This window comes from Dromaius novaehollandiae, chromosome W (assembly GCF_036370855.1).
Source record: "Dromaius novaehollandiae isolate bDroNov1 chromosome W, bDroNov1.hap1, whole genome shotgun sequence".
Taxonomy (NCBI): domain Eukaryota; kingdom Metazoa; phylum Chordata; class Aves; order Casuariiformes; family Dromaiidae; genus Dromaius; species Dromaius novaehollandiae.
The window spans coordinates 24,578,819-24,650,907 of NC_088130.1; the positions used below are offsets into that span (position 1 = coordinate 24,578,819).

General features: G+C 37.9%; 1 protein-coding gene across 2 annotated transcripts; it reads left to right on the forward strand.

The window, feature by feature from the left end:
* Positions 1–2,634: 2,634 nt before the first annotated feature.
* Positions 2,635–41,852, forward strand: LOC112992384 (centrosomal protein of 120 kDa). 2 transcript variants are annotated; one of them, XM_026115396.2, is made up of 21 exons: positions 2,635–2,859; positions 4,271–4,427; positions 5,445–5,559; positions 6,611–6,752; positions 8,078–8,226; positions 9,912–10,109; positions 11,678–11,905; positions 12,166–12,373; positions 13,540–13,650; positions 14,932–15,109; positions 17,122–17,271; positions 18,164–18,346; positions 20,741–20,837; positions 20,937–21,080; positions 21,565–21,654; positions 22,285–22,377; positions 23,827–23,988; positions 27,631–27,753; positions 29,276–29,374; positions 38,990–39,135; positions 39,677–41,852. In XM_026115396.2, the coding sequence occupies exons 1-21, from the start codon at positions 2,808–2,810 to the stop codon at positions 39,915–39,917; spliced, it is 3,066 nt and encodes a 1,021-aa protein (XP_025971181.2). In that variant the 5' UTR covers positions 2,635–2,807; the 3' UTR covers positions 39,918–41,852. The 2 variants fall into 2 exon arrangements, with proteins under 2 accessions (XP_025971181.2, XP_025971182.2); XM_026115397.2 differs by lacking the exon at positions 13,540–13,650.
* The last annotated feature ends 30,237 nt before the right edge of the window (positions 41,853–72,089 follow it).

Genomic DNA, 72,089 nt, shown 5'->3' on the forward strand with positions numbered 1-72,089 from the left:
TGTAACCTAAAGATAAGAAGTCAGGCTAGAACAGGGAGAGAACATCTGAGGATAAAGTTTCACAAGGTAGCTGACCTGATTTAAGGGCTTGCTGCTGCCAAAGGGGGAGGTCCCACATGCTTTGACATGTGCGCACACAAACACCCACACACCACTGCTGCAAGACACACGCTCTCATTTGTTCCTTGCGCCTGCTCTGGCATTTGCCTGACCCTTTCTTAAACCAGTCCAGCTTGCTTAAATGGACAGAAAACTAATCCAAGAACAGTAACAGCAAGTAGTGATTGTTTTTCCATTAGGTAGTTTAGAAGAGAAAGTAGAGACTATGCAGGAAAATGCATGCAGTAATTCTGTTCTACAAAATAGTGATAAGGCCTCATCTGATATAGTCTATCCAGATAGAGATACTAGAGATACTAGATAACTAGAGATCCTGATACTGAAAACGTGACCAACAGACAAGACTTGGAGACCTGAGATCTTTTTGTCCAAAAAAGACTGGGCAGAGAAATGACAGCAGTCTGTATTCAGGTAAACAGCATATTAAAGGAAAAGGAATGATAAAGGGATAAAACTGATTATAGAGATTATCCATAGAGGGTTATCAAAAGATATCAATTTGGGGCATTGGGTTGAACAGAATGTAAAAAAGATTAATTGCAAGAATGAAAGAGGAAAAATCTATCATAGGATTATGCAGGTTAGAAAGAGAAAATATGGGAAAATACGAATTGACTGAAGAAGGCCAAAAATAGAAGGGAACAAAAAGCGATGAACGTTGATAGCTCAAAGTTAATGAGGAAAAAGGAGAGGCCACTTGAGGGATAAATTTTAATTAGCTTTCTCAGCCAGAAAAAAAAAAAAATCTGACTCTAGTTTCTAGAATAAACATCATTTAAAAACTTTTGAAAAATCGTTATTTACTGATATCATATCTATTGTGGCTACACATTGTAGCACTTCAATATGGAATAAAGTCCAATACACCACTCATAAAAAGAAGTTACTTCCAGGAATTACACCAAGAGAAATCAGATTTCAAATATAACTAGAGTAAGAAAGAAGCTGCCAGGTAAATTGTACATTTTTGTCAGCATCTGTGGGCATGTTCCCTCCCTAGCCAAAACTACTCAAGCCTCCAGGCCTTCTTAAAAACCTGCAATATAACTACCTACAACCTGTTTTTTTACAATGATAGAAATTCAAGAACCCGGAGTGTAGCAGTAAGGGTGAGTGCTGTAGTGTCAAATGTTGTACTGTTGTACAAGAGAAGAAGTCACATCAAAAAGCAACAACCAGAACTGAACTCGGACAAATTCAACTCTGAAACAAGAAAATGCATTGAGCAGTGTTTCAGAACCAGAATAAGTTACCGCACAAAGAAAGAGGCTCTCCATCTCTTGACGTTTGCATATGGCAACTCGCTATTTCTCCAGAAAATTTATGTTACTAAAACACCAGGTTTTTGTTTCAGCACAAGATTTTCGTTTTCTGTTTTTAAGGTCTCTAATATACACAAAATTATAAACACATGATCAAATGGTCTCTCATGCCTTACAGTCAAGACAATACACATAATTTGGGATGCCGGGGGACACTCATTCCCAGTATTATTGGTTAACTTCACATTATTACTTCGTATTAAAGATATACTGTTTTAAAAAATGATCAAAGCAAGACCATGCTGCATTTTGCTAGAATTAGACTCAGATTGCGCTTGTCCTTTCACCGATCACAGAGAAAAAAAACACGAAACTCTATCAGTCCTTACCTATAGTATGTAGGTTGTCTATTAAATACCCAGTATTGGTCCACGCCTAATGCAAACCCTTGTGAAAACCACGATAACACATTTAAATTTACTACTTTGCTTTGAGGTTTTCAAATATTTTTTCTTGAGCTGATAAAATTTACATGTTACCGTGCTGCAGATGCCAAATTCGTGGACGCTACGGGTAAGCTACTTGTTAAGTCAAAGCGATGAAAAAATAACAGAACCGCCTGATAATATCTCAAGCCTTTCCTGACCGTCAAACTTCCAAAGAACAAGAAATACGGATGATAAACGCTTAAATAACCTCACTGCTGACCAAACGAAGCTAGGACTAGCCTTTGGGATAGCTGCTGAATTAGTTGTATCTGTACTAAGTGCCGGCAAGACGCCGGCCGCAGAGCTGCAGGGGCATTCGGGAATGCAGGGGGATAAGGTGGCACACCATCTCCTCCGAGCTACGGGCACGCTGGAAGAAACGAACACGGCGGTGGTGTTATTTGAGAGAGAAAAATCTGTTATTGTTAAATGTGTTATTTTCAGCACCATATGGCGGGGCCCTCAGCGGCGCGCACCCGCTGGGCACCTCATTCTGGATTAATTCGCCGTCACGGGAGGGTGAAAGTCGCGACCGGCAGTTGAGGGCTGACCTGCCCGCGGGCACAGCAGCCGTTACGGCCACCCCCCAGCGGCGGCCCGCGCGCCACCGACGCCCCTGGAGCCGTTAGTCCCTGCGCGCGCGCGCGCGCTCCCGCCCGCCCAGGCAAATGGCGGCGCCCCCCGCGCCGCGCGCTCCCCGCCGCCAGGGGCGCTACCAGCGCTCCCGCCGGCGGCCTCCGCAGCGGCGGCTCCTCCGCCCCGGCCGGAAGCGACGCGCGGGGCGGTCGCCGCTGTTGCTAGGCGGAAGCGCGGCGGGAGGCGGCGGTTGGCGTTTAAAGGCTCCGCGGCGGCAAAGGGCCGCGAGTGGCGCCGCTGCGAGTCGCGCTGACGGCGCCGCCTCCCCGCGACCCGGAGCAGCGCCGGGCGGAGCGGGGACATGGTGTCCAGAGCCGCCGACCGGCTGCTCATCGTGGTCTCCATCCTGGAAGGTAGATTGGGGTGGGGGGGCGCCGCCCGCGGCCGAGGGAGGGGGCGGCCTGCGGCGCCCTTCGCCTCGACGGGCAGGGCGAAGCCCGGTTTCAGCACTGCGGAAGGAGCCGGGGGTGCTGAAGCGCCGGGGCCGAGCCGGAGGAGCGGGCGTTTCGCGGCGCCTGCGGCTCTTCCCAGCTTGTTTCTGGGAGCTGTTTGCCCCCAATATTATTTAAAAGAATGGTGAAAACATCCTTGCTTTACCTGGAAAAACTCTAACTGCTCTTACCTTACACTTGGCTAATATCCAAGCTTCCTTTGTTGTTATTTGAATCCCTTACTGCTGTCTTTCCCAGAGGATATAGATAATAGCTTGTCGCCATTCCCTCTGAGTGGAACCTTTACTCAGGCAGAGGTCGTGCGTCCCATTAGTTGTCTTTTCTCTAGGCCAAAGAAAGCAACTTCATAGCTCTTCCCTATGCGGTAGGTTCTTGCTGCCTCCCCAGGGTCTTCAGCTATTTACGACTTTCTTGAAGTGCTGCCTCAGACTGGATGATGGACTCTGGCTGATGCCTTACAACACTGAGTAGAGCATCACCTGTCTGTCCCCAGTATTTTTTGTAGTATTCTGATGTTCTTTATTAGCAATCCACCACAACCCTTTTTAGTATTGACTTGATTATCAAGCTAATCATTTCTCATCTTGTAGGTGTGCAGATTATACTTGCTGAGGTGTAGCGAGTGCGTGCACGTGTATTTTTGCTGAATCCTTTCTCTTTGTGAAGTGCATCCTATTATTTTTCCGACCCATTCTTTTGTTAAGATTAATATAAAGTCAGATCCTGTCCTCTAAAGTGCACATAGCTCCTTCCACTGTTATCATGTATGTAGATTTTAAAAGCTTTCTCTTTGTTTTGTCATTTAAATTATTGATAAAAATACAGAATCATATTGTATCCAGGACACATGCTTCTGGTCTAGTAGGAAATCATTGCTAATAACAAGTAGTAGTTGAAAAAACACATATCAGTATTTTTATTAGATGTGGAACTGTGGTAAAATCTCCAGTAAAGCCAAGATATTTCATGTTTGCTCTTTGTCTTCAGTTTACTTGATCTAGTGCCCAACTATAGAAAGAAAGAAACCAGGCAACTGATGAGATTTAATCTTGAGAAATCCACGTTAGGTGTTACTTAATGTCTTGTTATATCTGAATGCTTCTCAACTGGTTTGTTTCGTGTTATGTTCTCCTCTCTCACTTCTGCATAGTGGGAACATTTAAAAAATATGAAGAACATAATTTTAAGTAAGTTCAGAAAAGATGATATGGAAAACATTTTACGTGATTGGTTTTTATATGACATAATGCTGCCTTTTTTTTTTCTTCTTCCAGTGAGGGTGCCTGGTAATTATACTGTGTATTTTTTGCAGGGCGCTATTTTCCAAAACGACCAAAGTGTATGCTTATAGTTGAAGCGAAGTTTGATGGTGAACAGCTGGCTACTGATCCTGTAGAGCATACTGACCAGCCTGAATTTGCCACTGAATTGGCTTGGGAACTTGATAGGAAAGCACTTCATCAGCACAGGTAACACTAAAGTTACGTGTGAAATAAAGTTAATTTGGTTTGGAAATAAGTTTTCTCATCTCTGTAGCTAGTGAAATATGATTTTTGTGTTACTGTCATCTAAATTTTTTTAGAAACTGTCTTTTTAACTATACACTGACATACCATATTGTCGCCACAACAAACAAAAGCGGTATGTGGCAAGATTAGTGATGTTTAAACAATCTGAAGATTATATTTGCCCAATTAAAAAAAAAATCTTAAAGCAGATTAGTTACACTAAAAGTCAAACACTGAAATCGGGCTTTCTTATGTATACTGTGTCATGAAGCAGAATAGATTTAGGTTAACTTCAAACCTGAAAAGCCTACTTAAAATATTTTTGAGAACATCATATAGGTGAGCTGAGAAACTGAGTTTCGTTTTCATAACTGTCATTTGGTCTTCACCAGAAATACAGATGTGATATTATGGTTCTGTCCTGTGTAGGCTCAGTATGGCAAAAATTACAAAACTGGGAAGCTACATTCTCAGCAATGACAAGTGTATGGATAATCCTGCAGAACTGCTATTGCTCAAACCACTGGGAAACATCTTCATCAAAAAGTCAAAAAGGCCGTATTAAGCTTCTGAGGAAAGAAAAATTTCAAAGTATACCTTATGCTAAGGACCTTGTCTTTGTTTCTAGATATTTTTACAGAAGTCTTTCCCATATGTCATACTTTTAAAATGCCCTCACAGGTGAAATTCCGATTTTATGTGAGTGGCTCTACCTATTTCATATCAATTAGAATGGGTTTATTTGTCACTACCTCTTTTTTTTTTTTTAACAAAACTTATTGATTTGTTAATTCTGTCTCAATACTAAATTTTTAGGAGTTTGATGTAAACTTAGTTGCAGACTTATTAGAGCTAGTTATGTAACGAATTTCAATAAATTTTATATTGTCAATATGCTTGAAACTTGTGAATTACTTTTGTGAGCTAAATGCAGTTGCAGAGATTATGTTTTTGATTTCAACTGAGTTATTCTTACAGGCTGCAGCGTACACCTATCAAACTCCAGTGTTTTGCATTGGATCCTCTAACTTCAACTAAAGAGAACATAGGCTATATTGTACTTGATTTAAGACCTGTCCAGGAAAAGAAACAGGTATGCTATTGGCTCTAAAAATATTAGTGATTGATGTTTTGACAACAGTACTGTTACAGGTATAAGAGAACTTGGTATAAGGAATGGACATAACTTTGGGGCTTTGTTTTGAAGAAATCTGACTTTTATTTGATCACCTATTTCAAACTCTTCTTTTTTTTAAACAGAAAGATGTTAACTCTCTATGTAAAAATATGGACAAAAAGAATACTTTTGTATTCATCTTATTTAAATGATGAAATATTTTAAGCTGCTTGCTACAGAATGAAGAAACTAAGTATGGAGATTTTCTTAAAATGTTACACTTTTGAATTTGAGAAATGAAACGTTTGTGAGGAACACTTTTAATTGCCACGATTTAACCACCTGGAAAATTTATCCAAGTAACTGATGAGTGTTCATTGTCAAATCAAGGCTCTAGACTTTTTTAAAAAAAGTCTTAATGATGGTCCTCTTTGGAAGATTTCTTAAGTAATCATAAATTATACTTTAGGCAAATACAATTTTGAAATACAAACTAGATGACTGACTGTGACCACGTGTTCTAGCCTCTTAACACAGTGTGGCATCAACATACAACATAATATAATTGTTTACATAAGTCTAATTCATCAAAAGTCTACGTTGCACTTGGTCAAAACATAACTGGATTTTCTAGGACCCTGGTTTCTTATTTTGGCATCATAAGCCTTAAGGATTCACAAACCATGTAGTTTCCTATGCAGTCTTTCAGCTGAGAACTTAAAGATTCTCCCTTTTAATTAAGGATTTATAGAATGTTTCACTTGCTGACTTGTTTAATGTGCCAGTCAGTGGAAAAGATTATGTTCAGCTCTTCTGGGAATCATTCTATAGAATCTTTGTTAGTATATTAATAGCTTAGTCAAAACAGACCATATTTTGAAATATCTATTGAGGTACTTTCCTGTAAATGATACGGTGGAAAGGCAAGAGCAGATTTATTTATTCTGTAACTGTATTATATTATGACTTTTCCTGTTTTTTTTAATGTATTTGGTTTTTATTTCTGTTTTTGTTTTTAATTATGTAGACACCAAAATGGTATCCTTTACTTAGTAACAAGTACACTAAGTTTAAATCTGAGATACAAGTAGGTGTTGTGTTGGAAACTGATACAAAAGCAGTGGTGGATGGTTTTAAAGCAAAGGAGGCGCCTCCTAGAGAAGGGAAAGGTAAGTAGCAGAATAAAAATATCACTGACTTTTAATTCAAAAAGGTGTTTCTTATGCAGGAGGAATATCGCACTTTTTGCAAATGTTGTATTGTTTTGAGCCTGAAGAGCATTTTATTGTTATAGCACTTCCTATACAAATAACTTACAGCCAATTAATGTACCATGTCATGACGAGTGTAAACTCTGCTATAAGGATGCTTCACTTTAGCAATTGCCCGACTTTCAGGTGGTGAGAGATGCAGGCTAGCAGATCATTAAGACTGAGGGAACTGGAGATGCATAGTGACTTCTAGCAGCATTTTAGTCACATTTCACAGCTCTGGAAAGTTCTGTAACTAAAGAAGTAAGAAAGGAACTTCATAGGATGTAGTTCTAGTAGCGTGATTATAAAGTAGTGCAGTTGGAATATTATAAAGTATTGGAATAGTATAAAGTAGTGCAATAATTCAGAAAAGAGAAGCAGGCCAACCAGTAAATGGTTTGGTGGCGTGGTTTGTTTGTTTGTTTTTTCCCTCCTCTAAACTAAACCATTCAATAATTAAATCATGTTACTCTGATAATTTTTTGAGGTTAGGTCCCCTTTAGATTAACTGCTAGGATTCATTCCACTTCTGAATTCCATTCTACACTTCTCTCAAAAGTAATTAGTGAAACGTATCAAACGGTAAGTGTTGAGTGCTAGGCAGTGGAAACTGGTTTGCATATTGCAAATTCCCTGGAGAGTATTCATCCTCTGATACAGAAACATAGATAAGCAAATGTAAACTCTTTGATACCATGAACTCACCGTGAGTCAGTTGGTCTACAGGATCTATCCAGTGACATATTTTTAGCTCATGCTAGAGCTGGATCCATTAGAGGGATGTAGGCACTTGAAATACCTTGGGTTTTTGCAGGCTAACTTCTTTGAAACAGACAGTGACCATGGAGCAGCTGACATCATGCTCACTCATATTTAACTAGTCAGAGAGAAAGCAGCATACTGGAATCCAGCCTAATGAAATTAAGTTCCAGGTTTTAATAATCACTGTCATACTAAATTAAAATACACCCTAACGTTCTGTCCAGCATTGTCTTCAAAACAAAACACATCTGTTCTCATTGAATTGAAATTAATTTAAGAATTTTTTTTGTAGTTATAATTAGGGGCTTAGGTTTATGTGCTGAAATGCTACAGAACCAAACATCCAACTTTGTATTGTACTTGTAGAAAGAAGATTAAAGGTAATTTTTTTTTATATATTATTACAAAGAAGCAGCAACTGAGTATATCATGCTAAGTTACTGTCTTTATTTCCCCCCTCCCCCCTTCTCCTTTCTTAGTATCCACCCTCCTTTCTGGACTGGACCCTAAAAGTATTGTAGCAATCCTGAATGAAGAAGAGGGCTATCATCAAATTGGACCAGCAGAGTATTGTAGAGACAACTTTGTTTTGTCTGTAACTATTGCATTTGCCACACAACTAGAACAGGTTTGTGTCATTGCTACATTTAGGTTTTTAAGAAGTACTATGCTATGTTTGTAATCTGACATATTTCTACTTTACGATTTTTGTTGTCTTGTAAGTCTTCTGCAATAAATAGTCTTATCTGCTTATTGAATTATTATAGGTGAATTTGAATTTTAAGTAGTGCTTACATTTCAAATTACAAGTGAAAAATTATTATTCTTTTGGGACATTAATTTTATATTGTCTATACAGACACCTTTTTACAGTAATGCATAATTTATAAAAACACTATAATTTAATGTTATGAACTATTCTTCAAAAATCTGAAAATAATGACAGTATAATAAGTATGCTGGAGGACTGAACTTCACCACCTCAGCTGTTTTACAGGGAGAAAGGGGAGGACTTCAAAGTGTCAGATTTTGCTAACTCTAATTTTAGGCAAACTTCTCCAGAGTCAAAGCTGGTCTTGAAATTAAGATTTGACTCCACTTTTCTGTATATGACATGCTAGTACAACCATATGCACTTGACGACCAAAGGCCTGAATGAAATCGGTTTACCCAATACAGACACCTGGTGCTTGATCTACAAGAAATTCTCCAGTAGAAATAGTTATTTCCTAGAAGTGCACTATCTCAGGCATATTGTAAGCTTAGCCATTTTTCAGATGAAAGTCAGAATATAGCAACTAAATGTAATTACTCTGTTTTTTGAAGTATAGTTACAGGTACATTAAGCTTAAGTCCTACAGTTGTCCAGCTCTTAAAGCTTGAATTGGAAGTTCACAGTTGATAAAACTTAGTATTCAACAGAATGTGGTGCACATATGCCAAACTTTGCATAAAATTAAATACCTTTCAGAGCCGTAAGCTGTATGAAATGGTAGATTTCATATCCTACCTCAGGGAAAGACTTATCAGCTGGGATGAAGTGCGGTGCTAATGTGACTATTTCAGCTTTGAGACCTTAGCTACTGTGTCTCTGTTGTGCTGCACTGATACAGTTTGGGGGTTCTTTGCGCTAGCTGATTTCAAAGTATGGGCAGGCCCAAGTTACTATGAAAATCATGATGTCAAGTCAAGTTTTATGTGGTCTGAAACTCATAGCATAATGATGAACTCTCTTCAGAGAAAGTGCTTGCATTTTCCATGTTAGAATTACAGTACTATATGAAATAAACTTAACTGTGATTACTCTGGGGCAGCTTGTGCCTTTTTTAGCATTGAACTTACTGTTGCAATAGCTAAGGGGTGGAATAGTTCTGTTTCTGTCCTAATAACTTAGGTGAGCGAATAAAAGATTATATAACTTGATGTCTAAGCTGTATTGTTTATTTAAATTATAAATGTTTTGTAAAGGCACTGTTTATTTCTGAGTATTTGTACAGTGCCTGGCTTCACTGAATATTTGATATTGTTACAGCCCTTGGTGCTGATACATTATTACTCAAGCTGAATAAAAATCTTACTTCACAAGCAAACCACTAACTTTCACAAAGGGTCATTTTCAATTAGCTGTAAGATGTAAGTGTTTCCATTAATTTCTTATTAATGTACTGCAAGCTGGGATTGAGATCAGCTGCCCTGAAGCTTGACATCATTTTAAGCTCTTTAATTTCCAAGCTAATGCTTAAGGACTACATGTTAATGAAAAAGTGACATTCTTTTGCACTTCTTTTTTTTTTTTTTTTTTTTTTTTTTTAGTTAGTTCCTAGTACTATGAAGCTTCCTGAACGACAGCCTGAGTTTTTCTTCTACTACTCACTATTGGGAAATGATGTCACAAATGAACCTTTCACTGATTTAATTAATCCAAACTTTGAGCCAGAAAGAGCTTCAGTTCGAATACGTAGCACAACTGATGTCCTCCAAGTTTATCTTTGTGCACAGTTAAAACTGCAGGTAAGCTCTTTCTTTTCAAACATGATTATGTAAGTGAAAAAAACTTCCCCCCCTCACACTGAAACTGGAAAGAATTTCCATTTACAAAGCTAGACTGTATGACAGTATTTTTGGCTCAAATATAAAGTGATTCTTCCTCTGTAAACCAAAATTGATATGAGGGGAAACCCTATTAGCAAGTTTCTCAGCTCAGAGAGAGTACAGTCTCTTTAATATGGCAGCTACAGCAAGCTGATGCAGTTGCATGTCATGACAAAGGTATTGCTGAAACATGGTACCCCCAATGGGCTAATTTAGCATCTTCAACAGCTCTGAGTGCCGGGACCTCCTCTGGACTCGGACCATCTGCAAGCTGCAGACCTGCTTTGGGCTGCCTGTGATAACTTTACACCAGCTGCTCAGGTCACTGGAGTCTCTTGCTGAGATTCTAAATTCACTGCCATCAGCACTGTTTGTGAATAACGGGAGAGTTCTGGATTTTTTTTTTTTTTTTTTTTAATTTCTCAGCTGCCAAACATTAATATTAAAATTAAACTCTAGCCATATATTTGGTATGGGTTATTGCTTATCTTCAGCCTTGTCTTTAAACATTGGGTAGTATTTAAAGCCTCTGTGGTGATCTGCTTCTGGCTCACATTTAACTCGTTAGAAAAAGAGACAATTTTACTGAGAACAGTATAGGGTTTTTAATAAGACAGCTGATAAATACGGCAAGTGTTAGTTACAGAATGTAAGTCTTGGATCAGGACTCTTTTAAAAGTTGTTCTTTTGTGCCTTCTCTGTACCAGATTATAGGGTGTAAACAAAACCTTTTTCTAAACTAATAGACAATAACAAAGCTAAAATGGCCTATATAAGTTTAACTTTGTTTCAGAATTTTATGTCACAATGTTAAATATTTTTCTAATGACAGTTCTTTAAAAAAACATAGGCACTGATGTGTTAGCAATTTAATCTGATTTACATTTGTTGCCTTGATACAAAATATTCTGTAGTTATATATTTCAGCTGTGTTATTCTTCATCATTTTGAAGAATTCAGAACAGTATTTGTCATGAGGTCAGATCCATATGTTGGTTTACAGTTTTGCTTCTCTGACCTCCGACTAAGCTTCTTGAAGTTAAGGAGATAGATACAGATATATGTATAACATATTAAAGTGGAGTTTAAATATATGCTCACAGGCTGAACTTTCAAATAACTTGGGGTTTTTTTTTCCTTCTTCTGTATCTTGCCATGGTGTATTTTATATGCTTACCCATATACAATCCATACTGTCCTTCAAAGGCATTTTAAAATTTGAATTCCTCATCCAGAGGAAAATTTGACAGGTAGCCTGCAGTGATCTGCTACTATGCTAGCACTGGAGAAATCCCCACCTGCTCAATACTGAAATTTCATAGCTCCCTCTTACTACTCCAACCCTTGTACTTGGCATACAAGGATTAGAGTAAGGATGCAGGTTTTAATTATTATTTTTATGCTACCTCTAGCAGAGGTCCAACTTCAGACATTTCAAGTGGAAATACACACACCAGTTACTTTCTAGCACTTTTGTATATATACAGATCCATCTTTGCTGTGGGGACCAATCTCTTGGAAGCACTGAAATACCACTGTCTGGACTGCTGAAGAAAGGAAATGCAGAGATTGATCAGCACCCTGTGGCAATAGAAGGAGCATTCATCCTTGTTCCGCCAAACAGAGCTAAACAAAAACTGCCACAGTTGCCTTTGGACATGGCTCCTACTGTTGGAGTATCTGTAGTTCTGCAAAAGGAAAGCTTTTGTGCCCAGGTAGAGCTCACTAATTTGGGGGGTTTGGGAAACATTTTTTGCAACATTTTCTTTTCTTTCTTTAAGATATTTCCAAATTGTGATTGACACTTAAGTATGTAAAGAAAACCCTGAGGGAATATGTTGCATTATATGAATCATCCTTTCATTGTTTCATTTTTACTTGTGCCACAAAAATAATCTCAAACCATAAAATTGTTGTAGACAAAACTTTTCAGTGCAAGCAATGATCAATAAGAAAACTGTATCATTTCATTCAGCCTTTCATCACCTTAAATGCTCCAACTGAATCTGAACACCCACAGAAGAAAGTTCTTTCACCTACTAGGAGAAAAGCAGAGGGCTTGGAGCAGAGATACCAGAATGTCCCATCTCATACTGACCAGTCTTCTCCCACAGAAGATGAAGCAACAGAAAGTGAAATGGAAAGTCTTAAGTCTGATAAAGGCACAAAGCTAAATAAAAATGGTATGTGGGTTTTTTTTTTTTAATATATATATATACACACACACATACTATATATATATACATATTTACACACACACACACACACACACACACACACACACACACACACACACACACACACACACACACACTTCCCCCTAGTCTGTAAAGTTCAATCTCGAATCACATACTATTTACTTGTGGTCATGTGTTTCAAGCAAGTAAGAACTATTTACATGGAAGAATTAACAGTAGGAGAGCAAGTGATGTAATTTGAACATGGTAGTTGTTGAAAACAATTGGAAGAGCCAGACTGAGGATTTGGTCGCATAGATAACAAGGGATGTGGATGGTCAGCAGCTTGAAATATAATACCAGAAATGTTTGGAATTTTCCGAATTTGAGAATGGGGAGGTTCAGTACAAAGCAATGAAGAAACTGATTTGTCCAAAGAAGAGATGAAATGATCCAACATTAAGATTTATAAAATAGGAAGGTAGAGGAAATGCAGGATTTTTAAGTGTGAGGCTTTCTCTACTATGTGGCATAATCAATTGTGAATACAAACACATTTGTACTATACAAATTCCTGGACAAAGACAAGCAGGTGGGTTTTTAATGTTAAAACAAACAACAAATCCCATGTTAGGGCATAGGGAGTTGATAACCCACAGAGCTATTCTAAGGCTTTTGCTTGTTTGACTCTAACTTAAGGGCCAGGTTAGGGGAGAAGATGAGGAGCAACAAAGATGAGAGGGAAGAAATACTGTCTTCAAAGAGTAAAGTGCAGAAGAGAGAATGTATTTGTTAGCTTTATCTTCAGTAATATTTAGCAAAGAAAGCTGAATGATTATTTTCTAATTATATTACCAGTCTTTTGAGATTGGTCCTATAGAGGCACAGTTCTGTAGAGGAAAATCTGTATCTTAGGACTTGCTCCCACAATTTGTCTGCTACTTCAGACAAATTTATTTTAATCGTAACAGACTTTATCTAAGCAAGGATTAAGCCCTTTATATGAAACATATCAAAAACATATAAAGAAAAAATGTTATGATCACAGCAATAAATTTGAATCTGTGGTTAATAGAAGTCCAGGGTTGCTTTTTTGTTTTTGTTGTTTTGTTTGATAGCTCTCTATGCCTTAGCAAGATGAAAAACATTGTCATTTCACAATTATCTTCCAGGGTTGGTGTCTGAGTCTTGCAAAGAAGTTAACAAACAGTACACTGAAGAGCTACCAGTTTGCAAATCCCAAAGCAGAGCAAAGTCACCTTTGTCAGAGCTGCAATTTTCCAGTAATGCAAAATAATTTTTTTCAAAATTAGTACATTGAATGGAGTTTGAATATAGTAGCTTAGGTCCATTTTTTAACTGTAGACTATTTGCAGTTTTATATTCCTCTGTCTTAAATTTCTATCCAGCCATTGAATTACACAAAGCAATTCAGTGACATTGATTTTACCTGAAATGGCTGAAAATTATTTAAATTCATTCCTATGTTATGCTGAATAGCTGACACTGAAGTATTACTGCATTTTTCTTTTTTCTATTTTTACTGTTAGTTTATGGAGCGTTTTAGTTTCATCAGCAGAAAAACTGAAGTGCCAATATGAGAACCATGTATTTTTTTTTAAATGAAAAAAACTGAAACACTTAAGATGATTATGAAGAAAGACCATTAGAACAGCCAGCAGTTACAGAAGACAACTGAGCGTTTCCCTGACTTTCTTCGCCTCTTTCTCTGCTTTACAGTCTTAAATGTTTTGGGAGGCTGCCTTTCAGAGACCTTGTCTGTAAAACTTAGTTTGACTTGTTGCTCTTCGAAGGCACAATTGGAGGTTGAGGCACCAGCGTAAGGGCTGGAGAAGGCTGGATGACTTCCCCGACTAACTTGATGCAGTTGGACAGGCCATTTACTCTCGCTGTAGCTTCTGTTTCCTGCTTATAAAAAGGCTATAGCAATAAGTGTTTTTTGATGAGCAAATGTACTATTTACAGACCGAGCTATAGCATTTTAGTTTTTCTTTCGATAGCTAACCTTCAGCTTTGGAACAGAAATTGCAGCTTCTTCACATGAGGCAATGTAATTGACTTGGTGCTCTGTCTTTTTTCAGTCTCAAGTAAAAAGAGGTTAATTCCAAGCAAACTAAGTCAGTACAAATTATCTTCTGTAAGCCAGCTTCTTCCGTGTGCACTCAACTGGTCTAGGAACAGTTACACAAACTGTTGAAACAGAAGACTAAAATCCTGCAGCACTCCTTTGCAGAACTGAATATTTCAGATGTCTATGTACATTTTTTACAGCAATATATATTTATATAGCTTTAAAAATATAATGAGAAAAACATTGTCTTCTGTAAAGTGTGTGTATGTGTGTATATATATATTTTTTTTAAGCAGCAATTTACAAGTGGAATGACTATTTTTCGTAGTTAGTATTAACCTATATTAGAAGGAATAGAAGTCTTTTGGGAAACATCCTATATTTACTTGCATTTAAAATGTGAGGCACATCTGTAATGTATGTTAAAAAGATTATAAAAACATGTGCACAAATCCCTTTATTGTATTTTCAGCTGAGAATGCTCCAGAAGCTGTATCTCAGTCCAACCCTGTGGGTGCATCAAGTTCTTCTGAGCCTGCTTCAGCACAGAAAATTGTCATTCCAGCAGCCTCTCACCATTTTTGCTTTTCAATAGATTTACGAAGTATACGTGGTCTGGAAGTTGGGTTTCCAATAAATTGCATTTTAAGGTATGATTTATTTTGAATGATCTTATTCTTGGCAGTAATAGCATTTTTCAATACAAAAAACACCTAACTTGAACTATTAGTGGCAACATGATGCCTGATGCTTCTTATCTTCACGTAGCCGCTTTTCAGTAGCCAGACATTTTGAAGTGTTCAGCTGGTTCATCACTCTGCTTCTGAGAGTTGTAGCATTAAAGGTAATATATAACACTTTGCCTGCATTGGAATTTTTATTACATCTCACTTGAGTATCAGAGCTCAGGGAATACAGATCACTATTCAGCCATTAGAGGAAAAGGAATATTGCTCTTTACCTTGCTTTCTGGCTACCTTTCCAGCTTATTGAAGGAGTGATTTTTTGCAGCTTTTGTGTCTCCACAGAGCTACTTGTGTTTTAGTAAGCTACAGATAAACCTGTGGTTTGTGTGAGACACTGAATCTAAAGGAAGCACACTTAAGTCTTAAAGGGAAAAAACAGTGTAGTATCATTTTGAGAGGTAGTATCAGGGATTTTTTGATGGTATCTGCATACCAGAGGCAAAGCTTATTATTAGGAAGAGGTAACATCTGTTATTAGATGGACTTAGGAGGTTACAAGAAAGAAGAAGAGCTTTTGGATACATGAGCTTTGCGTCTGAAGTAAAAGCCGCAAGCTTCACCTGCTAGCTTGGAACAACTGCTTAGAGATTAGTTTAATTACATTACTTCCCATTAACATGAAAGAAATGTATGGGAGCATTTCTGAAGTATAAGCAGGCGTTAGCAGGGAGGAGGGTGAGGCGTTAGTCCCTGAAGGTCAGAGACAGATGGAGGAATAAGGACTAAAAGGAAATGTCAATAAAAATAAGAGCATTAAAATCAGCATCTCTGTATTCAGTTAATAATTTTTTTTATATTTATAGTAAAAATAAATTTTATTTTATTGTTTTGTTTTAGGTCTTCCTTAGAGTTTAGGACCAAGAGTTCACTGATGCAGGGACAGTCTTGTTTGTTTCTTTGGCGGGGGGGGGGGGGGGGGGGGGGAACAAAAAAACTACCGATAGAGAGTATCAGGTATCGATGGTATGTGTGAATTCAGTGGTTCGTAGCAGTCGTTACTGCTATGTTAGTTGCTATTTCACACACTACACTTTCTTTTTCAATCAATGATGAATATGGCAAGAAGCTGAAGAGAGAAACAGCGAAACACTTCAAAGCTAAGATTTTGGATCAGTTACATTTTTCACTGCATATCTGGAGCATTATTTCATTCAGGTCTAAACCAGCTCTTTAAGTGATATCTACAGAAGCAGTTGAAGTATAGAATTTTATAAGTGGCAGCAATTGATGCAGCACTATTTATTTTATTAGTAACTTAGTTGACAGCATCGATTTGAGAATATAGTTCTATTTTTTGTTGTTGCTGTTCTGATAGCAAGGCCAGTTCAAGAAGTTCTTGGCTTCCCCTTTGTAATTTTATCATTCACTGAGTTGTGCCAATAGAGTTGTTTATCAGGCCACATTGTAAATCGTATCAGAAAAGCTACCTGACTTCTGATAACCAAGTTTCAGTTCTTACACTGGGTAAAAGTATACTTGGTTATCAGTTATTTCTTGTTAAACCATGCAGATAGTGTTAGTTGTAAGTATACTTATATTTACTTTTAATTAAATGCTTTTATATAGTTATCTACATCTGAGCATAATATTCCTTTTCTCCACAATTTTTATTTAGCGTGAGAAACAGAACTTTAATTAAACAAAAATTAACTCCTATGGTCCTGAATGTCAGCATAGATTGTTAAAACTTTTTCATCAAGGTAACAACAAATGTAAGTGATGCTGGATCAGTGCCAAAGTAAATAAACACATTTGAACATTTGAGAGCAAAATACCACTGTTGGATATATTTATGCAACTTCCACTGACTTTAATACAAGTTGTGCCCCAGTAAGACTTCTAAATTGGTTTTCCTGTTGTAGAAGTATAAGAAAAAAGTATATATTTGTCTGATTATTTTTTGTTATTTTCATTAGGTACTCATATCCCTTTTTTGGCAGTGCAGCACCTATTATGACAAACCCACCTGTAGAAATCAGAAAGAATATGGAGGTTTTTCTTCCCCAATCCTACTGTGCATTTGATTTTGCCACAACACCTCATCAGCTTCAAGACACATTCTTCAGGTGACAACTTACTACTGTCAATCTTAATTACACTGAAGGTCTTTTTATCTCAGGTTTTATCACAGGTCCAAATCTTTTAGTTAAGATCTTCAGTTCAGTTTGAGAATTTAGTTTAAAAAAAAAAATCTAACCATTAATGACAAAATTTAAAACACTGCTCTTCCAGTTCATATGATACTGAATTTAAAAACAAGGATTCTAGAATTCTTGCTCCTGTCTGTAAGTATTGATTCATGTAGGGATTACTGCTTACCAAAACAGGTGATGCTATTGCTTTATGTTCTTAAATTAAAAGTTGATAAATTACTTTAACAAAGCACTCATTTCTATTGAAATAGATAGTTTTGTTTATTTTTCTTTTTTTTAATATCTGACTGCCCAGTATCCTTGAAATACAGCAAGTGCTAAGAAAATTAAGTACACTGAAGGTTGTGGCACAATTTTCCTAGAAATAATTCCACCAGCTGTTGATAGGTGATTAAGATGTGGAGTAAAGCAATCATCAGAATAGTGGTATTTTGAAAGAAAAGGCAAAGGAGAGAAATTCTGTGATTGGCAGTGACTAGACCATATTTATATGTATTTATAAATGGAGAAGATCTATAGGTATAAAGAATATTCAGTCAATCATTTTCACTGCAATACTGTTTCCTCTAATAACTGGAAGAAGGAATGCTGACCTGACCAAAGTAGGTGATGGAGAAGGTACAAGACTGAGAGTCAGTCTCATTCCCCTCTGAATGAGAAGGAGTAAGCCCATGTTATTGTTTGACAGTTGTGACCAGCATGGATTTGGGAAGAGACGTTTGGAAGGAGAGGCTCTTGTCCCAGAGGAAAAGGAATGGGTCCTCTTTTGTATGGATGGCTGCCACTAATCATTCCTTTGTTTCAGGTTACCCCTGCTTGTTGAATTGTGGCACAAGGATAAAATAGCCAAAGACTTGCTTCTAGGGGTTTCAAGACTTCAACTTTCAAATGTTTTGGCTTCGGAAAAAACCCGGTTCTTGGGTGCTAACGGTGAACAGTGCTGGCGCCAGATCTATAATGAAACAATCAGTGTCACAGCAGCACAAGGGTAAAACTCTCTTTCAAAAATTACCTACTTTGTAGCTAGTTTTGAAGAGTTGTTTGTTTAGTATCTCCCTAAAAATGGGGGCAAGCTCTTCCTGTTTATTTTCTTTCTTTTTTTTTCTGATTTGAAAAATGTTTTTAACTTGAAAAATTGAGGCATTCTTGAAAGGTCTGTGTTCCATTCACACAGATGCACTCATAGCCTGATAGCCCTATTGCAGACAAAATGAGGAGGGCATTTGTCATATAGATTTTTTTCATGTTTTAGCAGTTATTTGCAACACTCCTAACTTGCTTGATAAAATCTGCAAATAAGTAAGAAATGTTGACTAATTGAATGTCAGCAAAATTGCAGCTAGGATTCCTGTTGGTCTTTTTGTGTAAAAAAAGTTGTTTTGCAAAACCCTTGAAAGTTGCAACATAGATATTTCTGTCAGTACGTAAATACTTATTTCAAATGTTTATGTATAACCTTACTGTCATGCTAGAAGTTTTAGAGAATGAGAAACCAAAAATGAATAGTAAAAGTAAAACGGAATAGTGGTTGTGCATTTCTACTGTCCTCTCAAATTAACAAAAATTTACAATCTCATGAAGTAGGTTGCTTTCATTTGAAGGAAGTCCTGTTTATTTTTCAGTTTAGATTTGTTTTTTTTTTTTCCTAGTAGTTTGTAAGTATTTTGAAAATCATCTTTAAACTCACAAGCTTTTAAATGAAATCAAACTTACATTTTTGTCAGGGGTGGGGGATTGTAAAAATTCAGGGATCGACACAAACTGATATCTTCCCTCCGCCCGAAGCTGATAGAAGATTGACTTTGCTAGAATTTTTATTATGTGAAAGATGACTCTTCACAGGATCAGGCCATGTTATGTTTTATGATTTCACTATATGTTAAACTTCGATGCTTCTCTCAAGAGAAAGAGTTGCTGTTAAAATGAGACCTGTTTTTGCACAAAATTTAATAACCACTAGATGGCATTCTCAAAAATATAATTAGCCTTATGCATTTTGCTGTGCTGATGCATTTTTAACTTTGCTCTTTTGGGGCTAACATTTTTTATACGCTGCTATGGTAAACTGACTTTCAGTTTCAATTTTCTTAATTCTCTTACCTTGAATTTTATTTCTATCAGTGCATAATAGAAAGTATTAGAAATTAATGCAGTAATTTATGTTAATTTATGTATGGTACAAATTCAGTCATTTTTATCTCTGAAATAACAGTGTAGAAGATTGCAGCCCTCTAAAAATATTTTAGTGTCATCTTTTAGTTGATATAATAAAAAATGGTCATGGTCCAAATCCTTTTATATTTGCTGGAACAGAAAAATTATGTGGAAATAAGAGCCAGGGTAATTTCTGCAGCCTTTTGTTGCAAATTACTCGATATCTAATACTATAGCTTCCAGGCTTTAAATGATTGAGTAGTTGTCTTTACATCAGTGTGTCTTTATAGCTGAAACAATAGTGTTTCTTCTGACCTACTGCAAATATATACTACAGTGCACTTTCACATTAGAGTAGTGGTAATCCTCAGCTGCATGATTTTTGTGTGTATTCTTTCTCTAACATCTTTCTAAGCCAAAAATTACCTTTGTTCTACTGCATTTTGTCCATATTTGCAGAGATAGGACATGTGGGGTCAAACTGTTCTACTGAAATAGTGCAACTGTTCCTAGAACACAGATTTTAAAAATACTTCACTCTTATCTAGACTCTTTACTGCTGTACTAAAACAGATATTTACCATAAGACTCTAAGCCATTTACAGTTGTCAGTTCTCTGTTCTGAAGCTTCCAGAAATGTGTTTTTAGGAATCCATGGATGGCTTAGCACAAATGATATGTGAAGTGATTTATTGTAATATGGATAACTAATCTGGATAAATAATCCATAATAAAATTTGTGGATACCTTTTAAAGATGTTTAACAATCTTTAAAAAAAGTAGGACTAATGAATTTCATTGAATATCTCAGAATGAATTCAGCAGCAAAATGCGATCAGCAGGTATAATTGTTAGATATAAGACTAGATATAACTTCTGAAACATTCTCCTGTTACAGGGATGTGTTTACTATTGTAAGCTATTAGTTAAATAGGTTCCCAATTACAAGCTTATCTTTTAGGATCAGAAAACTTTATGATCAGAAAACTACTACTGAAACTGTCATGGACCAGAAACTTACTGTAGATATGTAAATTCATCCTTAAATTAAAGGAATATATATGGGAGAATATGCTTATGCTCTCGGGCAACTGTTTTGAAAGTGTCTCTGAGATTACATGAAAACCTGTCAATATTTCAACTTTGCTGTTTTACATGTCATCTTATAATTAACCTTATGTATTTTTAAGACAGCCTTCATTAAACAATGTTCTGACACAATTTACAGGTCAAGTAACAGAATAGCAGAGCTTTCTTATGCCATCACTTTGGAAGACTATGGGCTTGTGAAAATACATGAAGTTCTGGTGTCGGATTCTTCTCAAGTAAACTTTCCCTTAATTTTATACTTTCCCTTTAACTTTTAATTGAAAAGTTCATTGAAAAGTTTTCTAATTAAAAAAATCCACTGTTATTATGATCAGTGTGTAGGTGCTGGTCAGCAGCAGCATGTCCCTCAGCCTCATGCTCCAGAAATCCAGCCAGAGCCTCGAGAAACTCTTGAATACAAAGCAGCACTGGAGTTAGAAATGTGGAAGGAAATGCAAGAAGACATTTTTGAAAATCAGGTTTTTAGTCTTTTTTTTTTTTTTTTTTTTTCCCTGTTTCCTACATTGCAGAACTTCTTGGAGAATCTTTAGCAAAGTTGGTGGGAGGAATATTAACTGCAGATTATTTTTTCTTGAACTATGTCACTCTTTCAAAAAAAAATATATTTGGCTTGTACAGAATGTATCAACTTGAGATGTGCACAAATGTCTTCTATAGTCTTAAGGAAGAATGCCAACTCTTTACTGTTTAGTAAGTGACTGAAACAGGTGCTAGGAATTAAAATACAGAATATCCCCTTCAGAATTTCCCCTCATAACTTATGAATGCAATAGGAGCTCTTTGTAAGGTCTGCATGTGCTAAAACATACTATACAGATATAGGAAAATGTGGGTTCTGGTAGCTTCTTGTATTTCTGAGAGTTTCTAACTTCTTGATAACTAGCTTTGCACTTTCAACAATTTGCGGGGGGGGTCTTTTTTTTTTTTTTTTTTTTTTTTTAGCTTAAAAAGAAGGAAATGGCCCATATGCAAGCACTTGCAGAAGAATGGAAGAAAAGAGATAAAGAGAGAGAAGCACTAGTGAAGAAAAAGGTAAGAAACTAATTCTCATACTCTCTAAAAGTCTCATCCTAAATCCCAGACTACTGTGAAATCAGACAAGATATTTAGTGACTAAAACATGAAACGAAGTGTTTGCCATAACAGTCTTCACAGCAACGTGTATCAGTATGTATATTCCTAGCCACCAAGAGTGCAAAAAACTCAAGGTTGCCCTTAATGATAGAAACCATTTGATTTACATCATTTCAAAACAAAGACTGGTGATACATGCTGTTTAATGTTCAGTTAGAAACTTGTACATCATCTATCTTTTGTAATAATATCTAGACAGAACGCTTGTTATAAATCCTTTAGTTTAGCTTGCTTTCTTTGGGGGGCTCTTTAATTGCTTTTCACTTGCATGGTCAAAAACATTTTCTCTGCAGATCAACTAGTGCATGATAACCGGTTGATATATCTGAGCCTGTACTGTATTAGAAGCAAAGGATCTCTATCGCAACTTCATCATTGAGGCTTGGAGACTTGTTTTATATATTTCTGAATGTAATATTGCCCATATTTTGTATCACAGTATATCACCAGTTTTAAAATTTAGATTCTTGACTTCCCTAAAAGATTATTTTTATTGCCAGAAAAGACTAAAACTTTTTTTTTTTTAAGGTAGCAGAATATACTGTTTTGGAAGAACAACTTCAGAAAACCCTGAGAGATCTAGATAAACGAGAGCGACAGCTTTTTAGTGCAGAATCAGAGGTAAAAAAAAAAAAAAAAAAAAAAAAAAAAAGTTTGGTCTTTTAAACACTGCAATTGCATGAGGTATTTCTATGAAATTTTTTTGAGTTTTCACTTGGAGACAGCACACAAACATTACTAGTGACCTGTGCATAAAAGCTGAAAGAGCTGCATTCACATTGATAGAAAAATGAATACTATTTTAGAGCCAAGTATTTGTTAGAGCTGTGCATAGTTACTAAAATAACAACTCAACAAACTCTTATATTCTTCAGTAGTGACAGGACCAAAGAGGATGAGGGAGAAAGCGGTGGCCACCCCATTACTGGATTCCAGTGCACACCCCACATGTAGAGAGCAAGACAAGGAAACAGGATGAGAGTCCTGGGGAAAGCTAGTCCTATGAAAAGGGAATAGAAGAAAAGAAACTTCACATTTTCCTACTCCAGAACACTCTCAATTTTATAGGTGGGCTGCTGAGGTGATTTGTCATTCCAGTATACTATCTTTTTCCTCTTGCAGCTCAGATAATAGTCTTTTTTTATCATATTAATCTCTTCTGAGCTCGTAAATTAAGCTAAGAATGCTCCTAACACAGGATTGGCTTGTCCTGCCTGTGTTCTGTTCTGCATGCAGGCTCTGCTTCTACCCTTGAAGATACAGTTTGCACTGTAAATCACGTCTGACTTTACCTTTAGCTTCTACACAAAAAATCTGGTGATTACATTTGGCTGAATGCATTTCTGGCTGGGTAAAAATATTTATTTTGAATCTCATACATGTTTGTCTCAAAACTTTCTCTAGATTTAGTCAGATTGTCTTGAAGGTTTAGAAATAATGAGTATCTGTGGATTCCAAAAGTGTCTAAACAAAATGATTTAGAGTTCATTTAGCAATTACACAGTTTGAGAAATGGGCAGTTTGAGGAGGTTTTTTTTTTTTTTTTTTTTTTTTTTCCCAACCAGCAGTTGAAACATCTTTCTAGAGAGCTCAGATATGTCAAGGACTGTTTTCTTGTTTAGCTCAATGAAATTTTCTCAATGCACTCATTTTCAAGAGTGGTATCTTACTGAACTAAAAATATTGTCTTGGCCGTAGCTGTGACTTCACTGTTGCTTCTGCACTGAAGAGGAAGATGTAGCTTTTTAATCACATAACTATATAATTTTATATCTATAGATATAAAATTCTCTCAGTTAGAAATACCATTTGGAAAGTTAAGTGAGAGATACAGGTGGCTTCATTTTTATAATAGTTAAACAAGTATATTTGTGGCCCAAATATAGTAATTGGCAGGTTATTAGTTAAACTGGAAGGCAACATAACAGGATATAAAAGATGTATAGGTATCACATGGAATTTCTACCATTTAATTTCTAATATAGATAACAAGCTTGTCTATCATAAATACATAAAAGAAAGATCTTTTACCTATGTATTAATATAACCTAATTATGTCTCATTTTTAAGCTTCAAAGAGTAAAGAAGGAGTTACAAGCAGAGTATGAGCGAAATATGCAAGAGTTACAGGATTCTGTACGGCGAGCCAAAGAAGAATGTGCGCATCAGGTTGAGCTGGAAAGGTCAAAAATCAAACAGCTGGAAGAAGACAAGCTTCGCCTACAGCAGCAGGTAAGTGCATTTAAATCTTTTTTTCTCTTGTGTTCTCTCTCTCTTCCTAAATAATCATTTATTTATTTTTTAAATAAGCATGTTAAACTGAGCAATGATTTGAGGCAAGCGCATTCTGGCAATGTTGTAGTGAACATCTGATCTCCAGTCATTTAGAGAGTCTCATGCGGGGATCCATCTCTGTCAGTGTTGCTAAGTAGTAGGGCCATTTTCAATTCCATGGCTGGTTGTGTTGTTTTATTTTTAACACTAAAAATTAAACTGCAACTACAAGTATATATTGCATGTAGAAACTGTGCTTTGAACTGCAGTATACATTTTAGTAACTTAATAAATTTAACAATTAACATTTATTAGCAAAATGTCTAGGTAGCTTGACTGTGCAGTTCATTCTGTAATTCCATTGTAAAAAAAAAAAAAAATAAAAAATCTATCATCTTTCATTTTACTGGGGAAAAAATTACCTTGGTATTATGATCTTCTGTTCTTAGTAGTACTTTCAGTAAACCAGAAGAACATAGACCATATTTTCTTTGGTCCTCTAAAACACCCTTTGAACTAATGACAAGACAGCTATTTGCTGAATGTTAAAACATATCTTAACTTAAAATTTAGTATAGCTTTCCTGAGCAGTTATCAACAGATTTAAGTGTATAAATGTTGTAAGTATGTAAAATCTTAATACTTAACCTAAGTACTTTGAAAAATATTTATGTAGGTGAGGTACTTGCTTTAGTGTTTTTCATTCCTAATAGGAGAAGTATTGGTAATCCCACAGTAGCTTTGACTAGTTGAAGAACTGTATCTGCCAAGGCAGTATTTTTGTATTGGGAAGAGCTGTATTTTTCTTAGGTTAGTATTAGTGTTTAATATTAAACTACTCCTTTCCATGTCGACATATGTTAACCACAATATAGTGAAGTTTTTTAATGGAGTCACAGAACAGAAAACGTTGCCAATCTAGAAGATGCTAATCTTAGTTTTTTCACTGGATGATCATTAAATTTATATAAGCAATTTCAAACAGCAGAACACAAGCCACTTCAAAGTGATAAGTGGGTCACTTCTGCATCATAGATATGTTGGCAGCTACCAATTCTGTATCAGTCCAGACAAGATAGTGAAGTTCTTCAGACACAAACAACCAAATGACACCACCTGCCTAGGACTCATCTTTTAAATTCATTGTTTTGCCTCCCACTACCATCATAAACACTTTCTATCCCCCATTAAAAACAAACATACTGTATCAGACAAAAGATTCAGTTAGCCCAGCATTGTGTTACGGCAATGGCTGGATTTTGAGGGGAAGAAAATAAGAAATGGGACAAGTAGAAAATTCCACTTTGAGACATCCACCAGTACCATCAAGAGTTAGGTATACCCTAAGCCAGAGGCTGTATTTCATATTTACTGGCCATCAGTGAAAGTGTTCTTCATGAACTTATTTCATCCCTTTTAAAAACAATTTCTATTTTTAGCATTGCAACATCCTGTGGAAGTGAGTTCTACAATTTAATTATGTGTTGTATATTAAAAAGCTTCCTTTTGCTCATTTTAAGCTTGTTGTGTAATAATGTTTTTATGTTGTCCCTAATATTATACCACTAGAAATTATGAATAATCCTTTAGTGCCTTTGCCACCTAACACACCTGATTGCATACGTGTCCATCCTGTTGTCTCTTCTCTAAACAAGAGCCCCAATGTATTTTGTCTTCCTTTTGTATGAAGGTTGTTCACTCCACAAGCTCATCCTGGTTGCCTTTCTCTGTGCCTTTTCTGCTACTTTATATCTCTCTGATGCTGCAATATGATGTTGTTTCCACTTTTCTGCATAAGATGACAAGCTTTTGGGGGGCAGGAGGCATGTGTCTCACTGTAGGGGGGTTCCCTTGTCACGTGCAAGAGCACAAAGTTGCTACGGCTACCAGTTCTGGTAGGCTTCTCTATATGCTTGAAAATAATTCCCACTGTAAGAATTTATCTTTTGGTCTTTTTATTTTCTTTAGACAAGCAGTGTGCTGGAGGTGGTTACAGAGCACATAGTATTAAGGACATATACCAATACATAGTTTTCACACTTGAACTGTAGAGTTCTCATCTAACTTGTTTGAAGGTTAGCAGTACCATGTACAGGAGAAGATACCTGAAGCATCCCCTTTGAAGAATACTACCTATATTTCCAGATTAAGGAAGTTTTGCTTTGTTTGTATGATTCATGCATTTCCTTAACAGCCCACAGCCTGTGGTCTCATGACAGAATCACGGTTTTTGAAAGGGTTTTCAGAACCAAGAAGGAAATAAAATATTTATTGCAGAAGCTCTGAGGATTGCTGGCATTTTTCATAGCTAAAGAAATTAGTTGCCCTCTTTGTCATCAACATCCTGATCATATGCCTGTATTTTAAGAAGAAATGAGTAAAAGTGGAAATATAAGAAACAGTAGTTTGTCTACATAGTTGTTGGCTATCAAGCTTATACATGAAAAGCAACTCTCAACTACATATTTTTGTACGGTTTCTTATGAGGCATCTTTGCTTTGTTACATGAGTTCTATAAAAATAATAGATGCAACAACTTAAATGGTGGCAGAAAAACCTAATTATAAAATCCAAAGAATTAAAATATTGATGTACTAATAGAAATAGTTCTAGGCTTTTAAGCAGAAAGGAATATTCTAGAGCATTTTCACTCACTATTCTAAATGGTTGGATGAAATTCATGGAAAGATTTGAACTAACTAGTTAGAGAGAAAAGTAAGTGCAACAAAATTGAGATCATATTGGTTTTATGATGGCATCTGTTCCATCAGGTATGTTAAGGGTTTTCTAATTGAATAATGTTTAACAGAGGAAGAACATAAGGTACTCTACCTCTTAGAACTTTTTTTATCAGATGTTTTCTTAATATTATTAATATGTTATGTTGAAAATGTTAGCTATTTAAACATTTGACTTACATAGCTTTTTATAGCAAAGTAATATAATAGTGTATTGGCAAGATACCATCTTTCAAATTCCTTGTTTTTAAGATGAAAAGTCAAGTTCTGTCTCTTTTGGTCTCTTCAAATGTGGAAGTGTACTGTGAGGGCAGAGGTACATAGCATTAAGTCATTAGTCACTGAAGCCTTTCTGCTTCAGCTTTTCTTTTAAATCATTATTTGGCTGTACAAAGTATTAGTTGTTTCCTCTTCCAGACTTTCCTAAACAAGTTATGTTGGTGGAATTGAGTCAGTAATAAAAACTTCATGTAGTAGATAACAGTTGGCTTTCTTAAAAGCTGCCATGTATGTAAATCTAAATAGTTTTGTTTTCTGTATTTCTTTTGCAAGTCTCCTTTTAGAAATGCAAACAGCAATGTTTATAAACTTTAATCTCTCATATATGGGAGGAGAGGCTTATTTTTCTTTCCAGTAATAAAGCAAAGGCCCTCTTTAAAATTCTTCCTACTAAAGCATTGCTGTGTGCCATCACCAAGAAATCATTAATTATGAATGTGTGGTTTTCAGTGTCTGTTTTCTATCAGATAATTGACAATAAGATGTTCGGTCCAAGGACTAAGGACTAACAAGTTCTGTAACCAAGTTCTTTGTATGGTATTTTTCTGTTAACTTACTTTATATCTGGATATTTTTAATGCAGCTTTTTGAAGCAGAAAATAAGTATAAAATTTTGGAGAAGGAATTCCAGCAGTATAAAGAACAACAAAGTTGCAAACCAGAAATCCGTCTACAATCAGAAATAAATCTTCTCACTTTAGAAAAGGTACCTTGAATTTTTCTAGTCTTTAAAAACAGGCACAATGTTCCAGTCATTGATAAAGAAGATGTAAGAATAATCTCTCATGATTAACCTGCTTAATTTGTCCATTTTGTTTTTTTCCCAACAGTTTCTTCAGTCTATACGTACTCAGACAAACAAGGCCAACAGTTGCCTTATATGCATAGAGGAAACTGTAGGACTTTGAAATGGAGGAGGAAAAAAACCTAACCTACTTATTTAAATGACTACCTCCACTATTTATACTGGGGACTGTCAAGCAATCTGTTTATAAATTTAGGTTAAAAAAAAAGGGGGGGGGGATTTCTTGTGAGGGTTAATTTAGACTGATATACCATTATGTGTTTGGGGTTTTGCTTTTTTTAAGTATTTCTAAAAAGAGATTGTGTTACATATCAGTGGAACAGAATCTCCATCTTAAGCTGTATTTTTGGAAACCATGGATACCTTCAGTAGAGGATATTCTACTTAATGTAGACCACAGATGTGGCCATTCTGTGCCTATAATTATTGAGAGTTTTGAGTTAAACTGTGGACAGAATATTTTAAAAGAATTAGGCCAGATATGTTGGCACAAAATGCACTCAATTATACAGCCGGTCTGCATGTTACTAAATGCTTGAGTAATTTCTAACAATAGTACAAGCAGATGATTCAAAATGTTTTTGTCTCTACAGACTTTTTAAAATCCTTACTTTTGATGTGTTGTTAGACTTCTTATTTTTGTTAGATTTTTTTTTTTTTTTGGTTTCTTTTAATAACATCTGTTTCAAGATCTTCCCCAACATAATGGTAAGCAGATTTCCTCTGATTAAAAGAAAATATCACTGTTTCAGACTTGTTGATAGGCATGTTTCATTTTTCAGGTTACCATGTTCTGCATACTTAATATTAAAAGGCATCCAATTAAAACAGAATTTTTCTTTTGCACAAAACACAATGAATTATTTCTGTCCAAAAGTGAATAACAATTTTTTAAAGATTTATTATTTGGATAGTAGGAACAGAGATATGCAGTATATACATAGATCTTAAAAGTGGGTTGAACAGATAAGTGCCACATTCTTTTCTCTGAAATAGGTATCTTCCATTAATACGGGGGGGGGGGGGGGGTATCTGCGTGCCTTTAGAAGCAAGACTTGTCCATCAGTGTTCCCGTTGAATTGGAGTTTATAGGCTTACTAGTTGAAAAAAAAATGGGGGGGGGAGGAAGTTTCACTAATTTGAGATTTTTAAATTTAAAAGGTTACATCAGCAGATTTAATGCTAAAACCTAATCTTTTCCTTTTTGTATAGACTGCTATCCAGTAAAAATAAGGCTATATTTTAAACAAGAAAATGTTCATGTGCCATAATATTTATGTTACATTATATAACAGCTTTAGATGATGTTGTATATTACACTACATAAACACTTTTCTTAAACCAGACCCTTTGTATATATACATCTTTCAGTGATTGTTACTGCTGTTATTGCTTCAGCTGATATGATTTTAATTGCTTTTAGGTTGAACTTGAAAGAAAGTTGGAGTCAGCTACCAAGTCAAAGCTCCACTACAAACAGCAATGGGCAAGGGCTTTGAAAGAACTTGCGAGGTTAAAACAGGTATGCTGGTCTTTTTCTTTTGTCATGAGAGACAGCCAACTTAATGCAGTCTTGGAAGCTGCTTATGATTACTATTTGCTATTGAGGATTTTCATCCTAATGGTGTAGTTTTTTTGGTTTGGGTCTCCCCCCATCCCCCCAAATAAGTGATCAGACTTTGTACTAAATAGTTCACTTCAGAAATGAAATTTTGTGCTGTTTATTTATCTTTACCTGAAATTGATTGAGAAATTGGGGTTTTCTTGTGTGTTTTGGAAGGTAAAATTAAAGCTCTGACCTAGGCTGATAAGTGCAATATGCCCCCCCCATCTTAGTCAGCTGCAATCCTAATTGTTTTCTATTTTATATGTAAAATGAACAAAGAGTAAAGATTAAAAACAAAAAGCTTTTAAAAACAATACTTTAAAATTTGCTGAATACTTTAAAAATAAGTAAACTTGCAGAAAAATCAAAATTGCAGATTGTTTTTTTCCTGCTTTGAAAATCCAAGTCTCCGATAATCAAACAGCATGCTCTAACTGCTGTGTTTTAATAGAGCTCATATATATATATAAGGCTTTAAAATATGCTCTTCAAGCTTGTAGTAGTAGCAGCTTCATCCTCACTGAATGCATATGTCTTTGGTTTTTGTCATCATCTACCTTTCATGAATTATAGTAAACACTAGTTAAACAGTGTACTGAAGACTGGCAAGCATTTCCATTGGTCATGACAAACAAATTAGTAAATCATTAATCCCTGTTGCTGAACAAACCTTGACACAGGCCTAAAGCTTCAGAATTCAACTTTAGTAAAAAGTTATTACCTCTCTTCACACCTACTTTCTGCTTGATGAAAAAACCTTATTTTTTTAAGGATTATAGATCCTACTTCATTCCTAGCATTAGAATTTTCTTTTCAGAAAGCAGGAAACTAAGCCTCTCTTTTCTAATTGGTCATTAGTTTTTAACCTGTTTTTTACTTTAAAGAAAGTAAACACACTATACAGTGACTGTTAGCGATGAAATTATAGACTTAGTTTTATTTGCTGTCTTCAAACTGGTCCATTTCTTTTTACTAGTAATTAAAGGAGTCATAAATTGTGCTCTCCAATTTCTGAAATACCTATGCCTAACAAAGTCCTTAGAAAGGTAAGATTTACTTAAGCAGCCATGAAAAGTCCAAACTATTCTTTTTCTTAATACCATGTTTTAAAAATCAGTGTAGAATAAAGGAAAAGCCTGTTGCTTGCCAGATTAACACTGAGTATGTATCACCATCGGGTTTTTATTATAAATTTCATCACGATAGATCTGGCAATCTGAATTTGGTAACATAGGCAGATGGCTTCAGCTGACTCTCATGTTGAAGGTCTGAACCATAAAATGAGTTGGCATGTACAGTAAATTATGCTACCTACTTCTTTTAAAGGGAATCTTCTGTAATGTAAAGGTGGACTTGTATTGTTATACTCTTCTCCTTCATCATATTCTATTGATAAAGGATTTAAACAACTGTAAAGAGCCAAGTAAAAATTAAAGCAGAGCTGATCAGAAGACCATTCACTGTTTTAAATAGAAATTTGGAAACCATTGCTCTAGGAATTTTAGATCTGCTTTAGTTCAGATGATTTGTGCAATTGCACATAGTTTGACCAATTTCTTGTTTAAATTGGATTAGTACCATGTTAATTTTGCATTGCCTCTGGTGAATAGCCACAGGGCTGTAATCTGTGCCAGTAATTTGTCACACCAAAGCCCTCTAGAGAACTATACAAAACATTTGTGTGGTGAGGATTAGATGCTGAAAGCCATATCTTAGATTGTTAATAAATGTTAATGACAAAACCCAGCTGGGAAGTCTTGGAAATGAGATCTAATGCTTTGTGCCCATTGCCAAAAAAATGTTTAAACAGAGATTTCCATTACTCAAAGGTGACCTAGTACAGTCAATTTGTGAATTAAAGAAGCATAACCTACAGGCTAAGCATTTACTAAAACGCTCTTCTGACTAGCAACCATAAAAGTCAATGTTTCGTTAATTAAAAAGTTTCCTTTTACTTTGGAATGAGTTGTTAGCACACATCTGTGGTGCTTTTATATTTTGTAGAATGATATACGAACTATGTAACTTAGAAAACTATGGGACTGTTAATAGAAAAAGCTGTGAACTTCTCCATGTCTGGTATTTTGAATGTTAAACGCAGTGCCAGCTGTAACCAGAAAAAGCCCGGAAGCACACTAGAACACTTGCACATCGTGCTCACACCCTTGTTACTGAAGTACAGAAGCTAGCACAGTTTGTAGGGCTGATTGAAAAACTATAGGCTTTACCATAACGTAATGCAGCTCACTTCTTTCTTCTCCTCTTTGCTATTCTCTGCAACCCTGTATTAATCATTTATTTATCAAACATCTACTCAGCTTTAGGAAGACAAAAATTTCAACAAGTTATCCACATATTTATGTGCGCTCAGATAGTTTTTATTATTTCTAGAAGTATGAAGAACTTTGTCTTTTAAGGTTTGCTGACTAGGACACCCAGATGCTACACAGATGAGATGTATGTAGCTTTATGTATGTGAACATTATTACTGAGAGCAATTAAACCACCTACACAAAATTGCATACATGCTAATGGAGGTTTGAGATACAAAACAGTAGCTGTTTGATTATAAGAAACAGCATTTTAAAACAAGCACCAAAGCTAAGAAAAATGTAATTTTCAGTAGCTAATATCTGTGTTATAATCTAGAAAGCCAAAATAATCTCAAAATAATATGCATACATTATTCAGTGTTCCAGTGGTTGCTTTTGTTTAGGTCTCTTACCATATTTGTACCCTACAAATATGTTCAAAGCAGCACTGATGCATTTGTTTAAAACCACATAGACCTTATTGGCTGGCTGACATTCACTCTATCTTGGTCCAGCCTCCTGTTTATCCACTCAGTAATTAATTTGATTAATTTATAAGTAATTTAGCCAAAGATGGGATGTAAATCTTTGTTTAAAAAGAAAAGGGGAAAAAAAAACAGTTGGAAGTCCAAGTCTTGGTTAAAAACTGTGTCTTGAAACCATCCAGGCCCTCCTACTGACTTGTCAGCTCTGGGTTATTTTCAGAAAACTTTACTTGAGTTCCTTAGCTTCAATCGTAAGTTTTTCCCACAGACTTGCATGGTATGTGTGAGTGGGAGAGTGAATAGTGGCTGCTATTTAGCCATTGTTTAGTCTAGTGTATGTATGTTTACATCTCCCTTTTGGATTTATAGGCAGCTATGGCAAAATAAAGATTGTGCTTCCTTGATTGAAGAGTCTCTTAACTAGAGCACCTGGTGGCATAGAAGGATTCTTTTATGATCCAATTATAACTTCCTTTTTTTTTTTTATTAGGGGTTAATTTCTATTTAATCTCAGTATTTCTGTAGTACCATAGGTTTCAAAACATGATTGAAGGTTCCACCATGCAAATTTATAAAATGATACTCCTGTTCTCAAATGCTTACATTATGAAGATGCAAACTAATGAGGGAAAATAGTAAAATATCAAAGTATATGATCTAATAACTAGTATGTGCTTTTTTTTTTGCTTTTTTTTTTTTTTTTTTTTTAAGGTACTGTTTGGGTTGGCTTGGCTTTGGTTCATTTGTTTACAGGGTTGTAAGAAAAGGATGGCCAGAGTATCAAATTAATAAGGAAAAAAGCTATGTTGATTTCCTACCAATATAGCTGTCTTTAATCTAGCAGCTTCTGATTCTGGAGTGGTTCCTTACCTGAAAATTTAAAATGTAAAATTCTAGAAACTTAAAATTCTTTGAAATTCTAAAGGTTCTTATTCAGGCTTAAAAACAGCCTGACCAGCTACAGTGAGGAATAAATCTGAAGTGTTTGTTATATCAGGAGAAATATATAGGAGCATATTCTCTCTGGAAATAATGTCAAGTATGTCGTACAAAAAGCCTTTGTTCTGAGAATTTTAAATGCATATGTGGATCTGTATGTATGAACTCATGTGCACACGGAGGTACATGTGGAAACACTTTGATGTATGCAGTTACATCCATGTTTTTAAACTAAGCCTATAAAAAATGAAATGAAGATGTCATTAGTGAGGCTAGAGGTGCTGGACTTTTTTATTATTACTATAAGTTTGTGCAAGTGTTTGTTTTATTGATGTTGTTCTCTTTCATTTTGGAAGATCTCTCAGTAAATTCTGATAATTTTTAAGTACTTCCATGCAATAAAGTTCAGTACTTCCTCTGTTCCTTTAAAAAAGGCATTTGTTGCCCAGTGAATTTTTAAAGAGTGATTGGGGGGGAAAAGAAAGTGGTTTTAATACCTGACTGTCTCTGATAAAGTGACACTGGTTTTATCACCATGATGAGTACGAAATCCTTTCCTTTCTCCTGCCCTGACAAAAGACAGTCTTTTTATGGTCCCTGAACAAGTCGTAACAAAATTGTATATAAACATAAAATCAGTGCACCTCACTTCTTATCAAACAAGCATTGTAAATTCTTTGCCATCTTCTTGTATTGGTGTATTATTGGGAAATGAGTTTCTACAGCTCTGCTATGAATGTTATACATACAGCAAGTTTGTTATTATTCACCCTATAAACTGTTATGACAGACTTTTAAAGAAGTCAAAGACTAATGTTGGGAAATGCATTTTAAAGTTACAAAATACTAAGTATATAACTTAAATTACACACTGGGACCATCATAAATGATCCCTTCCCACTTGCTTTCATGTCTCTGAATTAGAGTGGTATTAAACTTGATGTTAAGGGAAGCTTACCTCAGAAAATATTAATTTTTAATTTATTTAATATTTCATGATTAAATGTCATATTATTCAGGTTCATTGTATGGCATCTTTTAAGATGCTGCAGAAATTCTCCTTTTTCATTGTTACAGGACTAGAATTAATCTCCTCCTTTCCTAAACAATGCCAAATGTCATGTGTATATCATAATGATATATTAGTTAAAGTTTGCTTATGCACGTAGATCACATTAAATTTCTAGTCTAATTGCATTTATCTGAAAGGAAGTCCTATCCAGTGTTACCTTTAGAGACAAAATATACTGATAATAGTTTTTGTCCTTTATGGAGAAAAGGAGCATTTGGTAGTCTCTCTATCCACCTTACTTCTCTGTAAGTGTAGGGATATTGTGTTGAGCAGTGGGTATCCTCAGCAGTGCTCACTGGAGATTTTTAGACTTTCTTCTGGGAGAGAAACATCAAGATGAACAGGCACCAAACAAAAGTTGCAAAAGGAAGGTCTCGCTTTTCCTAGTCTGTTACTGGCTTTAGCATTGTTCCCGCTTTCGTCCTTTCCTTGCTGTCATTAAATATCACTAAATATGTTTCTTCATCAAGAAACTTGCGGTTCTGAAACTAGTTTGTTCAGTGAGGACATAAAGGACCAACTGAGATCCTTACTGATCAGTAAAAAAGGATTAGGAGTTTTCTATCCTCTTCCTGGTTTGACTGAGCTTAAGACATTCCATTAATGTTCAGTATATGTACTTCAAATGTGTACTGCTTCTTTCAGTTTGTTTTAAATACCTTTTTTGCTATCAATCTGACACTGTGGGTGTGCTGTCAAACAGCAGGAGCATCTGGATCATTGAATTTTCTTGCCTTAAATAGTAAGGTCGCAAATTATCACGAAATTTCTATGCCCAGGTGCTTCTTATGGCCAAGGTACCATTCTGTCTTTTCCCTGAAGTTGCAGCTGTAAAAATATTCTTTCAAAATTTTACCACCTTATCCAATTGGATAATAGATTCCACAAACTGAAGGACTGGATTAAGGATATTTCTATTCAGTATAGTTGCAGCTGCTTAGTGATTTCTGTGTATTCTATGCCTCACAATATTCTGTTTAAATAGTAGACAGATGTCTTTTTTTTTTTCCTGCCCTGTTAATGTCTTGCTGTGCTCCTAGTGAGTGCTGCTCCGCATCAGTTTTCCAGTCGTTAGTTTTCAGATAATGTTTTCCCCAAGAACCTACCTTCAGAAAAAAGTCTCTCCTAGAATTACTGAGATAAACAAATGTGATAAACTCCTGTTAATGCCCCAGCTTCCCATGACAGTTTCAAACAGGGCACACTTAGAGCATGAATTAACTGGACTACCGAGCTAAGGGGTATTTCTTAAAGAAATTCATCCTGTTCTCATAATCCACAACAGTTCCTTGAACTGAAGCTAATCATAGGTACAAATTAACATAGCTAGCCAGGCTAGAAGAGGAAATAAAGGCATTTAGATCTCCTGTCCTCTGTAAGAGATCTAGATTATGACCTACCTCAGTTAAGAGGAAGATGTCATAACCGCATCTTCCACAATAGGGAGGTGTTTTTCCTAGATATGAGACATTTTTGCTTGGAAATTGAATTCTTAAGTAACCTATTGAGGGGCTGACAAGACTTGTACCCCTGCTAGATAAGGTAAATAGGAAAACCAGGTTGGATTAGACAAATTAATTCCAGAAGTAGAATTTGGATATGCTGCCACTAGTGCTTTCACCTCAGGGAGATTCATAGCAAGTTTCTTCGGATTTACGGTCTAATCAGGGAAAGTATGTGGTCACCACTCTGAAGAACTCAATTCATTTCCCCTGTTTACAGAAAACTAGAAATTTTTAGATTTGGTCTATACTTAACAGTACAACTACTGTTATTACACCAAGCTATTTAAGACCATATAATACTTCCTGAAATTAAGGAGATGATTGGAGCTTACAGTCTACAGAATCATTGTTATCCTTCTGAGCAAAAGGACAGCAAACAGTTAAACCCAGGATAAATACAACTTTCATGATAGGTGGGATAATTGAATTTCTCCTTTTTGCTCATTGTATATTGAAATTGGGCTTTACTGTCTGGATGTTATTGCTTACTGAGGTATTTAGAAACCAGAGAATACTGTTGTGAGCTTCTCTATGAATTTATAAATAACACAAGCTGGCTGACTTTCCTGTGTTAAATACTGCTTCAACACTTATGCTTGATCTATAGCATTTTTCTAATACAAATGTTCAGCTTAATTCTAAAAGTTCCATGATTGAAGAAGCTCCTAACATGCTTGGTATATTGTTTCCGTAATTAATTTTCACTCTTTTAATAAATGGCACCTTCTTTCCAGTTGGAATTTACCTAGTTTTGAATTTCAGCCATTACTTCTCTTTGCAAAAACATAAGAACTGGCAAACTGATGTGAAATGTCCATCTAGCCCAGACTCCTGTCTCTGACAGTGGCCAACAGGAGATGCATAACACCTAGGAACGGGGCTTGGATATCTTGGAATACCCTCCAGCTGCCAGCAGTCAGTTACTTAAGTACAGCAGGAGTCAGAGTTTGCATTCAGATTGTCATGCTTAACAACCCTCAGTGGATGTATTCTTCACCATTTTTGTCTGTTTCCTTTTCAAGCTCATTCATATTTTTCTCCTCATAAGATCCCACTTTAACAACACTGAGTAATTTTGGATCAGTAGCAGACTTTGCTTCTTCCATAATCACTGCCTCATTTATGAATATATCAAAGAGCACAGATTCCTCCTTGCTATTGTGAAAATGATCAATTCCTATCCTTTCTCTGATCTTTTAACCCCTTGATAATCTGACAGAGGACTTTATGAAGCTTTTGGTGTTTGAGGTTTGGGTTTCGGGGGGCTTTTTTGTTTTAAGACTAGTTGGAGGTATGACTTTTTTACAACAATTGAGTTCATTCTTCCTGATGTATCCATACAGCCTATTAATTTTGTTTTAATTATGGTTTCAGCTAGTTTGTCCATTGTGGAAGCAAGCTGTACTGGTAGTTCCTGGATCTTCTTAAAATCTCTTTTAAAAATGGGAAAACAGTTCTCATTCCTGTGGCATAAACACCAATTTTAGTGACAGATTACACCTCCAGTTAGTTTTAACTTCATGTTTGAATTTCCCTAGAACTCTTGAAAATTTTTTGGATAAATACCATCTGGCTGTAGTGATTTGTTACTATTTGGTATATGTATTAGTTGATTCCTTTTCTAGAAACCTATTCTACTTTAATCTGAGACTGTTCTTCAAACCTGTCCCACATAAAAAGTCTCTCACATAGGAATGTTCTCTTGTGATGGATGGGGTAGAAAGGACTGTTGCCTTATCTTCCTCGAGTGCTTTTTTACACTTCGATCATCTATCAGCTCTAGAGACTCTTTGGCAGGATTCCCGCTTCTGGTTTTATTATTAGTATGTATCCGTTTAGCAAATTGTTCTTCAGTCTTTTTGGCCTGCCTCACTGCAGTTTTAACATTTAATTTGCCAGACTGGTGTATTGGATTTAGTATGAAAGTAAAGTAGTTGGGGGTTACTTATATTCACATTAACCATTAGAATTTTGTTTATAACAATTCTTTGTGACATTCACATTTTTTTCTACTTACTGATAATCAACAGGCAGTGCTTAAGGTGGCCTCTAAATATAGTCTGGGAATTGGGACTCAAAACTACCTGGCTAAAAGCCTTGAGTAGGCTTTTTCCAGATATTATTGGGCTGGCTGTATAATGAATATACTCACAGATATGGAACAAAATTATCTTTATCACTGTAATAAATATAAAACTTATTTTATGAACATTGTTTTAGTCTGATATACTTGATTGTGTTCAAGTTAAAGCCAAGCACGTACTTCACAGAGTATCTGAATTTAGGATGTTCATGGAGCTTGCTGCCTTATTATTTTAGCTACAGGAACAAGTGCCATTTTTCTTTAGGAGTTCTGGCTCTGAGTGTAAGACTGACTGTATTGAGTCAATGAGGGCATATTGAAAATTGGAGGAAAACAAGAGGAGAAGGGACTCCTCTTGAAGTTGAGACAGTGTACTGCCACCGAGTAGTAGTGGACTCGAACTGTAGTTCTGTTGTAGTGTCTCTCTAGAGCTGCAAAAACCAAACTCAGAAGAAGCTAAACTTAGAATGTGTGAGTGAATTAGATAACTTATTCTGTGGATTTAATCTAAGGCTTCATTTAGGATTGGAAAACTGTGAAAGGAAACCTAACAAGTTTTAGATTTTCAAGCCTTACTTTTTAAATACAGATTGCGGCTTCAGAAGGTCATTCTTGAAGCGTAACATATAATTAATTGGAGAGCAGTGCTTTGACACTAGGCAATGCAGGGCCAATAATACAAGTTTGTGCAGCTACTTAGCATTTTATGCTTCTTATTTCTCAAAAAAAAGTGTTACAATTTAAAATACTGTGTAAGCAGTGGCAACCAGATAAATCTCAGTATCTTGAGCAGTTTCACAAGTAAAGTTATTTATTGGCCTAAGTCAGAATTTGTAAAAGAGCTTGTAACATATTCTTGCTATTCAGTTAATGGGAAGATATCTGACAAAGCTCCAGCTCCAGCTGATCCAGCTTGGACAGCTGTTTGTTACAATTGTGATAGTCATTGGTCTTGAAGTATTATAGATATCAACAACTTAGACATCCTGTTTAACTCCTGCATTTCTAATACCACTGGAGACTTCTTAATTATCATGAGTTCATCCTTCAAGTTTTGCATATGTCAATAGAATTAGCATTTTTACATATAAGCATGTAATCAACTGAGTTACCTTTTCACCCCTTCCTACCGTAGCGTGAACAAGAAAATGCAATGGCTCGCCTTAAAAAGCAGCAACAAGAGCTGGAGCACATGAGGCTGCGCTATTTGGCAGCAGAAGAGAAAGAGCTGGGGAAAACAGACCGACAAGAGCTGGAGGACATCAGAAATGAACTTAACAGGTATTAAAGCATCTCTAAGTTTTCCTCCTCCCCCCCCCCCCCCACCTCAAAGTAGGAGAAGGTTCAGTTAAATCAAGATTATAATTGGCTGTCAGTCCAGTAAAGGAATACAGTTTAGTGTCCCTTAGGTAAAGATTACAGTTTAGTGTGCCTTAGGTAAAGATTGCCCATTTATAAAATGTAACAGTGCTGTACTATAGAAAATCTATGCTTAAGGCCACTGTACCCTGTTTTTTATGCTATGATCATTGTACTGCACCAGGCTTCTTTTTTTATTTTAAACCTTTAATTCTAAGCAGAACTGCTGCATAAAGGAAAGAAAAGAGGTATTTCTTACCTTCTAGGTATTCTTAGATTCTAGGTATTATATGAACATTTCTTTTACTGGCATTTATTTTTCTTTAGTATAAGGGGTAATTTTTTATAAAATTCTTTTTCACTAACTTCTCAGTAGATCAGTAACTTCCAGAGTTCATATGAAAATAATCACAAGTTTTTAATATGGCTTATCCTCTGATACCTTCCATTTTATCAACATCAGGCTAAAGCAACAAGAAGAAGAAAGAAAGCAATTGCAAGATGCTGGAGAGAATTTTGCTGGTAGAGCGGACAGTCTTCAGTCTAGAAAATTAAATGAGAACATGGATGATTATCTATCTCGTCTGATAGAAGAGAGGGATACCCTGTTGAGAACAGGAGTATATAATCATGAAGACCATATTGTAAGTGAACTTGATCGTCAAATCAGAGAGGCTATTGAAAAAAGGAACAGCACTAAATAGAAGCATATAGGAAACTATAAGAAGTCAGAGCCTAAGTTGGAACAGAGTAATTAATTTTGTAAACCTGTAGTTCTTACTCTGCAAAGATGTAAGGACATGCTTAATTTTGCACGCTGTTGTTAGCCTTTTTGAAGTCAATGTAAATATTTGCAACATATGACATTAAGGACAGTTTTAAGTTTTATGGGGGGGTTGCTGCTTTTTTAATGTTTTTATACCATATTTATATATGTGTAAAATATGTATTTATTTTGTGTACTCTTCTGAAATGTTTTCTACCTCTTTGCATCACCCTGGCTAGATTTACTTGTAATATTTTTATGGCCCTAAAGTTTTTTGTTCAATATTATCATAATTTATTACAATTTTAAAAAAAATCTTTTCAACAGTACTAGGAAAAAGTGACATTAACTTAAGCAAAGTGCTGTACTTGAACAAATGTCATTTCTTATCAAATTGCAAGGTATTCAATTTTTGCTTCTGCACCCATAGTCAAGATAACTAAGTTCTGTAGCTAGTATTCTTTTAAGAGCATAGGTTTTGGAAAACTTGTAATAGCCAGTGATAAGATTTTTGGGGGGGGGGGTGGAACCCAAAGAAAAATCTATCAAACTGAAACTCCATGAAATACTGAGTAACTAAATCTGGGATGAACATGTGAGGGGGTAAAGCCCTAATTCAGGAACACCTGTGCATGCTTATATCCATCCCTAATGAGGAAGGATATTTGAAGCGCTGATTAAGTGCATTTACATACCTCATTTAAATCTGAACACATACATAGTAAAAGTAACAAGAGCTTTTCTAAGTAAAGATGTTTTCCTTAATCAAGGTCTAACCCATTTACAGTGACTAACCTGAATATCAAAGCATATTTTCTCAATACCACTTAAATTGTATGTGATTTTTATTCAGTTGTTGAAATATGAACAAGACAAAGTATCAAGTTGTTAAAAACCAGAAGAGAAATCTACCAGAAATATTAGTTTGTGCATAATCACAGTTGAATAAGGACAGTTTTGGATTCCAGCCTTCACTCAGTTTCAGTGATTTTAAAATCATATGTGTGGATCTAGCTAGCTATATAAACTTAGAACGCTGTCCTACCAGTAGGGGGTTTTGTCTGTCCCATTGGCACAAATGTTTTTCTTTTTGAATCTTGTATATTTGAAGAGAAAAAAATCCTAGGATTTGATTTGTTTTAAAATGAGCAGAGATAACCATACAAAAATTCCTTTTTCTGAACATAAGAAAATTAGTGTACTTCCATGGACATAACTGTGTAAGTGTTACCTTCCTCTTTTGGATGGTATGAGTTACAGAATACAGACTTTCTATTGCATCTGGGTGTGCCTCTCAAGTGCATTATTTCTCCTCCTCTAACAACTAACCTACCTCCTTGTGTAACAAACTGTTTGTTTAGGCCCATTAGAAAAGCTTTAAACAAGTTATATAAATACCAAGATCTTTTTTCCATGGGAAATTATTACTTATGGATGCTAAATTTCACAAGAAATGCTTTTTTGATACTTTGTACACTTACTTTGTTCTTGTATTTTTTTTAATGAGTGTTCTTAAAGAGGTCCCACTCTGCTAGCAAAAGGAATAATACATGTTTATAAATCCATGACAGTTAAATTTTAAAATTTGTACGTTATGGCTGTATATCTTATCACTGATGCATGAGCATATGCAATTATAATAAAATGAATGAGGGGGTTGCTTGTATTTTGAAGGGAAGACCTGAAGCCGTTTTTCTTCAAATGCCTTTGCTAGCAGTGTAGTTTCTTGTTCAAACACGAGGGGGTGCATTAGACTTAAAGATCTCAAAATGGTTGAATGTAAAAATTCCTATAATGAATAATTGGTGATCTTTCATATTGGTATTCTTTGACTTTTCAGGTGTGTTATTAAATAAAATTCAAATTTTAAGTATTCTTGGAATGTTGTGCTTTTTTGACTACATATTTGAACAAAGTCATGTTTAATATTGCAGAAAATACGAAGTTTTAATGCTTCAAAGCATAACGTTGATATGTTCACTTTCAAAAATAATTTCATGTTTACATTTCTAACCCAGTAATAAAATAGTCATGTTGCTTGGGAGTTTAAGAAACCCCTCAGATGAGTATTTTCTAGTAAATCAAAGTAAGAGTAAATATAAGGTGAGGCATTTGTTTTTCTTAAAAAAAAAAAAAAAAAAATTAAAACTATAAGCATGCTGATTTAAGCTATTTGGGTCCACCTTAAGTCACTTAAAAGTCACTACTTATAGTATGATAAGCATTAAATTTTGTGGTTCTTAATAAATTATTTAGTGTTTTTGTTTTGTTATACAGGCATTGTCCTTAGTATTACTTATTTCTATTCAGATGAGAAAGTATTATTTTAGGTTTAATGTTTTCAGATTAGACTTCCCCCCCCCCCAAGGACAATGTTTGAAATACCTCAGTCCAAAATATCTAGAAAAATATATTTGTACTAGATAGCTATAGGAGAGGTGAGCTCAGTATTATTCTCTTTTATATTTAATTTGGGTTCCAGTTGGCTTCTTGTTGCCTTAAAGCCATTTATGGTATTGTCACACCTCAGTTTGAAGATGATAACAATTAAGTGGAAAGACCAAATATAATTTTTATCAAGTTTTAAAATATCTCTTCATAGCAAAAAGAAATGCCATCTGAAACAAATGCATGAGATAACAAGCTTATTTTAATTTATCCAGCATAAAAATCCTACTAGAAAGAAGCAGGACTGAGAACTGTAGACACACTATATGCATTTAAAAATTGGGGGGGATGACAAAATCCAGGCCTTGCTGACCTCATTGCAGACATCTACTGTTAATTTTGATGCAGCCAGGTTTCACTAGGGAAGCTTATGTGATTACTTCAAAGCAAGTAATTTTACTAGTATGCTTGCAGTGTAAACCCAAATGCCCATAAAAAATAGTAGTTAATACTGTTTTCTTTTTTCTATTGACAAGTAAGTTCAAGCCTTTATAGTCCATAGTCCTCTGGCCCAGAACTTGTAGTTGGCTCTGAATAAAGAGAATTAAGAAGAAATTATATCCTATATTTGTCCACATCCAGTCTTTTAAGGACAAATCAGTAGTCCCTCTGGACATGAAGATACCTAGAAACACTATTCTTGAATGTGACAATCATGTGCTAGAGGATCCCTTCTCTTCTCATTGTGCTAGTTATTGTTGCACTGGCGGGGACTTGCTGGTATTACAGAGCTTAACTGCCAGGAAGTTACCTGAAATTATCTAGTATGGGCTTAAAGGTAAAGCAGCAAATGCACATCTAATATCTCTGTATGCCTTCAAATGAAGCTTTAGCTAAGATTTTTGAGAGCTGATGCAAAAAAGGGCCTCCCCCCCCCCGCTAGTTATTAGAAAGTTCGTCAGAAAAATTGTCTCTAAATAAATTCTTAGCTACTCAAGCAGCAGAATTCATTATGAAAAAAAAAAAAAAAGACACTACATTATTTTAAAAAGAAGAAAAGAACACTGTTTTGCTTTGAAGTTGGATTATTAAAATATATAGTTACATGACTGATCTTTCCAGTATATTGTTTTTTGGGGTGAAGCTGTAATGACTCTATCACTATAATATTTTAGCAGTTATCCAACACTTTCAACACTAATGCACTTTTGGAAATTGCTGTTGTGGAAAAAAAGCAATGTTATGTCTGGCACTGAGCTTTCAAGTATTCAAGCCACAGTTCTCCTTCATTGCAGTCTAAATCGTTCTGCGTTCCATGCGCTGAGATAAACCTTAGTGCACAAACAAGGGCGGAAGTCCTCTATCATATCTTCTAAGTGCTACTGAAGTATTTATACCATTTACTACATATTTACACAATTATTTATTTTGCTACTACTGTGCCTAAATGATCGTGACCTGTGTCAAGCCTTGGATAGGAAGCACTAGCCCTGCTATTGTTAAAGACAGAAGTGTAGAAGGCGGCTGTATACTTAGATCTCATTTCATTTGTTTCTCCAGGGGGTTGTATTAGTAGTGTTTTCATTAGAAATGTTTTTACAGATGTCGGCTATCCAGATATGAAGTCTCTGTGGTGGAAAAGCAGTCAGGAGTTTGGCATTCAGACTAGAAAGAAAAAAGTCAGCTTTGAGAGACTAATTTATAGAAAAATAATTTACTGACTTTCTGATGTATAAATGTACAGTAACCCCATGGTGGCTTTAATGTAGAGTAATTGAATTCTTTCAAGTATAGAAATTATTTTCTATTCTTAACTTTAAGAAACTGTACAGCCTGTCATTCCCCATCACGGAAGACTAAAATAGTCCCCATTAATAATGCTCTCGAAAAAGCAGCACCCACTACTTTGCAGTCCAGTACTGTTGGTTTGTTGTTTTTTTTTTTTTTCCAAGTGAAATACTTGTAGTAGTTCGACAGCATTTTTAAACAATTTATGTATTACTGCAAAAAGTTTTGTCCTAACTATATACATACAGTACTGATCGTTGTGGAGTTGCACTGTTACTGAATGTTTGACCAAAGAGTTTTGGTGCAGTTACTGAGACATACTTGCATTGACAAAATAATACGCAATCAAAATCCAGAGTAGGTTTACTGGGGCAGAGGGAATCTAGTAGAACATGGTCTATAGTCTAATAGTGTTTCAACATTTACTGCATGTAACTCATAGTTTCAACAGTACTATGAGCAAACAATGTAAAAATGGTTTTCAATTACCACTGTCATCATAAGTTTCGTTTTACAAATAGAAACATAAATAGGGCAGCAGAATTAAGGCAATGGGGTTGTGACTGAAGCAGGCAATCAAGCCAAGAAATGCTTTACAGAAATGAGGATTAAGTGGTGATGGTACGTCTTCAACATTTGGGCAATTATTTCATTGCTCAGCGTAAGTGGGATTTTTTTTTATTTTGTTCTTCACTCTTGGAAGCAGAGAAAAGAATGTCACTGCTCCCATGTTAAGAGATGTTGGTTGTACAATACACTAAACCGTTAGTGTGTTGGCCTGAGTAGGTTATTTTTGGAAACAAGATTAAGGTTGTAATACACCAGGTGATCCCAGTCAGGGCTGAAAGGCAGAATAAGCTATTGCTTGCATGACCCTCAGAGACAGCCATAAAGGCCAAGAGTCCTGCTGTAGTAGGCAGGAAGTTGACAACTTTGCGTCCAACGGAACAACACAATCTAGTAGTCTACGCTTATAGGCAGCAGTTTAAGCCAATACGGCTGATATGTTTCCATCAGTATTAACACATACTTGGTTTAAAGTGCAAGACCCAACCTGTATTCCTGAGGATTATTCAGGCAATGTAGTGGATAAGTTACTGAACTGTATAATTATACACTGGTACAACGATGATGTTTTTGACTGCAATTTTCCTAAATGTGGATGCCTATGATGCTTAAAACATTCTAGTTTGCTGATACCGCTTCACTTTTCTGATACCAATCCAATTATTCCACCGATAACATGAAGCTAATAACTCCAAAGTAAATGAGAAAATTAAACAGGATGCCAAAAGCAAGACCACATAACTACCACAAAGAATCAGTAGGTGCATCTCCATCACCATGAGAGGGCACTGCTGTTTCTGGGAAAAAGAGTGTGTGTGTCTGTGTCTGTACGTACACGCGTACTCCTGTGCTAGTGAGGTTTACCTGGCCCATCCTTTCCTAAGTGACCAGTTTCCTGCTCTTGCCATTACTTCAGCCTCCTGCCCCACGCAGATGTCACTGCACTGCATCACACTGTATGCGATACTCGCAGCTCAAAGAACTGGGAAAATGTCCACATTTGGATGCTCCTAGAGTCTTAGACCCATACATGCTCCTGCTCCCTCTCCCATCCTGCAGAACAGTTAGATACTGTTTTTTAATCCATGACTGTATCTTCCTGTTGTATATATACAACAAATCATTAAAATGGGCCTGAAGGTTTATCAGAGAATAAAGATTTTTATAATATTGATTCCTATTTCATTTTCATAGATTATTATCAATGCAGATGGAGCATAATGGTAGAGATGAGCAAACTTAGCAAGAGGAAATCTTAGAAGGCAATATTTATGTAATGCACTGTAAGGGAAAAGCAACGCTATTTGTTGGGCAGGGCAGCAAAGCCCGCCTACCTAAAGCTTGTGTTGCAATATTCATGCAAGGTGGCAGACTATTTCCATTAGTGTAAGGGGATCTCACAGACGGACAGTGAGTTGGGTACAAACTATGCGGTTTCTCTCCCTGCCTCTGCTGTAAGTGTGTTGAGTGATCGTGAACAAGGCTCTGTGCCTCCATTTCCTAGCTCCAAAATGAGAATAATGGTGGAAAACCCTTTTTGTATAAGTGGTTCACAAACTGCTTTAAATTTAGCGTATCTGTGTGCTGAACACCAGCCTGTTAACACCCTGAAAGGGATAGTTGCTAGCTTCTGTCAGGATGTTTCTCCAGCAAGTGAGTAGAATTTACACTACCTAATTTTGCTCTTGTTTTGTAGATAAATTGGTATCTTCTTTCACTGCTTTGGCTAATTACCAATTCACCAAAAGCTTTTAGAAAAAGTATGTAATTTTCTTTAATTTCTAGGGAGATTAAGGGAATCTAGGGCTGCAGCCTCTCAAGAAAGGCTGGGTTAAGCTTCTTTTCAAGAGATGAATAAAAAATAAAATCTCTTGGTAAAGGCAGATAAAAAGCAAAAAAAAAAAAAATCTGAGGTTTTGGGCCTGCCCATGACAAGACTGTATGTGGCATGAGGAAGCACCGTTTACTTCTGTCTCTCTCCCTATTGGTAAGATGAAGATGGTTGCTCACTATAGCGATGTTTTGAAGAACAGCTAGTTAATGCCTCATTGTTATAGCAGTTTGGAAAAGAAAAGGCCAGATGTTGTTTGCCACCTCCTTCCTATTGAGCGAAAAAGTAATTGTGAGGGTTTTAGTGAAAACTTTTATAGGAAAATCATTTCCTGTCTTCTCAGTATTGAAATACTAATAAAAGCAAATCCTGATTATCCTAATAAACATGATAGAGACAGTTGGAAACGAGTCTTAAAGCAGGGGGGAGCCAACTCATAACAAAATAACACTGCACCACAGGATGCCTGTGCAGGACAGGTTGCCCAGGAGAAGGTTGCCAGGTCTCTACCCTGGCCTGGAGGTCAGCACAAACATGGGGGGCTGCTGGGCCACAAAGTCCAAACCTCTCCTGTATGGCTATTTTTTGGCAGAATGGAAAGTGTCAGTTCTGCAAGGTTCCTTGGGTTTTCTTTCTTTTCCTTCTTTTCATGCTCATTGAATAAGTCATTCTCAACATTTGCACCATCACTCCTGGAAATATCCCACCACTATAAAAGGAAAGTATCTTAGCTCAAATAAATGCTTGTAGAATTAAAAAAAATAATAAACTACTGCCCACGTCTTTATTTTGCTTACTGCTTATTTTACCATTCAAGTCTCAGCTAAAAATGCATTTCATGCTTTATGGAATGCAGTTCATTTCAGAGCACAAACAACATACCAACTTGTGTACCACAAAATAACAAGCTTCCATGACTACAGGCAGGTCTGTTGTTTATACTGCCAGATTCAAACTTTTAGTTAGATAATTTTTGGCAATGAAAGCACCTACTCTGTTACTTATACACCAGTTAATCCTGACTTATATAAAAAAAAACAACCCAAAAAAAGAAAACGAAAGTCCATTTATGACCTCCAGAGTCTTAGCTTAACTTCTACGCTGTAGGAAGAGATGATTTAGGGTACGTCACATTAATGACTATAATTCTTAAAATCTTTCTTCTATGTCAATGTCAAGCATTAGGTCTTTAAATACTGGCACTGTGTTTTTACACAAAATTTTAAGAAGGAAAACTGAATCAAATGAAATACAAAGCAACTTTTAGTAGGTTTAGCTCAAAATTTGTTCTGTTTAACCCAGCAAAAGAGGAGAAAACAGCCATTCAGAGGTGTTTGCTTTTTAACAGAGGATCAAGATCTACTATGAAGAATAGAAGCATGAAGTAAACAGACTATCCATATGTAGTACAAATTAATATATGTATATATAAATATGCTGATGCATGATGGAACGTAGCTAACAGACTATCAAGGTTTTCTTCAAAGCAGAAAGACTTTCTTTATCTTATAGACTTTTTCTTAATTTTCTTCTGTTGTATAGAGCAATATTTCAATGGATGGGCATCCAGATTGAGTAATGTAATAAGAAGAAACAAAATTGGTTTGGGGGATGTGGGATAGGCAACAAGTAACCTGGAACTCCTGTCTCACAGTATTTTTTATTTCTGATTCTCTTATCTATATGGAGCAAAAAAACAACCAAACAAAATCCCAGTGTCATTTACTGGCTTCCCTGTGGAAATTTTTAGAATTCTGCATATATTAATTTTGGTTCCATAAATACATGTTTTTAAAATGTCACAATTTCAACTCCCTTTTCTAGCTCCATTTTTGTTATCATAGTATCTATTTTAATGGCTATTGAGCTACAATGTCCGTACCTTATCTTTGTCAGTTAATGTATCTAATTCCACCATCCCAGAGGGAATAAACCTGAAGCTAAAGCCTGCAATATATTAAAGAATCAAGAACGCTTATGCAGAACAAACAGAGGATTTAGCTTGGATAAACAGCAGAGAGCTCAGTGTCTTTTATGTCCAGAGCTCAGGACTGGAAGAAGAAAATGACTATAAATCATCCCTGTGAAACAACATAACATAAATGTTGTATGTTTATTTAAAACTTTATACAATCATTTATCTGGGCTATAGCTCAGTTTCAAAAAGTGCTCTGCTGTAATGAGGTACTGAGACTAGCAGTGATCAAGAGTAAAATGATATATAGTCTTCGACCAGAATTTGCTTATGGGAAGAATGGAAAGCACTTAAGCAGACACCAAGTATCTATAGCTAGTAGATCAAGCAGGAGGATAATGCAATAATAACAAAAACTTTGATAAATTCTTTCCTGTTTCTCCTCAAAATATCACATTTCTTGTAACATGACATTGTTTTGAGAGCTAAGCAGCCAGCAATTTATGCCTTAATTTTCACACTTGAATAAAGGCTGATTTGTTGTCATTGTCTGAGGTATGACATGTTGCTCCACCAGACTTAAACTAAAGAACCAGGCTAAATCTTCATCTGGCCTTACATTCCAGCAAGAAGCACTCTTAAAAATATGCTGCCTTCTACTCTGGGTAATAACAAGTGCTTCTGCAAATTCAAAATTTGCAATTGTTATTTTTTTTTTCCTAACATGGGAAATGGCCACTGATTATGTATTTACTGCCTAAAGAGACAGGCAAAAAAAAAGAAGCCTAATGTGCCCAGCCAGCCACCCACTGGTTTACAGGCCCCAGCTGCGCCATCCACCATGCATGGCACAAAGGCACTGAGACATAGCCTGTGCATGCCACCATGCTCGCGCACGGTGCTTTCTGCCACTGTATTTTCGCCTAAATGTTATTTGGGTTGCTCTTTCTTTGCAGAATCACAAGCTATGACACAGGAGATCCCAGCAAATGCTTGGGAAAAATCTGTGTTCGGCAGCGGCAGCCTCTGCCGAGGTTTCAGGGGCCTTCCAGCTCCCCAGCTGCTGTGTGGCACAATTTTCAACACTGCCCAACAAATCTCCTCTCCCTTCAACAATATGTTCAGGCCCTGAGCGCTCTAATTTTTTATGACTTCCCAAGCTGATCTAGTGGCAGCTTAAAGCCTAAGTGTTCTGTATTACCAAAAGCATTATTATTTTTAGTTTGCAGGACTGCAAATCTATTAGCGGTCCAAGAATTACCCATATAAAAAAAAAAAAGAACAAAAACCAGCCACACTGTTTGCCCCTTGATTTTTTTTTAGATTTCACTTTGTGGCCCATAAATAGAAGGGCCTACAGAGATGAAGCTGACTGAAGCGCTGTATCTGCTATTAAAAACACAAGAGGTAAAACACCTTTTCTCCATCTCCCCTTTTCCTCAGCAAATGACAGCACCCCTTTAAAACAGTGCTATCAAGAGCACAGACACATAAATACTTCTGTGCCTATGCAGCTCCGGATATTTTCAAGCAAATATATTTATTATGTCAATAACGATAAAAAAGATGACTTATTCAATAATTCATAATGGTTTCAGAGCTGCTGGAGGCTAGTAAGGCTCACTTTACTTTAGATAACTTATAAACGTAGATTATTTCCATGACAGACTGAAATTACTTTCTGATGAATATTTATTTGAGCTTTAATTCTCTTATTAACCCAATATATTCTAGAAAAGAATATGACAATGCTACCATCTTCTCTGCGCTGTTCTCCCAGATGCAGGCAGCAAAATCCTCTAGGAGCACTTTGCAGAAGCAACATTTTAAGCATCTGCCCAAGCTGCCAAAACCAGAGCAAGCCAAGTAACTTGGGACATTTTTGTGGCCAAAGCCATATTGCAGGTGTGGCCTTTGGGTTTTGGTTTTATTTACGCCTCTGAAAGGCAGAGGGAGTGCTGTGTTTCGGTCATGCCTGCTGAAGCATCCCGTGGGGACAGCATCTCAGCCTGCGTCTTGCCCGCGACGCGGCGGGAGGGTCAGGCACCGCTTCCCAGGCTGGCCCAGCAGCGCAGCAGGAGCCATTGGGAGCATCCTGCGTCTTTTGTGGTAGGCGAGGGTCAGCTCCTTGCCTGTGCAAGTCGTATATTGAAATAGAAGTGCTATTCATCTTCTTGAAAATAGTTCTGCTTGCTTCTTAAGTTTCCCTATCAGGGTAAGCAAACTATTGCTGCCATATTTTCCAGAGGATAAAAGCCTAGGCGTTGAGAGCCGTAACGCTGAAGCCTGGTGGGAAGACGACAGGACCAGAGAGGAGGAGGGCACCCACATTCAAAATCTGACACAACATCCCTAAGGTTTGTATCCTTCTTTTCTTCTCCGGATAAAATAGCAAATTCAAGATACTCTATTGAAAAAAAAATCTCTATGTATGTACCTATCCATCTATCAGTCTATATATATCTCCAAGCAGCCCCAACTTTTTAAGTGAGCCCTGAAATTTGCTCCTGATGGAATTCGAACAGTGAAGGAAGACTTATCGTACATGCAGAAAAAGATTCAGAGAGCAAATTCAGGACAGCACTGCTAGCTCTTTGTTGCTTAAAGTTAATCTTTACAAGCTAACGGGGTCTGAGCTTGTAAACAATGTGTTTATAGTGAATGGAAAAATAATTCTTAAATACAAAATTACCCTATTAGTTTAATTTTGCACACGCAAAAATATGCAGCTGTGGGAATCCATAAATACAGGCCCAGTTAAAAATAACCCTTGCTCTAACACCAATAAAAGCTAGCAACAAATGTTTGCAAACTTGAACACCGTACAAATATGCAAGGCAAACCACGTGGGCGCTGGCTGGAGCCAGTTTCCCGGCGGAGAGGGGACTCCTCCGACAACGGCAGCTGCGCAGAGCGCCTGAGGCACGGCGGGCAGCCACCACCGAGGGGCCAGGGCCTTCGGGGACACCTATTTTGTCCCTGAGAGGCCCAGCGCCACCGCGAGGCACCAAGCCCTGCGGCACGCGGCCATCAGTAACCTCTGCTTTTGCGCTCGTGCCGCTGCGCCGAAGAGTGCCCTCGGCGCAGCGCACGGCTGCCGCGCTCAGCCCAGTGTGGGTGAACACCACCCTCCCGTTTTAATCACTTAAGAAGTTACTTACGATACGCAACTAAATATTTAGTTATGCAGAGGACAGCTTGTCACAGACAGCTTTGTTGCTAATGTATACAAATGCCGGTATGGCTCTGGCTTCCTCCCTCCGTGCACAGAGATACGCGCGCACCGACCACAGCCTAAATAAGCTGATTTATTTGTTTCAGTTATTTGATAAGTGCATCATACCTCAAACCCTAAGAAACCACTTTAGGAGGATTATAAGTTTTATGATGTGAAAAGATTACCCTGAGTGTGTCGAGCAAAGTTTATATTCAGAGACTGTGCAGGAGCTGAAGTATTCGCAGAGGTTGGGGAAAGAAGGCTTGATAGACAGAAAAGGGATTTTCTTTGTTTGCTGCACTTTTTGTTGGATTTCCCCCCCCCCCTTTTTCCATTAAAAGAGAGGCCCCTGCAAGCCCCAGTGTTATTAACCTTAGGACTCTCCTCTGCCTTTTTGTCCCCAACAATGAGAATTTCAGGATTTTTTTTTTTTAATTAAGAAACAGTAAATTCAGTCATGAATGAACAAAGCAAACGAGAAAGGCACCAGGTTACCTGGCGCACACTGCGAGGCAGCACGCGGCTGTGCCACGCTGAGCGGTGCCGTGCGAGAGCGGGCAGCAGACAAAGACACTCGCTCAGCCGCAAGGCGCCCTGAGCCTGCCCCTGCCTGGCCTCCTCCAACTTCTACTTTGATTAACTTAAAACAAGCTGGAGGGAAGGTTTTGTGCCCCGGCGGGGGGCAGAGGTGGGCACCAAGCTGGGGGGGGGGGAGAGGAAGACAGCAGGTTCCAGAAGGCTCCGGAGGGTTCCAGAAGGTTCCAGGGCGGCAGTTCCACCGCTCAGGCTCCTGCCTTCATCACCTCAAAGAGGCACGTGGGGCCATTGGCCAAGTGTGCAGTCACTTCTCCACACCCAGTTTCAGCAGAAAGATCAAGCAGACACTTCTGGCACCGCGGGGGTACGTGCCCTGGCTAACATAGCCTCCAAAACTCATTTCTTTGACACGTAGGCCAGTATTGGTTCAGCCAAATCCCCTCCTCTTTACAATAATTCCCTGCAGCATGTCTCCAGCGGTCCTTTTGAAAGGAAAGGACTCACACAGCCAAGATAGGATATTATACTCCAATACTGTCTTTGCATTTAATGTGGCAACGTGGAGGTAATGGAGAAAAACAAAACAGCAGCCACAATTCAGAGGCCGAGCACCACCACACTGTCCCCTAACCCACGGCAGTCACAGTCCGCCGATGCCAGGGGCTGTGCTTCGGGTGCCAAGCGGCGTTCAGAGCATGCACCCAGCCGATGTGTTTTTCCTCCGAGGTCCTGCCCGACCCCATCTCCCCAGAGCAGCTGCTCTGTTCGCAGAATGCAGGTCCCTGGTGTCCCACGTTGCCGGCGCCTCCTCCACCTCCCCTGCCACGCACGCCCATGCCACCAGCCTGGCTCCAGAGCGCCAAATAACGCATTCGCGCCTGGCTATACACACCCTGCAATACCCTACTGTTACCAGAATGGCTTTTCTATCATATTCTGTCTCCTGCGTCTTTCGTGAGGGAGTTTTTAATGTGTCACCAGGAAATACTGAATAACACTCTTTATTAGCCTCATGATACTATGGCCCATCAATACTTGTCTAGGCCTGATGAGATCATGCTATGATTGTTAATCAGAGCGAAGAAATGAGGTGGGGGAGTGGGAAATACCTTTAAAAAAGAATCGATTACAAAAAATGTTACAGGTAAACATGCAATATAGTTTTCAGCACAAAACAGTCAGCAGCCAATCAGCCCATGTTTGAAGTTTAAACCTAACTTTCATTTAACATCAGACATGTCTTTTTTCAAGTAGACTGCATTTGCAGAATATGCTTGTGATCAGCAAGTGGTTCTTTTAACCGCTATCAGCTCCTTAAGACCCTTTATTCAGAAAAGCACTTAAGTGCACAGCTGGCTTTAAACATATGGAGTGTTACTGGGGCAGTCTCATTTATTCTTCATTAGGCTAAAAGGTTTCGGCTTTAAGAGATTGTCTGATGCGGCTCAGTGTCGATTACTCATTCAGAAGGCTGCTCTCATCTTGAGTTTTTCCGCTTTGGCAAGGAACTAGATGCAAGGGAAGGGAAGCGAGTAGTTCTGATTGCTTTTTATCTTCTCCTTAACAAAAATTTGGAGCAGGGGAGTGTCCTGTTGCCACAGGGAGGCCGAGCGCCGTGCGGACAAAGTGAGGGATGCACCGATGCAGGTGTCTCCACAGCAATTGCTGCAATGATGAGCCACAGGTCACTTTGCAGTATGGCTCTGATGGACATCCGGTTTCCACAGCTCCTTACCGTTGTTTAACACTGACATTGCACAGTTCATCTTTGCAGCACTGCCCAGGGTTAGTGGAGGGTTAGCATTTTATAATGGAGAAGTGGAGGTCAGCCAGTTAAATGACTTTTTCTAGGACTATAGAAGTAGTCGGGGTCAGGTCTATAGCTAGAGGGCCGACATCTCTTCCTCCCAGCCTCTTCTTTCACTTCCTAGAAGGTGCCTTTTAGACTGTGGGCAATGGGAAAAGCCCAATATACTTCAGCAACACAGAGTAAAAACCACATCACTTACAGAACCTATTTTGCTCACCAAACTAAGCAAGAAATACAATATTGAATGTTTTATATCTCTCAGGCCAAAATGACAATGCCAGATCCTAGGTATTATCTACCAGGTAGATTGTCTTAATCAAGCTCATGAAATACAAATGTCTATACCTTACACTCTCCTTGCTGGTTTTATGCCATGCAGAGGTTTTCAGGAAAGGAATGAAGGAAGGATAGGTTTGGAAATGGATGTCTTGCCCTACAAAATGGTTCTTTTGGAGCCTGGTTAGTCATGCCAGCAGGGTGTTGTAAGACTGCTTGCAGCACCTCTCCCTGTACTGGTCCAAGGATACAGAGAGGACTTTGTTTTGCACAGCTGACCAGCTGCTGCCTTTCATCAGTGCAATACCCTATTTTGCAGCAAGAAAAAAATAGAAATCCTATTGCACTGTCAGTACAGCAAGGTTCTCTCCTATTAAATTGGGTCCTAGAGACCTCACCTTTGGGAAACAAACGGGTGCTAAATAGGACTAGCAGAACAAAAAGCAGAGGTGGAAAATACACCGTAAGTAGTAATTCCTTCTGTGAATTAATTTCATGACCATCTATAATGAATCTAACAGCCTAAGGCAAGTTGCAGTAGCAACTTGCAAAACACCCAGTGCTACATCCTCCATTGCCATAAATTATCAAAGTTCTATTGATTTTAGTTGGGAATTCACTTTGCATTTGATGATTATTCTAAGCAACTGTATAAATACAGAGACTACCATGCAACTATACCTCCGTTATCCTCAGATTCTGGATAGATAACTCTGTGGGTTGATGTGTACTTTCACTAGGGCCTTTAAGCATTAAGGACCATGAAACCTATCCCTAGAAAGCAAGGCATAAAGTACTGCTAACATTGCAGTCTCCTGGGGCTCTGAGGTGTTGGTGGGAACCTGGGATGGCAAGACATTCACTGCTACCCTCAGGATTGCATATTGCCAAGCAGCTTCATGCTGGCGAGGCGTGTCCCTGGCCCCTTAGCCCCATCCCCATAGCTCCATGAACACTCAGGCCCGCTCCTAGAGGGGTCCTTTCCCCATTTCACCACCCTGAGCCTGGCCTTGTCCTTCCTCTTCGCCTCAGGGCAAAAGATTTGGAGTGGGTCACACATGATACGATAGGCCTCACAGCCAAAGGGACTCAAGTGAATGATTTTGGAGAGTCCCTAGAGGTATTTAAAGAATTCTCACAGAAAATCCTCTATCTGCGCTTTGCCACCACTTCAGAGACTCTCCTGAGCCTTTTGTCCAGAAGGTACTGCAGCCACTTGTAAGAAGGTCTCTATTGTTCATTCATTTTCACAGCCCTGTGAATATGCTCTTACACATGCTCAATACAGCGCTGAGTTCAGGACTTTCATTGGAGGACAGGAGTAGGTTTGGAAGAGTATATTTCCCCCCTTTTTAAATGAAATGCATAAGTTAGTGAACATAAAGAGAGATCACAAATCTGAATAAGATTCTGAGTAGCAAAACCCAAAAGCAAATCAGTAGATGGTCGCAAATCAGTAGATGCTGTTAGACGCCAAACATGATTAATTTCACTAAAAAGCCGTTGCCTCTATTCCCTCTGAGTGAGGCAATAGAAAGAAATCCATCTAAATAGGATGCAAATGTGTTTCCCCAAGACCTCTAGGAGCTGCTTATCCTGCTGAGCATCTTTATTTCTGTTCTGCTCCGAAACAAACAGGGACTACCCATTTAACAATAGCGACCTACTTCCCGGATTTTCCTGAAACAGAAGCACTGCCAAAACCATTTCTGTGCAAGTCCTGACATAAGTGATGACTGCATTGAGTATGGGGACAACAAGGCTGTTTAAAACCACAAATTTACTGCCCATTGATTAGTGCAATTCCTGCAGGTCCCATGAAATTCTTTCAAATGGATATCAGATACAAGAACAAAGCTGAGAAATCAAATACAAATCTGCTCTGCTCAAGGCAAAAATCTGTTTGTGGTTTGTTTCTCTTTCACATAGAACTGTGCCAGTTGACAGCACATCTGATAAACAGAAAAAAGCATTAAAGAAATACACAGGTATTGGTGGAGTCTTTGAGTCAAGTATGGCCCATTAGCTCATGTTGTCCGACTCTTTGTGTATTAGAGGGCTTCGCTTTTCATCCAGCAGCGTAGTAGCTTCTTTGGTTAAAATCAGCTTGCACTGATGAAAGTACATCTTCCAAAAAGACACTGGTGTTTAATTTGAGGGTGACTGTTTGGACACTACGTCTCCTGTTTGTGCACGTGGAGAGCCTATATAGCTGTGTCAGGATAACCAGAGGAGAGCGCTTCAGCTCTTTTCACAGGTCCAGATCCTGAAACAGCCAGCAAGGGGCAGAAAATTTTTCTAACTCCATTTGCAAATACTTTCTGCTAAACACTGCCATAAACCTTCTGGGCACTATAATTCAACCCTGGATTTGAGCTCCAGGCTTTTATTGGTGAGGTATTTTGGCTTGATCTTAAACTTCCAAAACTGGAAGCTAAGTTTTGAATATTAAACTGTTGGGCTGACTATGGGTTATATATATACACTTTTGATCCGAGTTCAGCAGTTCTTGTATTTCTACTGATTTACAATGAAAACAGCGTTTCAATGGTTCTATGCAGTTTTTCTCTTTTTCCTCCCATCAGAAAGGAAATAAAATCATTCACTTTTAAACTATTATGCTTTCAGTCATATTTTGAAGCCTTTATGGACATATGTAATTCTGACTCTTGTAAGACTGTCATTTCCAATAATTTAGAGCTTTGAGGTGATTTTTTTTTCCTATCAGGCTCATGACAAAGTGAGTATTTCATATGAATAAGGTAAAAAGGATGGGAAACAATTCAAGGTGCCTAATGGCCATAAAGAAATAGGAACACATACAACAAAAGTGATAAGTATATTACTTCAAGATTCTCCTAAATCGTATAATGAGGAAAAGAATAAGGAGCAAAGACTTCCTCTGCACCTATAGCAAGCTATCCCTCTTAATCAGGACAGTAAAGGAGCATAACACAGTATTTGATTTAAAACTTGTGATTTGCTTGTCAGAGGCAAGAGAACTGGGAGGGTTTTTTTTTAATATATAGAAATCTTCATATAGTTTTGTTTTATCAGCTCTGAACTTTGCATGATATTTCCTAAGCCATCTCTATGTGTTCAGTCATTACCATAGAGTGACATTCGTTTTTATTTTTGTGCTTTTCTCAAGCTAGAGGAGGCCATCAAATTCAGCAAATGGAACTTCCTGTGCCCTTAAGATGAAATGCAGGCAAGAGGCAAATGATGAAAGATATGCCACCTTCATTGCGATGTAAGAGTAGCTTAAGTCAAATAGAAGATATATGTACATACAAAACATGTATATACATTTGTATTTTTTTTTACTGGTTTGTGTTACTCCCTTCATTTTTGCTTGTCTAATAATACAACAGCATATTAGTTTAAAGCTAACTTAGGAAACTATGTAGCTTCAGGGACTCATAATATTTTATACTTCTGGGAACTTCCTGGGGCACTGTAAGTGTTCCCACAGTAAGGTGGACAAAGTGAGACATCACATGGCCACTTCAAGATGCCTATCACTCATCATGTGGGATTTTATTTTTTCCTAACAATTCATTACATCTCTTGGGAAAGTTACTGTACCTTAGAAACCCCCTTTGTGGGGTAGAATGAGATGATTTTGTCTGGTAAATGGAAACATGACATTTCAACCACTCTCCTCACCCTAAGTACCAAAGAAGGTCACTTGCACAGCTCTCCGCAGTCAATCATCCCCATCAATCAGACAGGCACTACTCTGTTTTGCTCTCATTTAAACCAGGATGTGTTTGCGTTTCTCATTAATTTGTCAGCTTCCATTTGGGAAACATTCTTGTACAATCAATGGAAGTCAGCAGGTAAACCTAAATATTTGCACAGGCTATACCTAATGAGATCATTTAGACAGCTGTTGACAGTAGGTGTCACAGGGACAGGAATCCATCCTTGGAAAGCACAGCTACAAGAACACACACTCTCCACACACGCATAGTCTCCCTCCATAAAAACCCTCTACCTACATGGATACGTATGCACATAATGCATGCGTAATGCAGAAATAATGCTGAAGCTCAAGTTGAACTTCCACACATGAATAAAACTAATGGTACTATTTAAATACAATAAAAACATGAAGAGTTGCATTGCCAAATTGTGCAAGGTCACATTGCAATGTGTCAGCTGTAAAGATTTCTAAGGAGCCTGTTTTCTTGAGTAATAGCAGTTGGAGAAATGCACTTATCTGAAGAATGAGACTGTTATAGGTTTCTGTAAATCAAATCTTAGCCAAAGAGCAGTTCCTTAATATCCATTTTCCACTTCACCACTTTGACTATAACACACATACTGGGCTAAATCCTGCTCAACTCACGCAAGGAATCCACTTAAATCAATACTGGCATGACTGGCACTATATAAACACCGAAGATAGACTGAGTGACAGCATGTGAGCATAGGCAGGAGGATTTGCCTCTTGCTACACATGAATATTCATAACAGTGTTCCTGGGCATGCAGATGCCATGCAAGGCGAGAGCTAATTTTCAAGATGGATCCTACCACTTGCAGAGAGGAATGGTGAAAAGAGAATTTTCCTCATTGCACGGCCTTGAACTGTTGCTATAAAACTGAGCCGAAGAGGTGTGATAAAAAGCTTATTGACTGAAGAGTAAAATGCAGCTGGTCCACAGCTACCACCTTTCATGCTTTTATTACCCCTCCTATACCCTCAGGAAATGCGTTTTGTTAACACATGTCTTTGCGGGTCATAGCGGCACTGAGATTACCGAAAGCCTTCTGGGCTGCCTTTGAGATGGGTGGAAGTTTTTACCCTAGAAGTTTTCCCTCACAGTTGTTGGGACCAAAGCAACAAGGCTCTTGGCCCTCACAGCTTTCCATTGCAGATATACATGAAATCAGTTTGGCTTCTTTCAGAACAAGGTGTAATGGGGAGGGTTAAACACAGCCATTTCTGGAAATGCCCCAGTACACAGAAGTACCACAAAAATCAGTAAGTAGCAGTCTGAAGGTGGTATAATAAAATTCAAACTGAACCTGGGGAGCCAGGATATTATGCCAGGAGTTGGCTCCTGACAACATGCTGCTCTCTGTCCCGCTTAAAAGCACATCTGAATTTGAGGAGCTAGGCACACTGGCGTGTATCTTGACGCTTGATTCCCTCTCTAATGACTAGCTATTTGGCCTGCATATAGGCCATGACTAGCGAATAATATCTACATCTGTGAAGTATTTTTTACAGATTCTGTTAAATACTATTATTCATAGGAAGCCTTACAAAATCTAACACTACATTCACTTCTAAGATATAATCGCATGTAAAGTCTTTTTTCCTTTTCCTTCTTTTTTTAAATCATTTTAATGCGATCATTTGTTGGGCCTTAGGGTAAAATTACATTTCACAGCTCCCTTGTTCCCATGCTATGGTAAAAAAGAGATTGATGTCTGAAATTTCAACTGTATTTGTCTTACAAATTTGTCCGACTCCCTGGAGAATAATTGTCTCATATCATTTGAAGGCTGGTAATTCCTTTGGAATGACCTCTGTGTTATAATTACAGCAAGAGTACTAGCATGTAGCTAGGCAAAGTGAAAGTTAATGTTCTTGGTTTCTAGCTTTGTTATTCTTATTAAACTGTTCCCCTTTAAAAGAAATACCTGGAGATATGGAGTCTTACTCAAGAGGGCTTTTTGCAGATAACACAAAATGTCTTTTTTCCTGCAAAACACTTACACACATTAACGATTATCTGAAGGTTGCAATGTATTCTTAAAGTCATTGGGCATTTCTGGAACATATTAGCAGAACTGGAGACTTTAACACGTTGTTCACCCCAGAATCATTTATTTTCTCCTACTTCAAATGTTTTGAAGTTTTTGACTATAGGTTCAGCTGTGGTTTGTGTGCATTATTTTTTCTATCACGATATGGGATTGAATTGAGAATAACCTGAATGTACATGCTCCTTCGGAAAGAAAGTGCTGTAGAGCGGGGAAGAAATCTAGAGAAAATAGCAAACAGATCAAGAGACATACAAAATTAGAAGTGTGCTTGCAGTAGTAGTGAAAAAGGCAATGCAATTTGGAGTACTGCTTTGTCCCATTTGTGCTGGTCCCTGTGGATCGCTGGAAAGTGCTTCGTAGCCCTCAATCTGCAAAGTGCTGGGGCAGCATGAGGGGGGTGAAACAGAAAGCCTGCCGCATAACTGGTGGTGTATTCTCACTGGTATGCAAGCACAGGAATGTAGAATTACTATTACCATTATTAGGATTTACATGCTCAAATCCTGTCTGCCTTAGTGAAGTGATAAATACCTCAAAATATGATGCATTATAGGGTCTATTCTATTCTTGATTTACAAGGCCAGTTACCTATAGTAACCTCTGTTAATGTTGGTGGGAGTTTGTTTTATAAATCTTCAGTGCGCAAAGACAGGACATTGGAGTTAATCTGGCATGATTCTTCTCTTTAAACAAATCCAATGACATGTTCCAGTGTCCAATTTCCTTTAACTGTACTTCTTACACACATTTCTAATGTGATATTTGAAGGTAAAAATGCAGCTTTGTGAGTACAATGGAGCTACATGGATGCTTCATTTAAAAATTAGGCATAGACTCTGCTTAATACCTTTGCTCTGACCACGGTTCTAAAATGGCAACATTTATCCATTTTTATCAATTGTTATAAGAGTATCTGAGATATTATCAAGAAACTCTGCTCTCCTACCGTGGACACTTAATATTTATCAGTGGATGGATTTCTACATGCCGTATGGCCTTAGACCAGTTTATCTACAACATCACCATTGCTCCAAACAGCAGAGCTCTCAAACACTAGGAAGGCCCATCTCCAGTATTAAGTCACTTTTGTCTGTAACTGCTTCATTACAGCTAGGACTAAAACAAACTAATATTCCACCAACTTTTTCTTTGTGCTGTCTTGAACAATGTCCATAGCAAAAATTTAGAACAGAGAATTCTGAAACTGGCTGATGTATCTTTCACAATTGTACGCACGAGCCTATGCTACCAGGCAGCAAGGAAGTCTTCATCCAGGTTTCAACAGCTGCGTTCCCTCTGTTTTTTTCCTGTGTATTTTCTGATGATCCCAGAGTGTAATCCTTAGTTTACAAGCTAGTAGTAATGATACAGGATTTTATATTGTTCAGCTGATTTGATGCATACGTGGATTTTATTAGTTTAGGACACGAAGAGCTCAAATTTGTGTCATAAATGACCTAGCACATTTACAAATGTATGTGCACAAAGTCCCTAAAAAAAGCTTCCCAAAGTCCTTTCAGTTAAATGACTTGATATATTTGTAAAGCAAGACTGCATAAAGGCAGCCTGGTGACAGAATTAGAGGAAAATGAGAGACTTTGTTGAAGAGTAATGAGAATTAATGTTTTGGCCATCGTACTTGATGGATATGTTGGAAAAATAGTTAAAGTGCTTGCTGTGCTAATGTCAGCTGACATAACAATTGTTTCCAGAGCACCAGACTTCTGAATTCGCCTATAAAACACTAGGGAACTTGAACAACGCAAAAGAATGTAAGGTTGGGAGGGAAGGGGGGCAGGGAAAGGAAAGAAAAACATTATATACATTTGGCTACTTCCAACTCATTTTTCCCCATTGAAAGAATGAACATAAGGGTGTCTCAGCTGTAACCCAAGCCAAGTTTGGGAAGAGCTTCAGTACTGCTATCTTTAGAGCAAGAACCACCCTGCTCACTTATGAAGCCACACTGAAAGAGCCTTCAGTCCATGCCTTTAGCCCTACATCAAAATGCAAACTGGGTTATAGAGTGAAAAGTCATACAGACTTTGGCATCCCTCAACTAGCTCTATACAGGTCCCTTTGCTGAGCTCAGAGAAGTCAGGCACGGGGCAAAGAGGTCGGTGCTCTGCATGCACAGTGGGGCAGGCGGCACCGTCCCAAGCTTCAGCAGAGCCATCCCATGGCACGACCCCACCACGGGGCCACCTGGCAGCAACAGACAAGGCAAGCTGTCTCCCACAGCAGTTACAGGAAGAGTGGCATTCCCTTCACAAGTTGGGGCAAAACACCCCCGCATCAGGGAATATTTTTGGATACTCATTCCAGCTGGAGTGTGCTTCAGCACCCTGATAAGAGCCATGCCCAAAAAGCCCCCCGAGAGCTCTCAGAAATCTAACACCCTCTGTAAACCCCTTTCTGTAAAGAAATATATCATTTTTAAGTGCATCGTATAGTTCAAGATACTACAGAACAACTTTATTTGGACTGGACCAACCTGTGTTTGGCCTGGCAAATGCCCACCAAGGTCCTCTGCCATAGTTCTCATGTTGCACACGTTCATTAAGACACCTCCCTGTAAGGAGCTCTGCATAAAATAACGGACAGAATATGCATAAAATTACCAGCTTTCACAACTGCAGTGCACAGAAGAGCTCAGAAATTACCAGAAAAAAAAAAAAAAAAGAAAAGAAATTTATAGTGCTGGCGTAAATTGGAAGACATATCTAATTATTACTATGCCAATACCAAAAAACACTAACTCTTTTATACGAGGAAAGGCCCATTCATTCTCACATCATATATGCACAAAACCATCCTAACAGTTTCCCACAGACTAGAAACTTACTAGCTGAAAATGCAGGAAAATATATCATCTCTATCTTTTCTTCCCCACCGCCTCGCTACACATTTTGTTGAAGCTGTGTAGAAGCCTGCGTGCCATTTCTCTGGACCCGTTTGTATATCAAGGCCGTGGGGTGATCTAAAACATGCACTGTGTGCAAAGAGCAGCTTTGTAGCTCTTGTGATGGAACACAGCTGAAGAGGGGATTTCCATGGGATGACCCTTGGTTCCCACCCGCTACTAGGGCTGCGATGCCTGAGACTGCTCATCCAGTTTATGGCAGAAGCCCCAGGAGGCAGCTGTGAATCACTGTGAAGGAGAAAATATCCATACTGCATAGTTCCCCCCTCTCCCCCCAACCACCCCCTGAAGGCCTGACCCACTGGGGGCAAGCCTTTCATTAGGACTTTAGGTTTTAAAGTTTTCCTGGTCCTTGGACATGGGAACCCTGTAGACTGCTACACTCCTAGCATACATACCTACACACTGTCTTTCCACTGGTTTTAAGGTAACCAGTCTGACTCCAGAAATTGCTTAAAGAGTCACATTTGGTGTCTCCCTTTTGCAAGATGATGGTTCTGATTAGCCCTAATAGTGTACAGTTTACCTTGATCATTGAAAGTGTTAGCCACTTTTAAACACTGACTCAAGCCTCATCTTAGAAGGGTTTTTTTTTTCTGGCTTTAGCTTGTCCATTTTTCCTCACATGAAATACTAGCAAGAAGACCAAACTCTACAGGTAGAGAATCAGCAACATTACAGCAATTCCACCAAAAGGAACCAACTGCAGCAAGATCAGTGCTATTTGGCAAAGGCTCTATTAAACATCTTGCTATCCATGTATTTTCCTAAACCATATATTTGGTACAAGTTAAATGAGCAAGACATAACTGCGTTAGTAACCACGATTCCTATTTTATAGCAGTGGAGATGGCTGTGACATTGTTACACTGCGAGCCTGCAAGTTCCCCAGGCTGTCACGGGAGAGTCTCCTGAGAGAGTAGTTCAGGAACGATTTAGAAATTATAGACCAGATCATAGAGCTATCATAAAGCTTTCATCAGTCAATAAAACAGGCTTTTCTTTTCATAAAAAATGGCTCAAACATTTTTGTCTTATAAAAAGAATATTGATGCTGGAACCCTGAAAACTTTGTCTGAACTTTTATTCTCTCTGCTTCTCTTTTCATTTCCTGTTTTTCTTTTCTTTGTATGTGGTGAACTCTTTCATGAGTGCTTTAATGCTTTTTGATCCACTTACGGGTGAGGTGCCTCAAATAACACCTCCATGCTGCCTATCTCTGATTTCCACCAGCAAGTCTCAAGGTAGCCATGAACTCTAAGAAGCTGCGATAGGGACGTCTCAGTCAGGCGTGTATTTCCCTCAAATGAGTGGAAGGATGTGAAATTGGATGGGGATGAAAATTGCCCTGGAAACTCCTCTAGTATTTCCAAGGCCTCTGAAAAGAGCATTGTGAATAGTGCCTACACAGAATGATCTTGCTGGCTTCACAAGAAAAACATCCTTTCTGTGAAGTTTTCACTTGTGTGGACATCCTCATAATTTCAGTTCCATCTCAGTTAATTTTTTCTTCCTCAGTGGAAGCCAAAAGCGGATTGCTGCTCCTGGTTGAGCTTCACCTCACCCTGTAGTTGGGTAGAAGCGTGAGCAACTTCATTGCTGAGACCACATGCCCTAGGACCATTAGTGACCCCCACTGCCATCAGGCACTTGCCCCTCTTTAAAAGGGAGGCAGACCACTGCACAGAGAGCCCAGAGAGAAGTGTTGAGTCTTGTCCACCAGGCTCAGATCAGCATTCCCTGGCCATGGGAAAAACCAGTACCACCTTTCCTCTCACTTCACTTCTTGCCCTCAAGAAGATATGTCCCGCACCACAGCACACTGCAATGTACTCTGTGCAGTTGGACATATTATCCCGGGTGCATGTATTGTGACTGTCTTATATGAAGGTGTTTTTTCAGGAAATACTTAACTGTATCTCCCCATCCTAGGTATGCTGGCTGAGCTCTTTGTTGTTTCAACCCTTGCTACAAATACAATGTTTATATCAGTTAGCGTTCTAGCTGGTGGTTGGGTGTCTACTGCTACTCACACAAATTCATACAGGAAATTATTACAGAAAAGGATTACAGATATTTTCCTCAAAGAAGTGCTGCATAGGTAAGGCAGAGACCATCTCACGCAACCTGATTACTGTTATATACTCATTTAGCATGAGTTGGAAATATGGGTAGTTCACACACAAATGCTACTCTGGTTCCACTCATATAAATATTTTGTAATTATCTGTCAAGAAGATATCTGGAGAAATCAGTATTGGTCCCCAAGCATAAAAAAAAAGGGATAAATTCATCATATAACTTATTTGCAATGAAGAATTTGCTCCACTCTATCTGTATCTCCACACAGGCAAAACTGCACAGCAACTGAGAGCTCTGGGGGTGATGACAGCCTGAAAATCAGCTCTAGACAGCATTGTCCTCTTCCCATGACTCCAACTTTCACAATGTAATGGTAAGGGAATTTAAATTATTGCTGAGCAGTTGATTGAAAGTTGCTGTACCTGTTTTCAAAATGTTGTAAGTAAAAATTGATGTGATTTTGAAAATGGAAAACTATTGTATGAAACTCTTTAGCACCAAGAGAGCTTCCTGGACTATGGCCATAAGCTGCATTTGTTCAAGTCAATTTTGCATTAATCAGTGTGCCTTGAAGATTACGTCCTATGTTTTTTATTTAGTGGGTCATATATTTTAAAAAGTGCCTTTAAGTGTTTTGATGAAACACATTAAAAATCCACTGTAATGCCTAGGTGCCTGACAGTGTTAATATATAGCAGGTACATTTGCCTTTGCAGTTTGAATAATCTGGAAGAGATGCTTTATTATTTATTTTTGAGTTTTATCACTGAAGATCCATAGTGTCTGAAGATTAAATTTATGATGCTTGTCTTCAATACCTTCAAAAATATTAATGAATATTTTCCAGTCAGTCGACCAGAACATGGGACTTTTAAAAGAAGTTTTCTAACTAAAAATTATATAAATGATCTGCTGTCTTTTTGCTCACACAAGAGACGTGAGGTGTTTTTTTGTTCCCTAGATAGCACGCAGACTAAGAGTACTTTAGCAAGAGGTAAAAGTCGAGCCTGAAAGGATTCAGTTTTGCTAAATGTCTACAGGTTTGATGCTTTTTCTTTAGCCTATCTAAACCTCTTTGGTCACAAAATACAACTGGACAACTCGTATCAACAAGATTTCATCTAAACTTTCTAGTCTCTTGTAAAAAATCTTGCTGTCATGGACTATCCTTTTATCAGTAAAACCACATCGCAGTCCTACCTCTACTGCTGAGCACAAAGGTGAGTACACATGTGAATAACAGTTTCAGGGTTCACTTTAAATTTCAGAGTTAAAATAAGTATGTGTGAGCAAAGACACACCCTTTTAAATAAGCATAAGGCAAGCGCAAAGGGCAAAGCAGTACGCACATGCTGCTTTAATCAGAAAAAGCTCCCTATACCTCACCTTGGCATGGGCTAGCAACGCCTCATCACAGCTCTCCTGTTCCCTGGCTGAAGCGGGAAGCGCTCCCTCTCTGACCCAAACAGAGAAGAAAGTACGTTTTTGCCCCAGGTAGCAAGCTGCAGAGGTGCAGGCCTCCGGGCAAGGCCTCAATGGTGGCATCTCTTGGGGCAAAGCAGAGCTGCACGAGCAGAAGATCAGAGGCATTAAACAACAGAGGAAACGGCAGTGGGCAAAGTGTTGGATTTCAGTCACTGTTTCCCAGAAATTTAGATGTTTGCATTTGTTTGGGGGCCTTTTCTTTTTATTTTAAATAAGTAAAACCACTGTCCTGCAGCAAGAGCTGCCTTGTTCATGCCCCAGCATTGCCCTTGCAGGCCCCAGCAGATGCCAGGCCCTTTCTGCTGAGCTGAGCTCCTGTGGGGAGGACAAAACCCCCGATTTCTGCCTTCTCCTGCAAGGGGGCCAGCACAGCAGGAAGAAGGGACTGTATAGGAATTCACACATGCTTGAGGCCAGGAGGGAAGGACCCAAGCTGCAAATACGAATATTCACAACAGGTATACTCACAGCTAAATGCTAAGCACTGGCTTCAGCTTGGTCTGGGTTTTGAACACAGATTTTGTTTCATTACTAGCCTATCCAAGCTAATTTGTCCATCTCTAGTAATTTTGCCCAGTGGGCCACGTCTCACCACTTTTAGTCTTTATTCAGGCTAAATGCCCATTGACCTCAGTGAGAGCTGTGCCAGGATAAAGATTGAACAAGGACCACAGGCTTCTAACTGAATATCTTAAATACCATTTAGATATACTTTCATACAGAAAGATCTCCATTTAAATAAAACCTATAGAAGTAGGTGGATGATAATAGCTTAAGCAATATTCAAAGTAATTGGGTCTCCAATGTGTTTGTGAGGTAGAAGGCATGAAATGGATCTTTTGAAGAGAAATACAGTCTACGTAATATACTGGGAGTGGTCAATGGGTAAACAAGTTCTGGCTGGGAATGAAGTTATGTGAATACACAGGAATTATTTAGTGATTTCTCCAGGCTATGAACACGACCACACAAATACAGGCCTGTCACAAATATATATGTACGAATGATGACTCCAATTCATTACACTTAATGGAATTCTATGTGTTTTGCTGGGCTGCTGACCTACTGCAACAGCATTAAAATGCACTGGGGTGCATTTTTTTTTAAATTACAGAGGAAATATGAGAGGAGTCTTTAAAAGGCTTTGCGCTTACAGCCAAGTCCACCCTTGGTGTAAGTCTCTGAGTACACGCTTCCTCTAAGAATGAATCGAGCCCTGAGCCTGAAGAAAAAGCATTCACTGACTGCTTTCACATAGAAGTTATACAGCAGGTTTTAAAAGCCGTTCTCTAGCCATATTTATTTGAGCTATTGGAATTCTGCATTATCATGCAGGCTCATATGGCTTTGTAGCAGCTGACAGATGTTGCTGAGCTCAGGCACCATTTGTTAAAACCAGAGGGACTGTGCAGTGGCTCCTATCACTGCCTCATGCAAGATGGGACTGGAGGAAAGATGATAGAGCTGCAGACAGAGACTTAGAAGAAACCAAATGTGAGAGCTGAAGATCTAATTAGCGCGAGCTCTCTTATCTTGGCCCACTCTGAAGTTGAAACTTGTGGAGTTTTCTTGGCCTTCCATCTAGGTCTGACCTATCCTCTGAGACTATGTGGATATTTTTGGCTTTTTAGAATATACTGCACAGATCTCAGATCAGAAAAAGTTATAGCTGGCAAAAACTTTACCTCATTTAGCCTGTCTGCCTGTCTGTGAAGGATTGTTCCCTAGAGTCTTTGTAGTATTCGTAGAGTTTTTGTAGTATTCGTAACACAATCTAGAACTGGTGAAAAGGGGAAAATTTGTTCAGAAAAGTCAGCCATCTAGGGGAAGGGGGAAGGGTTGCTTTGTGGTAGGCTTTTTTTTTTTTTTTGGTCTGGATGAAAGACACTACAATTTAGACAACACTCTAGAACATCTCTGTATACCTAGTGCAACAAAGATTTTTCCACAGCTTTTTTTTTTTTCCTCATAGACCATGTTTCAAACCAAACCTGAAGCAGCTGCTAACCACCATCTGAGCTGATTTTCACCTGAGGTGAGAATTAAAGACAACTGCACATTGTGTGAATAATGCAACACAGTAGATGCTGTAATGTAGTATTCACACCACAGTAGCACTTCCCAGTTAATCAAGATATACAGACGCGCACGAGCAGTCCATACCAAAGCTATGACAATAACACAGCAACCAGCACTTCAAGTAGCACAATCTGGAAAAAAAAACCCAAAACACATAAAGCAACTTACGAGAGTACATCCAGATGTGTCCAGCTTGGCTGCTCCTAGGAGATCACACAGGCCGCACAGGACCACAGCAGCACAGTGGCAGGGCAGTTCAGGAGGCAAAAATCCCTGCAGGAACCAGGCTGAGGCAACTGCTCACTCCCTGCTCTCCCCAGCAGCATGTGGTCGGCAGGCTCAACCCTTTGAAACCTACCTGGCAAATGGCTGAGCTACAACCAGCACACACCCTCAGCCTCATTGAGGTGGAAGGGAGCATATGAGCAGCTGTGATGTGTGTGAAACTTCCCTTTAGCTAAATCAAAGCTTGGAAAAAGCATGCTGATAACATTATATTGATCTTGTGATAGGATCATCATTCCATAAAAATAATATAATGCTTTACAAATTGCATGAGCTTTGTGGGTTTTTTTTTTTTTTTTTTTTAATATAAACAGGAGGTCTGACTCTGCTTAATTATCTGGCTGCTTCTTCTGGCATGCCACTTTCACCCAGCAAATTTACCTGTTCGTAGCTGCCTTGAAAGAAACTCCAAATTGTGATTAGTAGTTAATATTTCTGTCCATACCACATCTGGTATTGCTTAAGGTTGTGCATAGTCTCTTAGCAGAGTCATTGTCCTTTCTGCAATACAAAATGAAACATATTGATTATAATTTGTTTCCACTCCCTTTTATCTTTTTATTCAAAACTTGGAAGACCATATCCAAAAGTATTTTTCTCTCAGTTTTTCTTAGTTTCTGTAACAAACAAATTTATATGAAAAGTAACCTTGAATGAAGACAAAAGGATATGTTTTGTTGTGGTTTTGCCAAAAGCATGTTTTCCATTATGAAAATCCTGTAATAATCTCAAAATACTGGATAGAGATCTTACAGTTAGGACACAAAATATAAATCCAAGCATCCCTCAGAATCCTGCAGCATTATGAACCAATCTAATGTTGCTTTGGGGGTTATCAGATGATTTTTTTGAGTCGTGCACATAGCTTTCAGTAAGGTAGACTACAGGCCCTGAGTGAGGAAAAGTTCTTTTGTCACAGAGAAACTAGTGCAGATGAATAACTCTGAGCACATATTAAACTCTCAGTGAAATCAGTGGGAATTACTTGCTTTCCTCAAAGAAGACTGTAAGGGAAAACTAATGAGTGAGGGAAGTTCTGTCCTCAGACCTTCAGCAACTGTTCATGTGCAGGACTTGTTATTCAGTTTTCCCCTATTTTCTCTGTTTTTATTTAAACTACAACAGATTTAAGGATCCAGTTAACTCCTATAATAGACCTGGCAATTGGTTGATTTATAAAAAGGAAAAAAGTTTTGATTTTTAAAATACTGGCTTTATGTTACTTCCTACTTGGAATTAGTTGTTTTTAATACCTTTGGTCCTCTGATACTGTAGGGAAAACAGAAGAAAAAGACTCTTCCAACAATAAGCCTGGGTCTAACCTGAGGGACCTGGGACCGCTGCCAGGCTCCCAGGCCAGGCATCTGCACTAGCAATGTTTCTGACCCCAAACTGCAGTGTGGTTCAGGTACAAACGGCGTCTTTTACCCTTCATCATCCCTCTCCTTTAGGTTTTCCGCATCCAGATAAAGAGCGGAGCTGGAACTGTGGCCTGTGCCGTTGAGAGCACCTGCCCCTGACATAGCCTGAAGGACGAATTTAAACTCTAGTGAGTTAATGAAAGCTTTGGACCAGGTTTTAAATGATTTACTTCTGTCATATTAGCTTTAAAAATATTCCACTTTCTAACTGTATATCTTTTCCACTCTTTCCACATATGGAACAGCTTTCTCCCAGCCCACTGCCTATACTTTTCATTGCTATTCTCCGAACTTTCTTATTTGCATTTCTTATTCTATCTTCTATTTCTTATTTCTCCCTTTCTGAAACAAGCATTTCTCCTGTATTAAATCCACACTTCCACAAGCTCCTCCTCACCTCCTTGCTAATGTATTTTGTTCTGTTAGGAGGACCCAAACTGAACCTTGAGATTAGGAGAGGGAGAGACTGACACAGTCTTTCACATCGTGGAGGGTATTTGAATGTGCTTTGTGCAATTTGGAAAGTAAATGAGATTAAGCAAAAGAAACAGTAAAAATGCTACAAAAATAGGAACTATATCTTCCCAACTAATTCTTCTGCTTCTGTCTTCCTTACTGAAGATGAGCCTTAATATTTAGAATACCTTATTAGGGAGTGGGGTTATTTGAAAACAGCTTTCTTGGCAAGAACAAATAATGCTGTCGGGATGCAGCTGTGCTATTCCTGGGCCTCATGGCTGGGTGATTTACCTTTTCTAATGACACATTCAAGACTTGCCTATTTTGATCACCAGTTTGCTCTAATAGGCAGGCAAACACTTCTAACGTGTGATATTCATTGAGAACCACTCCTTAATGCTTTCAATTTCTGTGAAAAAGAAATATAAACACTGTTGAGGTCCAAATGTCTTTCCAGACTACCCTTCCAGAGTGACGAGTAGGAGCATCCAGTGAACAGTCTGTGTGCCTTCCCTTCCACAGTGACACTTGGCATTTCCAGAACATGCTCTTCAGGGATACAACACATTTAAGAGCCATCAGTGTTACCCTGAAGTCCACTGTATTTGTGGTATCGCAGGCTGATGCATTCTGAAATATCTGCAGGGAACCAGGAATTAGCAAGAGGATTTCACAGAGGAAGAAGAATTATTTAAAAGGGCAGCTGAAATGTATTTCTGCTCTGAATGTCCCCTAGAGCCTGGCTAGTGGGGACATTCAGCCCATAAATATGGACTGAACTCTATTTTCATAATTGATTTGCAGTTCATCTTTAAGTGCTAAGGAGCTCGGGTGGTTCAGCAGAGCCGGCAGCTCAATTCCTGTGCAATGGCCGGTCTCTGCCTGCTGTCCTCACACGCGTTACACTATGGACAGCTGAGGCAGAAAGGAGCCCATGTAATAATTCTCACTGTATCATTTTCAAATGTTAGTGACTTACAGGCCCTGCTCTCAGTTCTGAATTTGCCTTCATTGTCATTGATTTTGTAGTATATCTCATGCCCATTGCAGTAAATTACTGAGATCATAAATGATGACTCATGAAGCTGAAGTCAATGCCATGGGGGGGGGGGGGGGAGGTGGAAAAAATTAATGGATGCTGTTGGACAGTGTTTGTGCTTCTCCGTGCCTGTTGTGTGAACCTTTCATTGCATGTGGGCCTCAGGAACTCTGGGGACATGATCACAAAAAATAGCTCTGTGCCTTGGAGTTCGCTTACACCTCA

What these genes read in the sequence shown, in the direction of transcription:
- LOC112992384 (XM_026115396.2), top strand. Translation starts at nt 2,808, where the DNA reads ATGGTGTCCAGAGCCGCCGACCGGCTGCTCATCGTGGTCTCCATCCTG. An exon ending in CACAAAGCTAAATAAAAATG is followed by an intron (nt 12,374 to 13,539) that starts GTATGTGGGTTT and finishes ATTATCTTCCAG; the next exon opens with GGTTGGTGTCTGAGTCTTGC. An exon ending in AGCTTCGCCTACAGCAGCAG is followed by an intron (nt 23,989 to 27,630) that starts GTAAGTGCATTT and finishes TTTTTAATGCAG; the next exon opens with CTTTTTGAAGCAGAAAATAA.